Raw genomic sequence first — 68,668 nt, 5'->3', positions numbered from 1 at the left:
GCATATAAATCGCAATAATAAATAAATAAATAAATAAATAAATAAATAAATAAATAAATAAAATCCCCATTCCCACCCCACTCCAGGGAAAGGATACTGCAAAATCTCCATTCCCACCCCACTCCAGGACCATCCAGAGGTGGTATTTGCCAGTTGTCTGAACTACACCAAATTTCCACTACTGGTTCTCCGAACTACTCAAAATTTCCGCTACTGGTTCTCCAGAACCTGTCAGAACCTGCTGGATTTCACCCCTGGGTTAATCCTATTATGTCCAGAGGGGTCATGTCCTGTTCTTAATCCCGTCACCCTGGAGCTGAAAGTCTTTTGTTTTACAGATAGATTGGCCCAATCTTTCTTAATGGGCACAAAATATCTGCTGTGGGAGGGGGGGGGCTATTAATAAAGTCTGAATCTGTCTTTAAGAGCATGTTTCTCCATTTCTCCCTATGGGGAAATATAATCTGCCTTATTAATAGTCTTCAACATATTTCATTCTTCTAAAGGGGGGGGCGGGGGCTTCTCACAATGGGAAGGCCCTGTTACTGCTTGGACAGAAGTTGTGTCTTGCTGAATCCTATGAAATAGAACTGCAGAATATGAAAAAAAAACGGATCAGGCCAACCGACACAATAATGATCCTGTGTGACTTTTATATAAAAATGTTGAGACCCCCCCTCCCCCGAAAGATTGCAGAGAAGAGCAACAAAAATGATCAGGGGTCTGGAGGCTAAATCGTGATGAATGGTTGAGGGAACTCGGTATGTCTATTGATTCTAGTCAAAGGATGTCCCACGTAACATCCATTTTGCGCGAGCTGCACTGGCTCCCGGTGGTCTTCCGGGTGCGCTTCAAGGTGTTGGTTACCACCTTTAAAGCGCTCCATGGCTTAGGACCTGGTTATCTACAGGACCGCATTCTGCCACCGATTGCCTCCCACCGACCAATACGCTCCCACAGAGAGGGCCTCCTCAGGGTGCCCTCAGCCAAACAGTGTAGGCTGGCGACCCCCAGGGGGAGAACCTTCTCTGTGGTGGCCCCGGCCCTATGGAATTAACTGCCCCCGGACATACGAAGAATCCCCGACCTCCGTGCCTTCCGTCACGCTCTGAAGACCCTATTATTCCAGCAAGCTGGACTGATAGGATAAAGGTTTTTTAAATTGGGTTTTGATAGGGGTTTTGAAATGATCTTAGTTGGATGTTTTAAATTTGGCCGAATGATTGAATTATTTTAATAAGCTTCTAATTTTTGTTGTACATTGTTTTTACCATGGCTGTTCACCGCCCTGAGTCCCTCGGGAGAAGGGTGGTATACAAATATAATTAAACTAAACTAAACTAAACTAAACTAAACTAAACTAAACTAAACTAAACTAAACTAAACTAAACTAAACTAAACTAAACTAAACTAGGGGTGGCATAGAACATGATAGCAGTTGAAGGAAATGAATAATAAGTTACTCTTCTATAAAAGTGTTTAATGTATTGTTGGAAGAAATATCCTTCTGGATTCAGCTCCAAGTGGGGAAAAAGACACTGGAAATATGGAGACTGCTTGGAAAGATGGTTTAATGGTGGACAGGATCACATGATTTGAGTTCCTGAACAGAAAAGGGGCCGAGATGCTGCGAGTCCCTGGGTTTTATACCCTGAGCTTTGAACTTCCTGGGGCACAGGAAGAGTATCCTGATTGGTTGTCAGACTCCCAAGGGGTGGTGGGGGGATCTTAGCTAGCCTTGCTGGCTGATGTAATCTTCCCAGGTGCCATGTGGGGAGTTTCTGTCCTAGATGGGTCCTATTGGGTTGCAGATGATGGTCCATTGACAAAGGTGGAGGGAATGAGTGAGCTTGGCTGAGGCCTTAATAGCCCATTGACAAAGGTGGGAGGAGGTAGGAAGCTGCTTTGTCTTTAAAACATGTCTCTCCATTTCTCATCCAGGGAAATATATTCTGCCTTTTTTAATATTTCCTAAAATATTTCATTCTTCTAGGAGAGCGGTGGGCGCTAACTTCCTACAGTATTAAAAAGCTATGATGTTCTTGCAGTTGCAAACTGACCACAAATTGTAATTAGTAGAGACAACACTGTTATGACTTGCTAAAAGCTCCCTTGGAGACAAGGAACCTACGCCTTGGGCAAAACCACTATCAGTTAAGAAAGGAACATCCGCCCAAGGTGAAGTTAAAGGTAAACATGATAAGATAGTCCTTGTGAGACAGGAATTGTCAAGATGACCCTTTTGAAGGGTAAAACAACTTGGAGAATGACTTAGAAGAATAAAGGGGAGTTGGGAGGGCTTCTCAGGCGTGGCGTGCATTGTGGAGGAGTATAAAATGTGTAGCTTGAAAACTGCTTCATGCGCTCTTTGAAACGCAAGAAGGGTCTAAGAGGCTGCGCTTGCAACCGCTTTTTATTTTTCTTCACAATATCTCCAATAAACCTTTGATTTTGGGCACCGGGCTTGCTTTTGAATTGTGAGTATACAATTGGGGTTTTTATATCTCACACAGTCTTCCAGTACTTGAGGGGCTATCACAGAGGGATGGGGGGGATTTTATTTTATTTTATTTTATTTTATTTTATTTTATTTTATTTTATTTTTATTTTATTTTATTTATTTTATTTATTTTATTTATTTTATTTATTTTATTTTATTATTTTATTTTATTTATTTTATTTTATTTTATTTTATTTTATTTTATTTTATTTTATTTTATTTTATTTTATTTTATTATTTTATTTTATTTTATTTTATTTTATTATTTATTTGTATACCGCCCTTCTCCCAGAAGGGACTCAGGGCGGTAAACAGCCAAAATTAAAAATACAATACAAAAGTTAAGATAATTAAAAAGAATTAAATCATTGGCTTCCCAATTTAAAACCCCCAAGTCTATAAAATTTAAAATCCCAATTAAGAACCATTTAGGCTAGGCTGGGTTGGTGGAATAAATAAGTCTTCAGGGCCTTATGGAAGGTATGGAGGTCCGGGATCAGTCGTATTCCAGGAGGTAGCTCGTTCCACAGGGCGGGTGTCCCCACAGAGAAGGCTCTCCCCCTGGGGGCCGCCAGCCGATATTGCCTAACCGACGGCACCCTGTGGAGGCCCTCTCTGTGAGAGCGTATTGGCAGGTGGGAGGTTATCAGTAGCAGCAGGCGGTCTCGCAAATATCCTGGCCCTAAGCTATGGAGCGCTTTAAAGAACTAATACCTTAAAGCGCACCTGGAAGACCACCGGGAGCCAATGCAGCTCGCGCAGGTGTTACATGGGAGCGCCATGTTGCTCCCATACTAATGCGCGGCCGCATTCTGCACCAGCTGGAGCCTCCGGGTGCTCCTCAAGGGGAGCCCCATGTAGAGAGTATTGCAGTAGTCCAGGCGTGACGTGACGAGGGCATGAGTGACTGTGCACAAGGAGTCCCGATCCAGAAAGGGACGCAACTGGGATTGACCAAAACACTGGAGGGCAGGACAAGAAGATCATTAAAAGAGAGATCCAACTTGAGAACTGAGGAGAAATTTCCTGACAGAAGAATTAATCAGTGGAACGGGTTGCCTCCGGAAGTTAGAATAGAACAGAATAACAGAGTTGGAAGGGATCTTTGAGATCTTCTAGTCCGACCCCCTGCTTAGGCAGGAATCCTATTATACTGTTTCAGATAAATGGTTATCCAATCTCTTCTTAAAAAATTCCAGTGTTGGAGCATTTACAACTTCTGGAGGCCAGTTGTTCCACCGGTTAATTGTTCTCACTGTTAGGAAATTTCTCCTTAGTTCTAGGTTGCTTCTCTCCTTGATTAATCCCCACCCGTTGCTTCTTGTCCTGCCTTCTCGTGCTTTGGAGAATAGCTTGACCCCCTCCTCTTTGTGGTAACCCCTCAAATATTGGAAGACTGCTACCATGTTGCCCCTAGTCCTTTTTTGATTAAATCAAAAAAAGGGGCCTGGATAGCTCAACAGACTAAAAGCCTGTTATTAACATTCAGCTGTCTGCAATTATTGCATGTTTGAATCTCCCCAGGCTCAAGGTTGACTCAGCCTTCCATCCTTTCTAAGGTAGGTAAAATGAGGACCCAGATTGTGGGGGCAATAAGCTGACTTTGTATAAAATATACAAAAGGATGAAGGCTATTGCTTAACGCACTGTAAGCCGCCCTGAGTCTCCGGAGAAGGGCGGCATATAAATCTAATTAAAAAAAAAAAATCAGACAGACCCAATTCCAGCAACTGTTCTTCATATATTTTAGCCTCCAGTCCCCTAATCTTGTTGCTCTTCTCTGCACTCTTTCTAGAGTCTCAACATTTTATTTTATTTTTTTGATTTGATTTATATGCCGCCCTTCTCCAGAGACTCAGGGCGGCTTACAATGCGTTAAGCAATAGCCTTCATACTTTTGTATATTTTATACAAAGACAGCTTATTGCCCCCCACAATCTGGGTCCTCATTTTACCTACCTTAGAAAGGATGGAAGGCTGAGTCAACCTTGAGCCTGGTGAGATTTGAACTTGCAGTAATTGCATGCAGCTGATGTTAATAACAGTGCTTTAGTCTGCTGTGCTACCAGAGCTACATTGGTTTTACATTGTGATGATCAAAGCTGGATGCCGTATTCCAAGTGTGGCTTTACCAAGGCATTATAAAGTGGTATTAACACTTCACGTGATCTTGATTCCATCCCTCTGTTAACGCAGCCTAGGATTATATTGGCTTTTTTTGGTGGCTGCCGCACAGAGCTGGCTCATGTTTGAAGTGATTGTCCATTAGGACTCCCAAGATCCCTCTCACAATTACTGCTAATGGACCAGGTACCACCTACATCAGGGATCAGCAACCTGAGGCTCTGGAGCCACATGTGGCTCTTTCACCCCTCTGCTGTGGCTCCTTGTCACTCAAAATATGTTGTCACAACCGCCAATGTGCGACACCCGCCGGCACGCGATTTATTGAGCTTTTCAACCCCCGGTAGGCCAACCATGGATAAATCCAAGAAAAGTTTCAGAAGAAAACAGAACATTTAAATTCCACTACATGTGCTAGTTTTGTGGCCACTCAAGAAACAGGCAGGCACGGGAAGGGTTTTGTGGCTTCCGGCGTTTTCTTTTCTGTGGGAAACGGGTCCAAATTGCTCTTTGAGTGTTTAAGGTTTATTTATTATTTATTTATTAATCAAGTTTCTATACCGCCCTACTCCCGGAGGACTCAGGGCGGTGAAGAGCCAAGATAAAATACAGATAATACAAATATTAAAAGTCCCTTAAAATTATTAAATATTTTGGCCGAAACACAGATTAAAACACCCAATTTATAAAATCAAACGAATTAAAAATTTAAAAGAGGAGAGTTAGGCCAGGCCAGCCTGATGGAATAAAAAGGTCTTGAGAGCGCGGCGGAAGGTGCGTAGATCCGGGATCCTCTGTATCTCTGGGGGGAGCTCGTTCCAGATCGTAGGTGCCCCCACAGAGAAGGCTCTCCCCCTGGGGGCCGCCAGTCGACACTGTTTGGCCGACGGCACCCTGAGAAGCCCCTCTCTATGGGAGCGTACTGGTCGGTGAGAGGCTATTGGTAGCAGAAGGCGGTCTCGTAAATACCCCGGTCCGATGCCATGGAGCGCTCTAAAGGTGGTAACCAAAACCTTGAAGCGCACCCGGAAGACCACCGTGAGCCAGTGCAGCTCGCGCAGGAGGGGGGTTACATGAGAGCTCCACGCCGCTCCCATAACCACCCACGCGACCGCGTTCTGGACCAGCTGGAGCCTCCGGGTGCTCCTCAAGGGGAGCCCAATGTAGAGAGCATTGCAGTAGTCCAGGCGGGAAGTAACGAGAGCATGAGTGACCATATTTAACGAGTCCCGATCCAGAAAGGGATGCAACTGGCGAATCAGGCGAACCTGATAAAAAGTCCCCCTGGCCACAGCCGTCACGTGCTCTTCCAAAGACAGCCGTGAGTCCAGGAGGGCACCCAAGTTGCAGACCCCTGACCTATACTATACCTACATGCTGGGAAAGTAGATGTTGCTCTAAATGAAACTAGCAGAATTATTACTGGATGCCTTAAATCTACCCCTGTAGAGATAAAATCTACCATCTACCCAGCATCGACCCGTCAGTGAGAAGCACCAACATACAAGAGAGGCTTAAATTATTTTTATCTCAACCAGATGGCCCCAAACTTTGGGGTGCTGGATTTCAAATTTTTTTACTACCAGTTCTGTGGGCGTGGCTTGGTGGGTGTGGCATGGCTTAGTGGGCATGGTTTAGTGGGCGTGGCATGGGAGGGATACTGTAAAATCTCCATTCCCACCCCACTCCAGGGGAAGGATACTGTAAAATCCCCATTCCGTCCCCAATCCAGGGGAAGGTTACTGCAAAATCCCCTCCGGCCGGTACGCTCTCACAGAGAGGGGCTCCTCCGGGTGCCCTCAGCCAAGCAGTGTCGACTGGCGGCCCACAGGGGGAGGGCCTTCTCTGTGGGGGCACCCACTATCTGGAACGAGCTCCCCCCGGAGATACGGAGGATCCCGGATCTGCGCACTTTCCGCCGTGCTCTTAAGACCCTCCTATTCCAGCAAGCCGGCCTGGCCTAATTTTCTCCCCTTTCTTTAAAATTTTTAAACTGAAATTTTAATTTGTTTTAAATTATGGGGATTTTTAATTGTCTTGGGCTAAATTATTTAATTTGGTTTTAAATTGTTTCTAACTTTTGTATTTATGTATTTTATTTTGTGCCTGTTCACCGCCCTGAGTCCTTCGGGAGTAGGGCGGTGTACAAATTTAATCAATCAAACAAACAAACAAACAAACAAACAAACCATCTAGCCAGCATCGGCCCATCTGTGAGAAGCACCAACATACAGAGAGGCTTAAATCATTTTTATCTCAACCAGATGGCCCCAATCTTTGGGGGTGCCAGGCAGTGCTGGGTTTCAAAAATTTTTACTACCAGTTCTGTGGGTGTGGCTTGGTGGGCGTGGCATGGCTTAGTGGGCGTGGCATGGGAGGGATACTGTAAAAACTCCATTCCCACCCCACTCCAGGGGAAGGATACTGTAAAATCTCCATTCCGTCCCCAATCCAGGGGAAGGTTACTGCAAAATCCCCATTTCCTCCCGATCAGCTGGGACTCGGGAGGCAGAGAATAAGATGGGGGAGGGGCCACTCAGAATTTTTACTACGGGTTCTCCAGAACTGGTCAGAACCTGCTGAAACCCACCTCTGGTGCCAGGACTAGTTCTGAGAGTGGTTGGGCATGATTTCATGTGTTGCCTAGATCCCATGCATGCACGGATAGGCTTCCCTCGCTTGTCCCGGTGAACCACGGCCCGGTGCCAGTACACAGCCCAATGGTGCCAATATGTTGACCCCTAGGGTTGTGTACTGGCACTGGGCTGTGGCCCGCCAGGAACCGGGCCGTGCAAGAGCAGCTCCCTCTGTGCACACACGGGATTCAGGCAGCGCACAAAACACCCTATCCATGGCCTACAACCAGCTCGGCAGAGATTGAAATCCAGGAAAAGCTTCCTTAGGTCGACGGAAAACTTCGAAGGATTTGAAAGCAGAGTTTAAAAAAGGGGAAGATAAAGGAGTTCGTGCAGATTTTACTCTTCTCATCGTTCCTATCACCCATTTATTGCTTAACGCATTGTAAGCCGCCCTGAGTCTCCGGAAAAGGGCGGCATATAAATCGAACCAATAAATAAATAAATAAATAAATCTCCTCCCACTTATGACTAACCTTGTTGCTGGTATCCTTATGATTTATAATGACTGTTTCCTAATATGATTTGATGGCTTATTTGCTCCCTATGACTATCATTAAGTGTTGTACCTTATGACTCTTGACGAATGTATCTTTTCTTTTTATGTACACCGAGAGCGTATGCACCAAAGACAAATTCCTTGTGTGTCCAATCACCCTTGGCCAATAAAGAATTCAATTCGATGCGTCATCTCCGTTTGAAGGCCATTGAGCCAGCTCTGCCTGAAGACATTTCGGCAGCTGTGTGGCCAGCATGACGTCAAGGAGTGCCATTCCCTTCCCACCGAAGGGGTACCCATTTATCTACTCGCATTTGCAACTGCTTTCGAACTGCTAGGTTGGGAGGAACCGAGGCAAGGACGGGAGCTCACCCCATCGTGTGTTCAGGTCTCGAACCTCGGCTGCTGGGTTTCTAGCCGACAAGGCCAGCATCTTAACCCACTGTCCCATGAAAAAATGGGCCTATGGCAGGGATGTCAAGCTCGATTTCATTGAGGGCCGCATCAGGGTTGTTTTACCTCAGAGTTGTTTCAAACTCGGCGGGCTCCGAGCTCCAAAACATGCGCGGTCCTCCCAAGTTCCGTTTTCGCCGGCAGAAGCACCACTTTGCTGTTTCCAGGGCAGCCCCAGAGGCCAGATCTAAGCACCCCGCAATTGGTTAAGTGAATTACTGCAGTTGATAACTTGCTAACCCGGTTGTTAAGTGAATCTGGAAAGTTCAAAGGTCAGAATGGTGAAAAACAGTCATCAGTCACATTTTTCAGTGCCGTCGTAACTTTGAACGGTCCCTCAACAAACTGTTGTACATCGAGAACTACCTGTGTTTTAGTCTTGTATTTTATATTTTAAGCTTTATGTCCTATCGTATGCTTTATTTCAACTGTGATGTTTCTGACAGGAAAGAAAAAGCCAAGCACGGGTAGTCCTAGACTTACGACGGTCCATTTAGTGACCGTTCAAAGTTACGACAGCTCTGAAAGAAGTGATTTATGGCCGTTTTTCACACTTACGACCATTGCAACATGGTCACATGATTGAAATTCAGACACTTCAAAATTCAGGCCCTCGGCAACTGACTTGTATTTATGACGGTGTATCGCAGTGTCCTGGAGTCATGTGATCATTTGGGGGGACCCTCTGACAAGCAAAAGTCAATGTGGAAGCCAGATTCACTTAACAACTTTGTTACTAACTTATATAACGGCAGTGATTCACTTAATGACATAGGCAAAAAAAACCCTCATACAATGGGGCAAAGTTATACTTAACAAACGTCTCACTTAGCAACAGAAATTTCAGGCTCAATTGTGGTCGTAAGTTGAGGACTATCTATAGAATCTTCATTTTCCAAAGCAGTGTCTCCCCAAGTCGTACAATAAGGAGGGGTCCATCTCCAGACTCCCCTGGCTATCCCCTCCAGAAACCAGGACCCCCAATGATGCTCGAATCCGGCCAAACCCCAAACAGACCCTTGTGTTTGCACGTCAGGGAAAACGAGAAGCTAAATTGAAATATTTCCTTTTATTTATTTAACAAACACTATCTTGAGTTCTGAAGAATGTGTGCAGAAAGAAAGAAAGAAAGAAAGAAAGAAAGAAAGAAAGAAAGAAAGAAAGAAAGAAAGAACTTTTTTGCTTTACAAATGAAAAAAAAAACAGGAGGAAAGGAAGAACGAGAAGAAGCTAAAGGAAGGATTAAGTTTTTTAAAAAATTAAACAACCAACAACGTATGTACAGACTGAAAAATTTTTGCTGAGCTAAAGAGAGAGAGAAAGAGAGAGAGTGAAAAATAAAAACAGAAAAAGGAGGAGAAAAAGTCTCAGCAGTGACGGGCTCAGAAGGAGAAATCAAAGGGAAGAAGTTTTAATGCGCAATTAAATTAAAAATACAAACACCGAGAGAAGGAAAGTCCTATGTCCTACTTGGTGGCTGTAGAAGCAATCTATACAAGAAAAATTCTGTTCAGGCCCTTCTTTCCCCTGGGCCGGAACGACAGTGTTGTGATGCGTTTTTAAAACAGAGCAAACATATTGCTTAACTTTTGAGATGTTTTGACTGTAAAAATATTAGTTGGTGGGAGCCAGGGATGGGAGGACAATGGAGCAATGGAAAGGGACAGGAAAGTCCAAGGAAAGACCGGGTTTTTTTTTTCTTTCCTTCATCAGTCTTTCCTCATCTGGACTTTGGGAAGGAAGGAAGGAAGGAAGGAAGGAAGGAAGGAAGGAAGGAAGGAAGGAAAGGAGGGAGGGAGGGAGGGTCTTCAGGCTTGGTGCTGCATATCCCAGGGGCTCTTTAAAAGTTCGTCAGAGGGCTTAGCTCCTTTTTATTGGTGGGGGGGGGGAGTGAGAGATAGCCCAAGGCAAGGGGGTAAATTCGCCACAAATCAGCGGGCTTAGCAAGATGTCCCTTCTCCATCTCCTCCCCCCCCTCCAACCTTTAGAGCATGCTTTTAAAAAAATCCGATGCATTTCTCCTACCAAAATGCATCTCAAAGGCGGGTTAAAACCAAGTGAGACAATACACTTTTTCCCTGGGGGGGAGGAAGAGGAGACAGCCCCCCACCCCCAAACAAAGGAAACGGGGAGATGACTGAACACTGAATAAAAATGAAGACCTGGTCCAGAACCTATTGCAGCTGGACAGGAGGAGACACAAAGAGAGAGAGAGAGACAAGGTGTGGCATCCTTTAAAACCAGACCACCAAAAAATAAAAGAGAGAGAGAAATAAAAAAACTGCAGAAAAGAGGGGCCAGACTAAAATCATTTCCCGGTTCAGTTTTGCAGAGGGAGCAAGATCGGCCATCCTCTGCGTTCCTCTGTTTGGCCCCCTACCACCCTGGGGAAGGGGAAGGGGAGACCCACCCCCTTGCTAGAGGAGCAAATGGGGATACAATGTGTTGGAGGAGGAGGAGGGAGGGGTTCAACAGGGGAAGCTCTCCTCCCTCGCCACCAATACGATCCGAAGGAAGCTGGGTTGTTTCACCAGGCCAGGTGGAGAAGGGATGTCTCCAAAGGGGCGCAAACACATAAGAGGGAGACACACAAGCAGGATGAGACACACAAGTATCAAAACAGCTGGAAGTCCAGAGGCATTTTTTTAAAAAGAAAAAAAAAAGCAAAGACAGTCACTGGCATGCCGTGTCCCTCCCTCCCCCCGCAGCCACCCCCAGCTTGGCTCCGCACCGTGTGGTGTTGTTGTTTTTTTGTCCGTGACTGACCTACACCTGAATTTTTTTTATTTCTATTTTTCTTTTTTTTTTAAAACCGAGGTAGTTGGCTAGAAACCAAAAAAACAAAAACAAAAAGAGAGAGAGAGAGAGAGAGAGTGAGAGAGTTCCTCCATCTGGCATTTTTGTCCAGAAGGCCCACCTCGCTCGTCCATCCTCACCCAGAGAGGGCAACGAGACCCTCTCACCGTGCCCGGCCGACGGGAGGACAGGCCCGTCCTATTTTTTTCCGTCTTCCAAAACACACTGAGTTATTGCACTTTGAAAAAAAAAAAAGGAAAAAGGAAAAAAAAAATACCAAAGGGAAAAAACAACCCGACGATTCGTGGTTTGAGCCCTTCCCCTCGTTCAGCAACACCCGTGTTCCCTATCCCTCCCCGCAACCTGGTTTCCAACTCTCCTCTTCTGCATTTTCCACCCCACCCGCCCACCCACCCACCCAAATGGCTTCTGTTCAACTTAAAAAAAAAATAATAATAAACAGTTGCTCGTCGCTATGCTAGAATTCTACAATATTTTCATAAGAGGCTAAAAAAGAAAAGAAAAAAAAAAAAGTTCCGGTTGGTTTTTTTTTTTTTTTTCCCCTTTCTTTCTTTACATGAGGTTCTCTCCGGGAAAAAGGGAGACCCGCCGAGACGATTCGGTGCGGAAACGTCCATGGTGGGGTTTTCTCCCCTTCCCATCCTTCCGTCTCCTTTCAGTTCCCACCAGCCCCGTTACCTTCCATCCCGACGGGTATCAGAAAAACCTGGATCTCTCTCGCTGGGTTTTATAAACCTTTCCAGCTGACTTAAGGATGAGAAGAAGCAACACCCTTCCACCCAGTCCGGTGGGGTGGGGTTTTTTTTGAGGGTGGGGAGGGACAGGGGGGAGAGAGAAAGTGAGAGCAAAAAAAGAGAGAGAAAGAGAGTCAGGAATGGTTATCGAACAAGGCTGATGGAACATAAGAAGGAAAAAAAGAAGAAAAAGACATAAACGTGACTTTGGACACCCGTGAAAAGTCCTGGCAACTGACCGGTAGCGGAATCAGTTCTCACCGGCCAGGTTTAACCAGAAAGCAAGGGGCGTTGGGGAGAACGACAACGGACGCTCGGGAAGAAGAGAGAGAGAGTCGGTGGCCATTTCCAAAGGGTTGCGTGCAGGACAGGCGTGCCCCCCCCACCCCACTCCGCCACTCCCGGTCACGTCCAAAGGCGGTTCAAAAGCTGAGCCGAAGGTGGAGAGACGACGAGGCGTTAGGTTGCGAGGTGATGGTGGTCGGAGAGGGGGGGGGGTGTCTTTCAGCCATGCATCAGCGCTCATCCAGATGGGTCTGTTTCTTTCCGATAAAAACAAAGTCATGGTTTTTTTTTAAACTTGGAATAATCGGGAAGTCCAAGGATGCTTTGGAGGAGGAGAAGGTGAAAGATTGGGTGGGTGGGTGGGGGGATAAGATACCCCGCCCCGTCCCATTTAATCTGAGTAAGCACCGAGGATTTCAAGCTTTCCCACGTGGAAGTGACCCGGTGCCGCCGGCGGTCAGCAGGCGGAGGCGAGGCCGTTCTTATACAGGCGGGGGACTTTCCTCTTGGGCCCGCCACCGTTGTCGTCTTCCTCCTCCTCCTCTTCCTCGTCTTCCGAGGACGAGCTGTCCAGTGTCAAATCGACTACGTCGGCTGGGATCTTACCGTTCTCCATGCTGGGGGCGGGAGGGGGCACCCCGTTGACATCCGACGTGCCCCCTGGAAATGTACGAGGAGAAAGTAAACATTTAGTGGGTAGCCCTCGACCGAACGGCCGTTCGCTCGGTGACCATGCAAAGTTACAATGGCACTGACAAAAATGGGACCCAGGACTGGGGGGTTTTCCCCCCCGCTTACAACTGCTGAGAATGTCCATGGTCCCGTGATTGAAATTCAGACCTTTGACAACTGACTCTTATTTATGACGGTCCCAGTGTCATGGGATCCCCTTTTGCGACCTTCTGACAAGCAATGGAGGAGTCTGATTCGCTTAAGTTACTAAGTGGGTTACTAGCTTAATAGATGCAGTGACTCACTTAACAACTGGGGTAGGTAAGATGGGGCAAGATTCATTTAACGATGTCTCACTTAGTGAGACATTCTTAGTGAGACATGGCTTAGGACCTGGTTACTTACGGGACCGCCTGCTGCCACCAGTAGCCTCCCACCGGCCAGTACGCTCTCATAGAGAGGGGCTCCTCCGGGTGCCGTCGGCCAAACAATGTCGACTGGCAGCCCCCAGGGGGAGAGCCTTCTCTGTGGGGGCACCTACCCTCTGGAATGAGCTCCCCCCGGAGATACAGAGGATCCCGGATCTACGCACCTTCCGCCGCGCTCTCAAGACCTTTTTATTCCATCAGGCTGGCCTGGCCTGTTTCCCTTTTTAAAACGTAAATTTCAATTCGTTTTTAATTTATTGGGGTGTTTTAAATCTGTCTTTGGCCAAATTGTTTAATTCGATTTTATTCAGTTTTAAATTTTGTATTTATGTTTTTTATCCTGTGGCTGTTCACCGCCCTGAGTCCTTCAGGAGTAGGGCGGTATACAAATCAAATAAAACTAAACTAAAACTAAAACTAAAACTAAAACTAAAACTAAAACTAAAACTAAAACTAAAACTAAAACTAAAACTAAACTAAACTAGTGACAGAAATCTTGGGCTCGTAAATCAAGGACTACCTGTGCCCATGTTTCTCAACCTTGGTGTCAACTTGGTATCGGAACCCTGACATTTGGCTATTTTAAGACGGGGTGAACGTCTGAAGGCAATTAATTGTTCATTAATTGTTAAGATGGTAGGAGCCAATGTCAATGGTATTGTCAGCTTTGGAAGCCATATTAGGCCGGAAGCTTCAATGCTGCCATCTTCTCGTGTGTGGGAAAGTCGGAGGGGGGATTAAGGAGAGGGGCTGTTAGTAGACGTAATAGTATTCTTCCCGTCGGTCAAGGTCAGGGCGATCCAGCATCTGGAGAAGGAGTGGTCAGGGGGCCGGATCGAGATGGAACGGATGTTGATTGGAGCATGTGATCGATGGGGGAGAAAGGGGATGGTTTTGGGAGCTTTGACTTACTGAAGGAAAACTCGGGCTTTTCAGATTCGGGTTTTCCCAGATGTGCCAGTTTGCCTATTCTAGTAAAGAGAACTTTGGAAAAATGTTTGCTTCCGCGTCTTTACTTGGAGTTGGGGTTTTTCTGGAACGCTGACAGATATCAAGGAGGACATAGTTTTGGACAATACCACACAAGTTGGAATCAACTAGGGGAGATGACTCTGGTGGTCCTTTGGCCTCCCTGATTTGGGTAGAGTCCACGACCGCCGTGACTTTTTAGACCCACCTGTGGATCCGCCCACGACGAGTATCGGACACTGAGGGCTGTAGCTCCTTTCCTTCTCGGCTTTGATCGGGCGCCAGGAGCCATCCACCAAGTACTCTATCTCGTCGGCGTCTTCACATTCCTTTAAGATCTTCGATAGCAGCCTAAAGAGAGATGGGGAACCCAGCTGGTGATTTCAGACTCCAGAAGCTTCAGGGCTTCCCAGGAATGGCTTCCATCTCAGAGGGGTTTCAGGAAATGGTCAGGACTATACCTGAAGGCAGAGAGGTCACCAAGCCAAGGCTTACCAGATACCAAAGCATCCGACTGCCTGCTCCACCCAAAACCAGGAGCCAACTTGAAATTCTAATCAACGATTACAATTTTAAATTCCTGCAGAAGAATATTAAAGATCTTGGTAAACGTCAAGGACAGATCACCAAAGTTTTGTGAGATGTGGCGATTCTCTAGGGCAGGGGTCTCCAACCTAGGCAACTTTAAGACTTGTGGACTTCAACTCCCAGAATTCTGGGAGTTGAAGTCCACAAGTCTTAAAGTTGCCTAGGTTGGAGACCCCTGCTGTTGGGAAGCGGTTCCCAACCCAACTTTTCTGGATCCAGTGACCGATTTCGGAAGAAAAGTAGTCTTCCATGGACGGGAGGAAGGGGAATAGGTTTTTCACACCCAATGTCAACTCTGAAGCTGGCCTATCTGAGGCCATCTTGGAGGCTTCAGAGTTGCCACAACGGTGCTGAGGGATAAGGGAGGGGGGGGGAATAGAGATACCTGGGGTTTTGTAGCCAAAACAAAATAGTTTCCTCTGAGAACCAAGGACGTTCCCACAGGCTGAAGAGAGGAGGAGTGTCGTTACCAAGCAACAGGACAGCGCCTTGATTGGACCATGTGACTGTGTCAGACCTGGAAGCCAACTTTCTACCTTTGTGCCTTCAGGCTTCAGGCCTGCCACAAATCCTGTGGAAAATTGGGAGTGGGGGGGGGGGGGAATTGCATAGAGCCGTGATGGCGACCCTATGGCACTCGTGCCACAGATGGCACGCAAAGCCATATCTATGGGCACGCGAGCGTTGCCTTAGCTCAGCTGCAGCGCGCATGCGCACACCAGCCTGATTTTCGGGCCTTCTGGGCCCACTGGAAGTCGGAAAACGGGCCGTTTCCGGCCTCCAGAGGGCCTCTGGGAGGGGGGGAGGCCATTTCCGCCCTCCCCAGGCTCCAAGGAAGCCTCCCCAGGCTCCAAGGAAGGAGCTTGGGGAGGGCGAAAAACGGGCATAGAGGGAAGACGATACGTAGTCACAATAAAATTCCTTATAGAAAGTCAAGGCCATTGTGCCCTGCAGCTGTGCTGAGAGGAATGAGGAGGTATCTTCTGTTCTGGACGGTACCTGGTTGGCTTTGTGGTGGACATGTGGGAGAGGGGCAAGGTTCTTGAACTTTCTTTTGGGTGTGGAAAACCCGGAAGCTCTCAGATTCGGGTTTTCCCAGATGTGCCAATATGACATCTCCAATAAAAGTTAGCTTTGAGGAACTTCGAGCCTCGGAGTTTGATTTCGTTGGGGGTGTTACTTGGAACCCTGACATTCTAATTGTTTGGGACGGGGGTGAAATTAAAATTTGTTACTACCGTTCTGTGGGCGTTGCTTGGTGGGGGCGGGTAATGTGACTGGGTGGGCATGGCCAACTTTTTTTTTTTAACTTTTCAAAGTATTTTTTCTAATGCTTTGAAAAGCCTCTGCTGATCAGGCAACTCAGCTGGGATCGTCAGAGACTTTTCAAAGCATTTTTTTTATCACCTCTTCGGCCAAGAGGTTGCAGAAAAAAAATGCTTGGAAAAGCCTCTGAGGATCCCAGCTGAGCCGCGCGATCGTCAGAGCCTTTTTTTTTTTTACTTTTAAAAGCATTTTTTCGTCGGAAGAGGTTGTAGAAAAAATGCTTTTAAAAGTAAAAAAAAAAAAGCCTTTGATGATCGTGCGGCTCAGCTGGGCATGGGGGGGGGGGGTGGGAGCCGCAGGGATTTTTGCTACCGGTTCTCCGAACCACCTGCCACCATCGGTACCGGATCGGGCGATCCGGTATGAACCGGGAGCATTTCACTCCTGGTTTGGGAAAGGGGGAATAATTTTTACTTTTAATTAGGTGAAAACCGCGGGAACCTTTAAGAGTCGGTTTTCATCAGCCTGTGCCAATATGGTATGTCCAATAAACCTGTTCTCTGAAGAACCTGCTTGCCTCGGAGTTCTGCTTGCTATGGGCGTATTACTTGGAACCCTGACACACGGAACCTATCATGTTTCCCTGAAAATAAGACCCTGTCTTATATTTTTTTCCACCAAAAAAAAGGCACCAGGTCTTATTTTTTTTTGGGGGGGGGGCAGCCACTTGTATATAACAGAGAGCAAACCCCACTCCCTTCTTGCACTGATGATGTTACCTAGTTGGGTCATGAAACGTCTGCAAGAACACAACTAATGTTGTGGCCCCGACTCCCGAGCCTGTCCTAACAGAGGAGGAGGACTCAGAAGGTGATGGGGAGGAACTGACAAGGCCTCCCTCTCCTGGACCTTCCTTTCTGGCAATGCCTGAGGTTCCATCCGAAGGCCAGGAGGAACCGCCTGGGATGTGCCGGGAGGAAGGCATATCGGAGCACCAATTGATAGGGAGCGAGGAGGATGAATCCTGGATGGATCCCAGGCAGCGTCGGAGGGAGAAGCGTGCGCAGCAACGGGAGAGGCGTGGGAGGGCCAGAGATTGAGCTGAGTCACGGAGCCACGCCCCACCAGGAATAAAAGTGGGTGGGATGGCTCTTCAGGCTTCGTGACGGACAAAGTTAAACCCTGAAAGTCACATCCTGATCTCTGAAATTCGGCTTGGATATATTTTGGACTGAACATTGACTAAACTCTTATCTCGTGGATAATTTGTTGCTCCTGGAACGGACTGAAGAGAAGTCCTCTTCTGCTTTATGGGAGTGAAAACGGTCTTGGCAGGCATTCGGCAGTTTGCTGCCAAAACCTTGGTCTGCCAAGAATTCTAATCTGTTAACCTAATAAAATATTGGCAGGCATGCTTGGTATTATGTTTGCCTGTGTGAGGAAGGGGGACAGAACAACTAAGCTCAGAGAGCACTAAGGACCCCCCCCCAAAAAGTTTTTTGGCCCTCCTGCGATTCCTGTAACGAGGCGTCCTACTTTATGTTGGCAAGTAACTGACTCAACTAACCCATCGATCATCAGCTGATCATACGTGGCTGGTTTGTCACACACCGGACACATCCACGTGGGTTTCTTCTCGTTCATCTGCAGGTAGAAAACTGCATCGAAGCACTGCAAGTGGGCACACGTTTCCGCCCGACATGGTACCGACAGGCGCATCTTTACCAGCTTTGGAAGAGGAAAAAAAAACCGCATGAGAGCCGCAGGCAAAAAAACCGAATCTAGAATAGATACTGGTCAAATATAGAATAACAGAAAAGAGCCTTGGTAGTACAGGGGTTTAAGGCACCCTGTTATTAAGCTGGTTATTAAGACCAGCTGCCTGCAATTACTGCAGGGTTCGAATCTCGCCAAGGCTCAAGGTTGACTCAGCCTTCCAACCTTTCTAAGGCAGGTAAATTGAGGACCCAGTTTGTGGGGGCAATAAGCTGACTTTGTATAAATATACAAAAGGATGAAGGCTATTGCTGAGCACATTGTAAGCCGCCCTGAGTCTCCGGAGAAGGGCGGCATATAAATCAAATTAAAAACAAAACAAAACAAAACAAAAACACAGAGTTGGAAGGGATCTAGTCCAACCCCCTGCTCAGGCAGGAGATCCTATACCAGTTCAGACAAACGGTTGACCAGTCTCTTCTCAAAAGCCTCCAATGAGGGAGCACCCACAACTTCCGGAGGCAAGCTATTTGGTTGGTGGGTGGGTGAGTTGGAGGGAGGGAGAGAAGAATAATTGGTCAGTGAAAGGGAGGGAGGGATAGAGGGTTGGTTGGTTGGTTGTTCGGATGGATAGATTGATGGAGAGTTGGTGGGAGGGTGGGGGACAGAGAGAGGGATGGTGGGTGGGAGTGAGGAATCGGTGGTTGGTTGGTTGATTGGTTGGATGGAGAGTTGGTTTGTTTAGTGGGAGGGAGGGAGGGAGGGATAGGGTTGGTTGGATGAATGGAGGGTGGGAGTGAGGGATGGGCAGTTGGTTGGTTGGATGGAGAGTTGGTTGGTTAGTGGGAGGAAGTGTTGTGGTCCGCCAGCAGCCTGCGGAGCTGGCAGCGGAGTCGGACAGTGAGGAGGCTGGGGAGGACAATGGGCCAGTCCTGGAGTCTGGGGAAGGCCCGGATGAGGGCTCTGGGTCCGAGGCAGAGATGGGGCCAGGGCCATCTGGGAGCGATATGCAGACTCCGGAGCCTCCAGAGGCTGACAGCAAAGAGGCAGAGGAACAGGAGGAGCCTGTTCCTAGTGCATGCATGCACAGAGCTTCCAGAAGGCAAGACCCGCTAAAGCAAAAAGGACGACTCAGGAGTAAGGCCAGGAGATGATTGGCTCCTCCCAGAAGACTTAAAAGAGCAGCAAAGACTCTTGGGATCTTTGAAAGAAAGCAACTTTGCTACATTTCTTTCTTGTCTGTATAGTGGGGTTTTGCCAAGAGAAGCCTTTGGCAGGGTGCCAAAGGAGACAAAGGTTGGTGATAAGGCCGAAGGACTGTTTATGAAGGACTTGTTTTGGAATTAATTTGGACTAAGCTGAGAATGAAGTAATTCTCAGCTGTTCTAATAAAATATGTTTGTTTAGGACTGATTGTGTCTGATAATAACTACTTGGGCCTAGGTCACAACACGGAGGAAGGGAGGGAGGGAAGGATAGAGGGTGATTGGTTGGTCAGATGGATGGATGGAAAGTTGGTGGGAGGGAGGGAAGAAGGGATGGATAGGTGGTTGGTTGGTTGGTTGATTGGATAGATGGATGGATGGATGAATCTGCTTCCCCAAGGGGGCGAAAGGGGTACTTGGCCTTCCAACCAGTTAGGTGGAGCAGAAGTTTAAAAACTTCTGGTTAAGGAACTCAGGGACTGGATTCAAAGGCTCAAAATTTCACGGGTGCATTTCACACCCGCCAGAATAGGTTCTCAACGACTAGCCACTTAACAACTGTTGGCTAGCAGATGCGCCATTTTAGCTTCTCTGTCCAGAAGTACCTTTTGCTGAAGTTCTTGCCTTGCAGCACAATGCTTACCGGGCATATTAAAGATACTCGGACGCCAGTGGTGGCAATCTCACTCTCTGGATCCAGCCGCAACTTCTCTTTGACTGCAGGGTCGGGAGAAGAGGGTCAAAGGGTGGGGAAGAGAAGACCGAATGAGAACCAAGGAGCGATATGAGGGGTGAGGTTTGGTTGCCCCAACTCCCTTGAAGATCAGAGATGGGACGAGTCTCCTTCTTCAAGGTCACCTCTGGACTGTCCCAATTTTAGGCACTTGCAAAATTACCATATTTTTCGGAGTATAAGACGCACCTACCTTTTTTGGTGAGGAAAAGAAGAAAAAGAAATCTCCCTCTGCCACTGCGCAATTTTGCCTCCTTGCAGCAAACAGCCTGCTTTACTTTCATTTTCACTTTCAGCATAGCTTGATTAGCACAAGGAAAAACAAATCTGCTCCAGCAATTTACCTCTTTGCAGCAAGCAGCAGAGCCAGTGGTGAAATGTAAAATTTGTTACTACCGGTTCTGTGGACGTGGCTTGGTGGTGGTAGGGTTAATAGCCCTGGTAGCGCAGCAAACTAAAGCGCTGTTATTAACATCAGCTGCCTGCAATTACTGCAAGTTTGAATCTCACCAGGCTCAAGGTTGACTCAGCCTTCCATCCTTTCTAAGGTAGGTAAAATGAGGACCCAGATTGTAGGGGCAATAAGCTGACTTTTTATAAATATACAAAAGTATGAAGGCTATTGCTTAACGCACTGTAAGCCGCCCTGAGTCTCCAGAGAAGGGTGGCATATAAATCAAATTTAAAAAAAAAAAAAAAATGACTGAGTGGGCATGGTCAACTTTTTTTAAAAAAAAAACAAACCATTTTTTTCTACAACCTCTTCTGCTGAAGAGATTGTAGAAAAAATGCTTTTAAAAATAAAAAAAAAGCCTCTGATGATTGTGCGGCTCAACTGGGCATGGGGGGGGAGGGGAACGGCAGGGATTTTTGCTACCGGTTCTTCAAACCACCCACCTCCATCGCTACCGGATCGGGTGATCTGGTCCGAACCGGGAGCATTTCATCCCTGAGCAGAGCCCTGCGCAAAACAACTGAGAGCAAATCCGCTGAGAGTCATGGAATCAACTTGTGCTAATTAGGCTGTGCTGAAAGGAGCTGGTTTTTTTCTTGCTGTTTGCTTGCAAGGAGGTAACTGCTGGAAGGCAGAGGACAAAGGGTGGGGGCCAGTGGGTGGGCGGGGCTACATTCGGTGTATAAGACACACCTAAATTTTCAGGGGGGAAAGGTGCATCTTATACTCTGAAAAATACGGTAAGTGGCCTAAATAGGCCTTAGTTAACCCTCCATGTTAAGCTAAAGATTCAGTTACAGAGAAAAGGGGGCAGAAAGAGATACGGAATGAGAGTTGAACCAACTCACCGAGGGCTTTGCAAAGTTCTGGGTGTTTAATGCCGATGGTTTTTAATCGCTGCAACAATTCTGACGACGTTGTCTGTCGCACCAGGAAGAGGCCCACAGAGTAACTCTGTAAAGAAGAGGGAGAACCAATTCAACTTCAAATCTTTATTGCCAGTGCACAACATACGTACTATGAGATTGGTTGAGCTCCCTCAGTGCACCTCCACAACACAATACAACTCACAGCGAAGACAGAAAATCCCTAACCCAATAAATCATATTAACGAAACACCCAGTCCTACTGCACCGGTGTGAACATGTTACACACTGCGCCGGCCCTGCAGTCCATCATACTACGTAGTTATGATGTTATTTCGCATTCAGGAGTCCGACAGCCCACGGATGAAAACTGTTCTTCAGCCTGTTTGTGCGACTGACTATGCTTCTATATCTTCTTCCCGATGGTAGGAGGGTAAAGAAATGATGACCAGGGTGAGAGTCGTCCCTGAGGATTTTCCTCCCTCTTCTAAGGCAGTGAGTCCTAGCGATCTCGTCTAGTGGTATCAGGGAGCAGCCCACGATGTTTAGTGCTGTGCTCATCACCCTCTGTAGTGTTTTTTTCTATCCGCGTGTTCTGCCCCAGCTACGGACCCCAAAGAACGCAGCACACACAAAGTCTGTACAAACCTTAGTTTACTAAAATAAAATCAGTTTTTCAAAGGCTGTTAATTAACTTTCTGAACAGCCTGCAAGAATCCAAAGAATAAATAATCGTAATCTTACTAGGGTTGGCAGAAAGCCCAGAAGCAATTTGCAGAAAACTAAGATCAAGGCACGAAGGAGAGGGAACGAAGTTGTTCCCTGCAAATTGCTTCAGTCGGCATTCCTTCTTAAATAGGCTAAGGGAGTGGCCAATTAGCCCCAAGCCTTAGTCTCGAGGAGACCTCCTCCTGAGGAGCCACTCCTGCCTTTTGGCAGCTCTGCGCACCCGCGCATCGAGAAGAGATTCCTCCTCTTCGTCCTCTTCACTTAAGGAAGCTTCTGGAGGTTCTGAAGGCTCTGGTTGAATCCCCGCCTCTGGCACCACATCTTCTCCAATCTCATTGTCTGACTCGAGTGCCAGCTGCACAGGCTGCTAGCGCAGCACCACACCAGCCTCCTCGCTGTCCGAATCAGCCACCAGCCGCACAGGCCACGTACGGGCCACAACACCGCGACTGTCAAGCTGGCATGCCATACCATGATGCAATAAGTGAGGACGCTTTCTATTGTGGACCGGTAAAAGGAGGCCATCAGTTGTTGTTCCACATTGTTGTAATGTCCCAAGCACAATTTTCTAAAATGCAGCCACATTTAGCACCACAATTCAAGCCTAAAATATCTGCTGCTGAGCGAGGCATTTTAAATGAGTTTTCCTCCCATTAGATGACCCTTCCTGCCACATTGATTAAGTGCAGGGGTGAAATGCTCCCGGTTCGGACCAGATTGCCCGATCTGGTAGCGATGGAGGCAGGTGGTTCGGAGAACCGGTAGCAAAAATCCCTGCCCCCCCCCCACCCCCATGCCCAGCTGAACTGCGTAATCATCAGAGGCTTATTTTTTAGTTTTTAAAAGCATTTTTTCTACAATCTCTTCCGCTGAAAAAATGTTTTTAAAAGTAAAATAAAAAGACTCTGATGATCGCGCGGCTCAGCTGGGATTGTCAAAGGCTTTTAAAAGCATTTTTTTCTACAACCTCTTCAGAGGTTGTAGAAAAAATGCTTTCAAAAGGCTCAGACGATCCCAGCTGAGTTGCCTAATCGGCAGAGGCTTTTTTTCTTTTAAATGCCTCTGATGATCCAAGCTGAGTTGCCTGATCGGCAGAGGTTTTTAAAAGGAAAAAAAGCCTCTGCCGATCAGGCAACTCAGCTGGAATCGTCAGAGCCTTTTGAAAGCATTTTTTCACAACCTCTTCGCCGAAGAGGGTTGTAGAAAAAAATGGTTTTAGAAGTAAAAAAAAAAAAAAAAAAAAGGCTACGCCCACCCAGTCACATTACCCCTCCCCACTAAGCCACGCCCATAGAACCGTTAGTAAGAAATTTTAAATTTCACCACTGGTTAAGTGTATCACTGTGGTTGTTCAATTAGTAACCCCGGTGTGAAGCGAATCCAGCTTCCCCCATTGGCTTCGCTCGTCAGAAGGTTGCAAAATGGGATCACATGACCCCGGGACAGCGCAATTGTCGTAAATGTGAGTCAGTTGCCAAGCATACAAATGTAAATCGTGAGGAACCTGGGGATGCTGCAACGGTCATAAGTGTGAAAAATGTTTCCATTACATCACCTGTCGATTGGGCAATAAGCCCTTTGCTGGAACTGCTCATTTTTTTTTCTAAACTCAGAAGGGCTGCTCTGCTTTGTCCTTTCTTTGAGAAAAAACACAGACTTACAGCCCAGCGCGATCCTTCTATCATCTGGTTTGCAAAATGGCTCACTCATGTTTGTGGGGCATGATGAAAATCAATCGGGTGTTTTTACACCCGATTGATAATCGGGTAATTTTCATTAGAAAAATTTTCTCAATACCAATAGAAGAGAATATTTGTAGCTCAGGAATGAAGTGTGGAGACCTCGGTGCTCCCTGAGCTGGGTGATTTCCTTACAGGGTTACCCAACTATATAACTGTCAGCATCCCAGGACTGACATATAATAAAGGGAGGAGAAGCCTGAACTTTTGCCTACTAAATCCCTTTGAAGATTCTGTCTCCTCGGAGATGGGAGAGGGGGGGAGACATTCATGTGATCTGATGAAGATGATTTAAAAATTTTCTCAATACCAATAGAAGAGAATATTTGTAGCTCAGGAATGAAGTGTGGAGACCTCGGTGCTCCCTGAGCTGGGTGATTTCCTTACAGGGTTACCCAACTATATAACTGTCAGCATCCCAGGACTGACATATAATAAAGGGAGGAGAAGCCTGAACTTTTGCCTACTAAATCCCTTTGAAGATTCTGTCTCCTCGGAGATGGGAGAGGGGGGGAGACATTCATGTGATCTGATGAAGATGATTTAAAAATTTTCTCAATACCAATAGAAGAGAATATTTGTAGCTCAGGAATGAAGTGCGGAGACCTCGGTGCTCCCTGAGCTGGGTGATTTCCTTACAGGGTTACCCAACTATATAACTGTCAGCGTCCCAGCACTGACAAATAATAAAGGGAGGAGAAGCCTGAACTTTTGCCTACTAAATCCCTTTGAAGATTCTGTCTCCTCGGACATGGGAGAGGGGGGAGACATTCCTGTGATCTGATGAAGATGATTTAAAAATTTTCTTAATACCAATAGAAGAGAATATTTGTAGCTCAGGAATGAAGTGTGGAGACCTCGGTGCTCCCTGAGCTGGGTGATTTCCTTACAGGGTTACCCAACTATATAACTGTCAGCGTCCCAGCACTGACAAATAATAAAGGGAGGAGAAGCCTGAACTTTTGCCTACTAAATCCCTTTGAAGATTCTGTCTCCTCGGAGATGGGAGAGGGGGGAGACATTCATGTGATCTGATGAAGATGATTTAAAAATTTTCTTAATACCAATAGAAGAGAATATTTGTAGCTCAGGAATGAAGTGTGGAGACCTCGGTGCTCCCTGAGCTGGGTGATTTCCTTACAGGGTTACCCAACTATATAACTGTCAGCGTCCCAGCACTGACATATAATAAAGGGAGGAGAAGCCTGAACTTTTGCCTACTAAATCCCTTTGAAGATTCTGTCTCCTCGGAGATGGGAGAGGGGGGGAGACATTCATGTGATCTGATGAAGATGATTTAAAAATTTTCTTAATACCAATAGAAGAGAATATTTGTAGCTCAGGAATGAAGTGTGGAGACCTCGGTGCTCCCTGAGCTGGGTGATTTCCTTACAGGGTTACCCAACTATATAACTGTCAGCGTCCCAGCACTGACATATAATAAAGGGAGGAGAAGCCTGAACTTTTGCCTACTAAATCCCTTTGAAGATTCTGTCTCCTCGGAGATGGGAGAGGGGGGGAGACATTCATGTGATCTGATGAAGATGATTTAAAAATTTTCTTAATACCAATAGAAGAGAATATTTGTAGCTCAGGAATGAAGTGCGGAGACCTCGGTGCTCCCTGAGCTGGGTGATTTCCTTACAGGGTTACCCAACTATATAACTGTCAGCGTCCCAGGACTGACATATAATAAAGGGAGGAGAAGCCTGAACTTTTGCCTACTAAATCCCTTTGAAGATTCTGTCTCCTCGGAGATGGGAGAGGGGGGAGATATTCATGTGATCTGATGAAGATGATTTAAAAATTTTCTCAATACCAATAGAAGAGAATATTTGTAGCTCAGGAATGAAGTGCGGAGACCTCGGTGCTCCCTGAGCTGGGTGATTTCCTTACAGGGTTACCCAACTATATAACTGTCAGCGTCCCAGCACTGACATATAATAAAGGGAGGAGAAGCCTGAACTTTTGCCTACTAAATCCCTTTGAAGATTCTGTCTCCTCGGAGATGGGAGAGGGGGGAGACATTCATGTGATCTGATGAAGATGATTTAAAAATTTTCTCAATACCAATAGAAGAGAATATTTGTAGCTCAGGAATGAAGTGCGGAGACCTCGGTGCTCCCTGAGCTGGGTGATTTCCTTACAGGGTTACCCAACTATATAACTGTCAGCGTCCCAGCACTGACAAATAATAAAGGGAGGAGAAGCCTGAACTTTTGCCTACTAAATCCCTTTGAAGATTCTGTCTCCTCGGACATGGGAGAGGGGGGAGACATTCCTGTGATCTGATGAAGATGATTTAAAAATTTTCTTAATACCAATAGAAGAGAATATTTGTAGCTCAGGAATGAAGTGTGGAGACCTCGGTGCTCCCTGAGCTGGGTGATTTCCTTACAGGGTTACCCAACTATATAACTGTCAGCGTCCCAGCACTGACATATAATAAAGGGAGGAGAAGCCTGAACTTTTGCCTACTAAATCCCTTTGAAGATTCTGTCTCCTCGGAGATGGGAGAGGGGGGGAGACATTCATGTGATCTGATGAAGATGATTTAAAAATTTTCTTAATACCAATAGAAGAGAATATTTGTAGCTCAGGAATGAAGTGTGGAGACCTCGGTGCTCCCTGAGCTGGGTGATTTCCTTACAGGGTTACCCAACTATATAACTGTCAGCGTCCCAGCACTGACATATAATAAAGGGAGGAGAAGCCTGAACTTTTGCCTACTAAATCCCTTTGAAGATTCTGTCTCCTCGGAGATGGGAGAGGGGGGGAGACATTCATGTGATCTGATGAAGATGATTTAAAAATTTTCTTAATACCAATAGAAGAGAATATTTGTAGCTCAGGAATGAAGTGCGGAGACCTCGGTGCTCCCTGAGCTGGGTGATTTCCTTACAGAGTTACCCAACTATATAACTGTCAGCGTCCCAGGACTGACATATAATAAAGGGAGGAGAAGCCTGAACTTTTGCCTACTAAATCCCTTTGAAGATTCTGTCTCCTCGGAGATGGGAGAGGGGGGAGACATTCATGTGATCTGATGAAGATGATTTAAAAATTTTCTTAATACCAATAGAAGAGAATATTTGTAGCTCAGGAATGAAGTGTGGAGACCTCGGTGCTCCCTGAGCTGGGTGATTTCCTTACAGGGTTACCCAACTATATAACTGTCAGCATCCCAGCATTGACATATAATAAAGGGAGGAGAAGCCTGAACTTTTGCCTACTAAATCCCTTTGAAGATTCTGTCTCCTCGGAGATGGGAGAGGGGGGAGACATTCATGTGATCTGATGAAGATGATTTAAAAATTTTCTCAATACCAATAGAAGAGAATATTTGTAGCTCAGGAATGAAGTGTGGAGACCTCGGTGCTCCCTGAGCTGGGTGATTTCCTTACAGGGTTACCCAACTATATAACTGTCAGCGTCCCAGCACTGACATATAATAAAGGGAGGAGAAGCCTGAACTTTTGCCTACTAAATCCCTTTGAAGATTCTGTCTCCTCGGAGATGGGAGAGGGGGGAGACATTCATGTGATCTGATGAAGATGATTTAAAAATTTTCTTAATACCAATAGAAGAGAATATTTGTAGCTCAGGAATGAAGTGCGGAGACCTCGGTGCTCCCTGAGCTGGGTGATTTCCTTACAGGGTTACCCAACTATATAACTGTCAGCGTCCCAGCACTGACATATAATAAAGGGAGGAGAAGCCTGAACTTTTGCCTACTAAATCCCTTTGAAGATTCTGTCTCCTCGGAGATGGGAGAGGGGGGAGACATTCATGTGATCTGATGAAGATGATTTAAAAATTTTCTTAATACCAATAGAAGAGAATATTTGTAGCTCAGGAATGAAGTGCGGAGACCTCGGTGCTCCCTGAGCTGGGTGATTTCCTTACAGGGTTACCCAACTATATAACTGTCAGCGTCCCAGCACTGACATATAATAAAGGGAGGAGAAGCCTGAACTTTTGCCTACTAAATCCCTTTGAAGATTCTGTCTCCTCGGAGATGGGAGAGGGGGGAGACATTCCTGTGATCTGACGAAGAAGGGATCAGGAAAGTGACTTGGAAGATAGCCAATGAGAAGCAGAGAATTGGGGATCGGAAAGGGAGAGATTGGGGGGCAAAGGTCAGTACTGACCGCGAAAGAGCCAGGATCAGATTGCTGTGCTCGAATAAAGAGAAAATTTCCTTAAAGATCGGCAGTTTGGAAATTCATTTATTTTGAGATAGCATCGAAACCTGACAATAACATTATCACTGCTAGAAGGCGATGGGAGAGGAGGAGGAGGAGTGTGGGGTCCTTGGTGCTCCCTGAGCTTGGTGGTTTCCTTACAGGCGTTTCATTATTTTATTATTTATTTATTAGTCGTATTTCTATGCCGCCCAACTCTCTGAGGACTCTGGGCGGCTTACACCAAAGACAGTATGAACAATATACAATAACATATGTTAAAAACCCCATACACACCACTCATGGCCGGATCTCACAAGATTGCAGTGGTGAGATCAACGGCCCCAAGCCTGCCGGAAAAGCCAAGGTTTTCACCATTTTCCGGAAGGCCAGTAGGGTGGGAGCGGTCCTGGCCTCAGGAGGTAGCTGATTCCAGAGAGCTGGGGCAGCCACACAGAAGGCCCTCCCCCACGGACCCACCAGCCGACATTGTTTAGCTGACGGGACCCGGAGAAGACCAACTCTGTGGGATCTTACCGGTTGTTGGGAGCTATGCGGTAGAAGGCGGTCTCGAAGATAGCCTGGCCCTAAGCCATATAGGGCTTTAAAGGTAATAACCAACACCTTGAATTGTGACCGGAGACCAACAGGAAGCCAGTGAAGCTCACGGAGGATTGGTGTAATGTGGGAGAACCTAGGTGCACCCACGACCGCTCGAGCGGCTGCATTCTGGACCAACTGTAGTCTCCGAACATTTTTCAGGGGTAGCCCCATGTAGAGCACGTTGCAATAATCCAACCGTGAGGTTGGATTATTGGGGCTCCCCTTGAGGAACAGCCGGAGGCTCCAACTGGTCCAGAATGCGGCCCGCGCGGGTGATTATGGGAGCGACTTGGCGCTCCCATGTAACACCTCTCTTGCGCGAGCTGCACTGGCTCCCAGTGGTCTTCCGGGTGCGCTTCAAGGTGTCAGTTCTCACCTTTAAAGTGCTCCATGGCTTAGGGCCAGGGTATTTACGAGACCGCCTTCTGCAACCGATAACCTCCCACCGGCCAATACGCTCTCACAGGGAGGGCCTCAAGATGCCGTCGGTCAAGCAATGTCGGCTGGCGGCCCCCAGGGGGAGACCCTTCTCTGTGGGGGCACCCGCCCTCTGGAATGAGCTCCCTCCCGGAATACGACTGATCCCGGACCTCCGTACTTTCCGTAAGACCCTGAAGACTTTTTTATTCCACCAAGCCGGCCTAGCCTAAAAGGTCTTATGGGTTAGTTTTTTTAAATTGTATAGATGTGCAGTTTTAAATTGGGAGGCCGATCGATTTAATTTATTTTAGTGATTTTTAACTTTTATATTATATGTATCTTAATTCCGGCTGTCCACCGCCCTGAGTCCTTCGGGAGAAGGGCGGTATATAAATTTAATAAATAAATAAATAAATAAAATAAATGAGTGACTGTGAGAAGAGCCTCCCGATCCAGGTAGGGTCGCGATTGGTGTACAAGGCGAACTTGTACATTACCCAACTAGGTAACATTATCAATGCTAGAAGGGGATGGGAGAGGGGGAGGAGGAGGAGGAGGAGAACAACTGTGGGATCCTTGGAGCTCTCTGAACTTAGTGGTTTTCTTGCAGACATTTCATTACCCAACTAGGTAGCATTATTAGAGCTAGAAGGGGATGGGAGAGAGGGGGGAGGAGGAAGAGGAGGAGGAAGAGAAGAAGGACAACAACTGTGGGGTCCTTGGTGCTCTCTGAACCGAGTGGTTTTCTTGCAAACATCTCATGACCCAACTAGGTAGCATTATCAGTGCTCGAAGGAGAGGGGATTTGAGGAGGAGAGGGGGAAGGGGAAGGGAGGAGGACAACAACGACAGTGAGGTCCTTGGTGCTCTCTGAACTAGTGATTCTCTTGTAGACGTTTCAGGACCCAACTAGGTTACATCATCAGGGCTAGTGTTGTTTTTACGACTCTAAAAGCCACTTAGAAGTCCCTTGTCATGACTGGAACGCCCAGCGGATTATCACGGGTGACAGAAAACCCGAAAGGTTCGCCTCTCCCGGGACCGATTGCAGAGTCTGAAAAAGCGAATTCCCCCACCCCACCGTGTGCCAGCAGCTCCAACCCCTGAAATGCAGGCGAGAGGCCTGCCGGTGCAGGAAGCAGGGTAAAACCCCAGTTAGCGGACACGATACTCACCTTCCCGTAGTTTCCCCAGATGATGGTGATGCGGTTAGTGGCGGAAGACAGGTACATGAGATGAGTGAGGTTGATGGGACGACAAGGCCTCTTCGGCTCGACCCCGGGCTTGTTGGAAGGGTAGTAGCCCTGGAAAAAGAGAGAGAGAAAGAGAAAAGGGCTGTTGAGGGAAGGTGATCAGAAAGAGCCTTGAAGACTCTGCTCTTCTCTCGTGGGTAGGGAATGAGGAGGCCACATCTCGACGATGTGAAGACGGACATCAGACGCCATAAGGCAGGGGTGTCAAATTCAGGGCTTAGATCTGGCCTGTGTGGCCAGCTTGGAAACAGCAAAGGAGCAGCCTGCGGTGCCTCTGCTAGCAAAAATGGAGCTCAGGGGGGGCACGCACCGCCCACCCCCCACACTCCGTTTTCAGCCACAGCAGCCTCCTGCAGTCCTCTGCCAGCAAAAACGGAGCTCCGTTTTCATGGGCAGAGGGCTGCAGGAGGCCGTCCAGGCCGAAAACGAGGCACAGGCAGGCGCCGCACGCCTCCCTGAGCTCCATTTTTACTGGCAGAGGGCTGCAGGAGGTCATCCAGGCTGAAAATGGGGGGGGCGGGGAGGCAGCACAAAGGCCCCTGAGCTCTGTTTTTACTGGCAGAGGGTTGCAGGAGGCCGTCCAGGCCAAAAATGGAGCACGGGCAGGCCCCACATGCCTCCCTGAGCTCCGTTTTCACTGGCAAAGGGGTGCAGGAAGCCGTCCAGGGTGAAAACGGGGCATGGGCAGGCTCCACGCGCCCCCCCTGAACTCCATTTTCACTGGCAGAGGGGTGCAGGAGGCCGTCCAGGGCAAAAATGGGGCCCAGGCAGGCCCTGTGCGCAACCCTGAACTCCGTTTTTACTGGCAGAGGGCTATGAAAACAAACTAAAAACAAAACAAAAGGAGAAATATTTCCCCTTTTGCATTTGGGCATGCAAGAAGGGACAGGAAAGAAGAAAGGGAAAGACGAAAGACGAAGAAAAAGAAGGCAAGATGGGAAGAGAGCAAGAAAGGAGAGAGGGGAAGGAAGAAGAAAGGAGAAGGAAGAGGGAAGGGGAAGGAAGGAAGGAAGGAAGGAAGGAAGGAAGGAAGGAAGGAAGGAAGGAAGGAAAGAAAGAAAGAAAGAAAGAAAGAAAGAAAGAAAGAAAGAAAGAAAGAAAGAAAGAAAGAAAGAAAGAAAGAAAGAAAGAGAGAGAGAAAGAGATTATAATGAGAGTTAGGGAGGGTCTGAGGGAAGTCCTGCCTTAGCACCTGGCCACCACTGGTGCTCCCGACACGAGTCCCATGTCATGCCCACCATGGCCATGCCCCCCCAGCCACACCCACCATCACCACGCCCCCCCCTCCCCCAGCCCCACACCCCCCGGCCCTCCGAGGTCAAACTACAACCCTGATGAGGCCCTCAATGAAATCGTGTTTGACACCCCTGCCATAGGGGAAACCTCGGGATGCCTACTTCTGGAGGTAGCTTATAAAATATACGTGGCTCGACCCGAGACTGAGGTGAGAGGGGTCAAGAAAGAAGAAAAGTGCAGTGTTATCCTTCTTGCCCAACGTCTTCAGCAGGCACCCCTAATGGGGGGGGGGGGGGAGGCAGTGGTGTTCACAGCAGAGGAAGGCGAGGAGTACTGCCCAAACTGAATCGGCAGCTGCCACCTTCTGCTCTGAGACCCTTACAAGGAGCAGGTTGAGCAAGTGGAGATGGGTCTCTAGCTAACCTGGATGAAGGAGAAGCCCAGTTCAAACAGATGCGGCCCACCGATCCTTCCGGAGAACGTCCCAAAATGACTTACCGGAACCGAACAATAACTGTGGTTGACTTTGACGGCGATATTCGGGGGATATTGATCTTCCTGAGGGCAGCTGGTATCTGTGTAGCAGATTCTGAGAAAGGAAGCACAGGTTAAGAGAGCGAGATGGGAGAGAGAGCCATGATGTAGAGAGTGCAGAGAAGAGCAACCAAGACGATTAGGGGACTGGAGGCTAAAACATAGGAAGAACAATTGTAGGAACTGGGTATGTCTAGTTTAATGAAAAGAAGGACTAGGGGAGACATGATAGCAGTCTTCCAATATCTCAGGGGCTTCCACAAAGAAGAGGGAGTCAAGCTATTCTCCAAAGCACCTGAGGGTAGAACAAGAAGCAATGGGTAGAAACTAATTGAGGAGAGAAGCAACCTAGAATTAAGGAGGAATTTCCTGACAGTGAGAACAATTAACCAGTGGAACTGCTTGCCACCAGAAGTTGTGAATTCTCCAACACTGGAAGTTTTTAAGAAGAGATTGGACAACCATTTGTTTGAAATAGTCTAGGCCTTCCTCCCTGAGCAGGGAGTTGGACTAGAAGACCTCCAAGGTCCCTTCCAATTCTGTTATTCTATTCTATTCTAAAATATAATAATATGTGTTTATGTATGTATTTATGTATGTATGTGTGTTTATATATAGATGATGTAGATGTAGGTATGTATGCATGTATGTACTGCAGGCTAATTCTGCCGACTGCCAGCAGTTCGATCCTGACTGGCTCACAGTTGACTCAGCGTTTCATCCTTCCGAGGTTGATAAAATGAGGACCCAGATTGTTGGGGAGAAGGCTGTGAAGGATTAAAAATCTCCAGTGTTGGAGCATTCACAACTTCTGGAGGCAAGTCATTCCACTGATTAATTGTTCTCTCTCTCGGGAAATTTCTCTTCAGTGGTAGGTTGCTTCTCTCCTTCCTAAATTTCCATCCATTACTTCTTGTCCTGCGTTCAGGTGCTTTAGAGAATAGGCTGTCCCACTCTTCTTTTAGCAGCCCCTCATGTTGTTCTGCCCCAGCTCCGAATTCCCGAGGATATTGACACGCACCAACGGTCCTTATAAAATTTATTAAGTAGCAAGAATAAACCAGAATCCGGCAAAGGTTGGCAACCAGCCCAGAAAACAAGATACAATAAGACTTTTCCAAAAATGCTCTGATGATAATTACAAGTTGTTTCCAGCAAGAAACTTACTAACGGCTGTGACTTAAATAGGCTAAGGGAGTGGCCAATTATCCTCAAGCCTTACTCTCGAGGAGACCTCCTCCTCCTGAGTAGCCACTCCTGCCTTTTGGCAGCCCTGCGTGCTCGAGCATTGAGGAGAGGCTCCTCCACTTCGCTCTCTCCACTTGAAGGAGCCTCTGGAGGTTCTGAAGGCCCTGGCTGAGTCTCTGCCTCTGGCACTGTTAGGATATGGTTTGAGCCTAACAAGTTGTTCAGGCAATATATGTGTTCTGTGACTTTAATATGAGTATGTATTGTGTGACTTTAAGGTTTTACTGCTGATTCATTGTAATGCTGAGTCATGCTGTAATTGGTTATGAACGTATTTAAGAAAAGTACTGTAACGTATTCAGTTGATGATAAGCTACCATAGTGTGAGGAGTGCTATCCATTGTGCTATCATCGTTGGATACATTTGCTACCATCATGGTTTGTGAACCAGAGTGAACTTGTTATTCTAACCAACTACTGTTTGTGTGGTAAGAAGGTATTTGTATCACTGGACTGATTTAACTGGCAAAGGCTTGGATTGATTTAAAGACTATGAGATTGTTTTTTTTCATTATAAAGTAAACTTTTGATAAACCAGTTTGCACATCTCCTATTCATTGCTCTCAGTAACGTTTCTCTGTGCTCTACACTCTGCTGGTTGGTAACACAACAACAATATCCTTAACAGGCACCACATCCTCTTCAGCCTCCTCGCTGTCCGACACCACACCAGCCTCCTAGTCGTCGGGATCAGCCATGATCCACGCAGGCTGCTGGCGGGCCACAACACATGTATTGGAACACTGCTATCATGTCACCCTAAGTGACATGATAACAGTCTTAAGCCCAAGAAGACAAGACAAGAAACTAAACAAGGAGAGAAGCAACCTGGAATTCAGGAGAAAACTTCCTAACAGGGAGGACAATTAACTAGCGGAACAGCTTTGCCTTCAGAAGTTGTGGGTGCTTCATCGCTGGAAGTTTTTAAGAAAAGACTGGACAGCCACGTCTGAAATGGCAGATGGTAGATCATCCAAGGTCCCTTCCAGCTCTAATCTGATTGATTCATTCATTCATTGAAGTCCTTGTCTTCATTAGACTAGTTCAGTGATGGCTAACCTTTTAAGCAGAGTGCCCAAACTGGAAGATGCATGCGCGCGTATCCACATGCGCCCACGCACCAGATCTCCGGAAACCCGACAACCAGCTGGCTGAGCTGGGACAACGGCACACGTGCCCACAGAGAGGACTCTGCATGCCACCTCTGGCACGCGTGCCGTAGGTTCGCCATCACAGGACAACTCACATCCAGTTCCTGCATTCATTCATCCTATGTTTTAGCCTACAGGCCCTTTATCATCTTAGTTGCTCTTCTCTGCACACTTTCTAGAGTCTCTACATCTTTTTTATATCATGGTGACCAGGATTGGATGCAGTTTTCCAAATCTGCACTACTCGCCAGCTCGCACACCCATCCCAATCTAGTCTCCCTCTGCTGTCATCCCTGGCTTGACTTTACTGTTCTTCAAACTTGACTTACGGGAGAAAGCAAGGAGTGCCTCCTTCCTCCTCCTCCTCCTCCTCTCAGATAAGGAAGGATAAAGAAGATTTAATGAAAAACAGGACTTGCATTCCTTTTCTGGGAGTGTTGGTGAGCGACTAGAAGCAGGGTGCTCAAACCTGATTTTTATATCAAGAGTTCCTACAGAACAATCTGTAGAGATTCACAGTCATCCAAGGTCACTGTTGTCCCAGGGGTGAAATGTTCCCAATCCGGTAGCAATGGAGGCGGGTGGTTCGGAGAACCGGTAGCAAAAATCCCTGCGGCCACCCCCCCATGCCCAGCTGAGCCGCACAATCATCAGAGGCTTTTTTTTTTTTTACTTTTAAAAGCATTTTTTTCTACAACCTCTTCCGTGGAGAAAATGCTTTTAAAAGTAAAAAAAAAGCCTCTGATGATCGCGCGGCTCAGCTGGGATCGTCAAAGGCTTTTAAAAGAAAAAAAACCCTCTGCCGATCAGGCAACTCAGCTGGCATCCTCAGAGCCTTTTGAAAGCATTTTTTTACGACCTCTTCGCCGAAGAGGTTGGAGAAAAAATGGTTTTAAAAGTTAAAAAAAAAGAAATTGGCCACGCCCACTGTCACATTACCCCCACCCCCCCCACCCCCAAGCCATGCCCACAGAACCAGTAGTAACAAATTTTAGATTTCATCACTGGGTTGTCCCAAAGGTGCTTTTTTCAGGAGGCAACTGGACTTTCTGGTTTTTTTCCCTTTGAAGGCGTTTCGCTTCTCATCCAAGAATTCAAATTCAATTCAAACCTTTATTGTCAGAGTACAACATGGGTGCTATGAGACTGGCTGAGCCTCCCTTCTTCGTGAAGAAGAAAAAAAATCCCTATCCCACTGAATCCTGCTAACAAACACCCAATCCTATTGCACCATGTGAACGAGGGGCGAAATTCACTTATCTTCATTACCGGTTCACAAATGTGAGCTTGCGCACGCTCTCACTAGCGTTTCCTCCACACATGCGCAGAGGGTCAAAAATGGGACGTGATGACGTCTGGGTGGGTAGGCCGCCGCTACTGGTTCACCAGAGCCGGATAGAACCGGCTGAATTTCATCCCTGATGGGAACTTATTGCACGTCACGCGGGCCCCGCAATTCAACCGTACTATCTTGTTGTAGTTATTTTTCATTCAAGAGTCTTGACAGCCGACGGATAAAAACTGTTCCTCAGCCTGTTTGTGCGACTGGCTATGCTTCTAGATCTTCTTCCCGACGGCAGGAGAATAAAGAAGGGCTGACCAGGGTGTGAGTCGTCCCTGAGGATTTTCCTCACTCTTCTAAGGCAGCGAGCCCTAGCAATCTCGTCTTGTGGTTTCAGGGAGCAGCCCACGATATTTAGTGCTGCGCTCATCACCCCCCAAAGTGTTTTTGTATCCGCGGCTGTCAAGCCAACATACGACACCGTAATGCACTGAGTGAGGACGCTTTCTATGGTGGACTGGTAAAAGGTGGTCACCAGTTGTTGTTCCACTTTGTTTTTTTTTCACAAGACTCTGAGGAAGTGGAGTCTCTATTGAGTCTTCCTGGCCACCTGGATCGTGTTGATCTTCCAGGTGAGGTCTTTGCTGAGATGGACTCCCAGGAATTTAAAGGAGGAAACTCTCCAAAGTTTCCAAGAAAAGTTAAGAATCGAGGTGGCGCAGCGATTAGAGTGCAGTACTGCAGCTACTTCAGCTGACTGCTAGTTCGGCAGATCAGCGGATCAAATCTCACCGGCTCAAGGTTGACTCAGCCTTCCATCCTTCTGAGGCGAGTAAAATGAGGACCCAGATTGTTGGGGGCAATATGCTATTTAGTATACTGTCTTTGGTATAAGCCGCCCAGAGTCCTCGGAGAGTGGGTGGCATAGAAATATGCCCTTGGAGCAATACCCAAAGGGCTACCCCGCTATTTAGAAATTCTAAATTTACCGGACTTGAACATTTTGACACTACAAAAACCACCTTACTCGGAACAGCTTACATCCTCCGACGATACCATAACAGTTCCTAGGTCCTTGGTTAGGACTTGAGCTGCTGAGCTATTAACCAGGCTCAAAGGCTGTGAATCTCACTAAAGATTAAATAATAATAATAATAATAATAATAATAATAATAATAATAATAATATAAAAAAATAAGAAGCTTCTTCAGCTCTGACAGGATAGTGGGGAACGGAAGGATTTATATTCCTTGCAGGCAAGAGCACGACCCTCTAAAAGGATGCAAATGTCCAGCTGTCTGCAAGGAATATAAATCCTTCCATTCCCCACTATCCTGTCAGAGCTGAAGAAGCTTCTTGGATGAGAAGCGAAACAGAAAAACAAGAAAGTCCACTTGCCTCCTGAAAAAAAGCACCTTTGGGACGTAGAGAACGATTAAATCTAAACTCAATTCACCCCCTGTATTCTCTAAAAATTTAGAGTTTTGACTCCTGCCTGGAGAAGGGAGCTGGATTTGAAGACCTCCAAGGTCCCTTCCGGCCCCGGGATTCTATGATTCAATTTCAGGTCAAGGCTGCCTCCTGGGGACCGGAAAGGTATCAGGAATGCTTCCAAATCCATTTGTCTCTATGGCAGGGGTGGGCAAATGTGGCCCTTTTACAACCTGTGGACTTCAACTCCCAGAATTCCTGAGACAGCCAAGCTGGTTGTAAAAGGGCCACATTTGCCCACCCCTGCTCTATGGAGATTCTCAGTCATCCAGGTCATCCAAGAAGCTTCTGGATGAGAAGCGAAAGGTCTTCAAAAGAAAAACCAGAAAGTCCAGTTGCCTCTTGGGAAAAAAACACCTTTGGGATAACCGTGACCTGGATGGCTGAGAATCTCCAAAGTATTTGACTGGCAAACACACCTTTTGCAACGCTTTGGCTCCTGCTTGCACCCCTGCCTTGTTTAAATCCCCTTCCCTTCCCTTCCCTCCACCCCCATCCCTGGTTTCTAAGGAAAGAGGGTTAATTAGCACCTTTAGCTTACCTGAGGACAACCTGGACTGATCTCACGCCCGGCTGCAACTCCCTGTCGAATGACAAGAGCACACGCAGATCAAAACCAGAAAAACCACAAGCAATTTAGGCAGATGGGGGGGGGGGGGAAAGGGGGAAAAAAACAACAACCAAGTAACTGAAGGAGTAGATCTGACTTGGGTTTTCCCGAGCTGACAATTCTTCAGTCATGCCCTAAAACCCTTCCAAGACTGAGTGGCTGTGGCTCCCGGCATCCCGATATAGTCAGTTGACTCCATCACTGACTATTGGGGGTGAGTCTTTGGCCCCCACAGAGAGGGCTCGCAATCTGGGAGTCCTCCTGGATATGCAGCTGTCCTTGGAGGAACATCTGACAGCTGTAACCAGGGGGACCTTTTGTCAGGTTCGCCTGATTCGCCAGTTGAGGCCCTTTCTTGATCGGGATTCCCTGTGCACAGTCACTCATGCCCTCGTCACCTCTCGCCTTGACTACTGCAACACTCTCTACATGGGGCTCCCCTTGAGGAGCACCCGGAGGCTCCAACTGGTCCAGAATGCAGCAGCGCGGGTAGTGATGGGAGCAGCATGGCGTTCCCATGTAACACCGCTCCTGCGCGAGCTGCACTGGCTCCCAGTGGTCTTCCGGGTGCGCTTCAAGGTGTTGGTTATCACCTTTAAAGCGCTCCATGGCATAGGGCCTAGCTATCTTCGAGACCGCCTGCTGCCACCGACGACCTCCCATCGACCCGTGCGCTCCCACAGAGAGGGCCTCCTCAGGGTGCCATCAGCCAATCAATGCAGGCTGGTGACCCCCAGGGGGAGGGCCTTCTCTGTGGGGGCACCTACCCTCTGGAATCAGTTGCCCCCCGAGATAAGGAGAATCCAAGACCTCGGTGCCTTCCACCGTGCCCTTAAAACCCACTTTTTCCAGCAAGCCAGGCTGGCTTAAGAAGAAATTTTAAATGTTTTAATTGGTTTGTATTTTTAATTTTGGGCCAAATTTATATATATTTTAATTGTTTTTAATATTTGTATTTCATGTTTTTTAATTCTGGCTGTACACTGCCCTGAGTCCTCAGGGAGAAGGGCGGTATATAAATTTAAAAATAAAAATAAATAAAAAAATAATAAAAAATAAATAAAATGCACCCTTTCCTAGACAGGGATGCCCTCCGTACATGCTCTCGTCATCTCTCGTTTGGATTACTGCAATGCCCTCTACATGGGGCTGCCCTTGTGGTGCACCCGGAGGCTCCAACTGGTCCAGAATGTGGCCGCGCGGGTTGTTACGGGGGCTTCCCGTTACTCCCGTGTTACACCTCTCCTGCGCGAGTTGCACTGGTTACCGGTGGTCCTTCGGATCCGCTTCAAGGTGCTGGTTCTTACCTATAAAGCCCTTCATGGCATGGGCCCGGGGTACTTACAGGATCACCTTCTGCCTTCTGCCTGCCTCCAACCGCCCAGTGCGCTCACATAGGACTGCCCTCCTCCGGGTGCCGTCGGCCAGACAATGTCGGCTGATGGCGCCCAGGATGAGGGCGTTCTCTGTGAGCGCACCGACCCTCTGGAATGGTTTACCCACTGGGCTCCGGATGGCCCCCGACTGTCAAGTTTCGATGTCATCTCAAATAAATTGCACTCCCAAACAATTAATCTTTGCTGAAATATTCCATTTATTGAGTACGACAGATCTGGCCCCGACTTCATCGTAGCCGATACTAACCCTCTGACCCCCAAACCCTTCCCTTTCCGTTCCCCAATTCTCATCTCCTCATTGGCCATCTTCCAAGTCAGTCTCCCCAGCTTCTGACCTCAACCCACAGGAATGTCCCTCCCCCCCATCCCATCTCCCAGGGGATATTATCTACAGAGAAAATAAGTAGGTGAAAAGTCAAGCCTCGTCTCCTCCTTTTTATGGCAGCATCAGAATGCTGACACCAACCTCCGCTCTTTCCGCGGTGACCTGAAGACACGGCTTTTCCAACAAGTTTGCTGATCTGATGGGAGCTTTTAACTTTAATCCTTTGGGGATTTTAATTGAGTATTTTCGTCGTAATTTTACTGTTTTATTGTTTTATCTTTGTGAGCTGACCCGAGTCCTTCGGGAGAAGGGCAGCATATAAGTATAAATAAACTAAACTATACTAAAATCCCAGATTAGAGCCCCCCACCCCCACCCCACACACACACATACACACAACACACAAGGAGAGATGACCCATCTGCCACAAAGCCTGTGATTTGGAGGGCATGCAATTAACTTCCAACAGGTTTGGACAAAGAATCGAGCCCGGCTCCAGAGGGATTCCCAAGACAAACGGTGGTGGAAAGCCCCAAAAGGAGACCGCTAAACCCCTCGATCAGGAGGGATGGCAGATGTGCTAAACTGCTTCCCGCTGCGGTGACTAGGACTCCAAGGCCCATCAGCCACAGCCACAGCCCAACAGCGTGAGGATGAGAGAGAAGGGAGTTTCCCGCCACTGACAAAGCCATACGTTCAGTGGAGAGAAATATATTTCACGGATGGGTTAGTCCTCGACTTACGGCCATCATTGAGCCGGTAAAAATCGTGGCGGTTGTTAAGCAAGCCATCATCACATGATCGCGTCTGATTTTAGGCCCCCTCTTCTGTGGCAGTTGTTAAGTGAACATGGCTGGAAACCATCTTGAATCGTGGTCATGTGACCATGGGGGGCCCCACAAAGATCATATGACCTATCTTCCTTCCCTTTCTTTCTTCCTTCTTCTTTCTTTCTCTCTCTCTCACACACTTTTTCTTTCCTTTCTCACACTTTCTCACTTTTTTCTTTCTTTCCTTTCTCCCTTTTCTTTTTTCTTCCTTTTCTCTTTCTCTCTTACACACTTTCTTTCTCTTTCTTTCCTTTCTCACACTTTTTCTCACTTTTTTCTTTCCCCCTTTTTTCTTCCTTTTTCTTTTGTTCTCTTTCTTCCTATCTCTTTCTTTTCTTCCTTTCTTCTTTCTTTCTTTTCTTTCTCCCTCCCTCCCTCCCTCCCTCCATCTCTCTCTCTCTCTCTCCCTTTTAAAACTTCAAAATCCTGGTCGTTTGGGAGTGTCCATTGTGACTTCGAATGGTCGCTAAGCAACTAGTTGTAAGTCGAGGACTACCTGTATGATTGCTGAGGGATACCGACGTAACCATTCGGAATTGGTCTCTTAGGAACAAACGCCAATTAGAGAGAAATCATTCATGCTCCCATTTTCCTGGAGCAACACTGAGGTTGAGAGATTCATCTACGGCAAAGACGATATTTTTAAAACGAGATGGACTTTGCGCTGCTGGATTGGCTAGTCTGCCACAAGGCACTCAAAGACCTCGCTCAGATTTTTTTTTAAAAAAAAGAAAATTATTTTATTTTACCGTTCATCACTCCGAGAAGCCTTCGATTTTGCACGGCACTTCGCAAAGAACTTACCTGGAATTCCTGATCAGTTCAACCTGTCGTGGCGTCAGGGCAAACACGCAGGGGCTCTCTTGAAGTTTCTCGTTGTTCTGCGGGACTGGACAGGGAAGGCAAAAAGACGAAGGTCAAGGGGAGGCAATCGGAAGGAGATTGAGAAACCTCACCAATTAGAACCTGAGATTTTTCTATTAGGCATGATTAAAAAGAACATCCGAAATGACATAAAATACCTAATGCTTCATATAATCATGGCGGCTAGATTAGCGCTAGCACAATTTTGGAAAAGCGACCGACTGCCAACTGACCAGGAATTAATACGAAAAATATATACACGTGCAGAAATGGACAAACTAACTTTAGAATTACAGGATAAGGAGGACTCCAAATATTACGCGATATGGAATAGATGGTACCAATGGATAAACCAGGGGAAAGGAAATAGATAAGAGATGAAATTTAGAAGAAATTAATATAACTAAAAACAGCACTGTCAGAGGGATAGAATATGAAATATGTTACTGTTTGTATATATGTACATATAATATACTTAATATATGTATATAGAATAACGGAAATTAGTCAATAGGTGAAGTTTATGTACTGTATATGTAAATTTGTTTCTTGATTGAGAGAAACTTGTATGTTGTAAATGTTTTTTTTAACAATCAATAAAGTTTTGTTTAAAAAAAAAAAAAGAGAGAGAGAAACCTCACCAAAAAGTCACCTCCGTGGATGACCCGAGACCAAGGAGATCTGGCTGAAAGCCCGACTGGTATTTGAGGAAAGAGAACCCATTATGGGTTCCTGCGTAGGATCCTATAGAAACAGCTGCCCTTCAGAGGGACTTCCCAAACCAAGAAAATTATCATCCTCAATCGAAGAGAGTATTTGTACTTCATGGTTGATCCTCAGGGCTTTCTGATCTTGGTGGTTTTTCTTGCGGACGTTTCATGACCAAATTGGGTAACACCTTCAGTGCTAGAGGGAGGAGGGGGTTTGTGGAGAGGAGGAGGACTGTGAGGGCTTTGGCACTCTCTGAGCTTGCTTGTTTTCTTGCAGACATTTTATGACCCAACTAAGTAACTTAGTCACTGCTAGAAAGGGATGGAATTTGTGGAGAGGAAGAGGAGGAGGAGGAGGAGGGAGAGGAGAACGACGACTGTGGGGTCCTTGGCACTCTCTGAGCTTGGTTGTTTTCTTGCAGACGTTTTATGACCCAACTAAGTAACTTAATCACTGCTAGAAAGGGATGGAATTTGTGGAGAGGAAGAGGAGGAGGAGGAGGAGGGAGAGAACGATGACTGTGGGGTCCTTGGCGCTCTCTGAGCTTGGTTGTTTTCTTGCAGACATTTTATGACCCAACTAAGTAACTTAGTCAGTGCTAGAAAGGGATGGAATTTGTGGAGAGGAAGAGGAGGAGGAGGAGGAGGAGGGAGAGGAGAACGACGACTGTGGGGTCCTTGGCGCTCTCTGAGCTGGGTTGTTTTCTTGCAGACGTTTTATGACCCAACTAAGTAACTTAATCACTGCTAGAAAGGGATGGAATTTGTGGAGAGGAAGAGGAGGAGGAGGAGGAGGAGGAGGGAGAGGAGAACGACGACTGTGGGGTCCTTGGCGCTCTCTGAGCTGGGTTGTTTTCTTGCAGAAGTTTTATGACCCAACTAAGTAATTTAGTCAGTGCTAGAAAGGGATGGAATTTGTGGAGAGGAAGAGGAGGAGGAGGGAGAGGAGAACAACGACTGTGGGGTCCTTGGCACTCTCTGAGCTTGGTTGTTTTCTTGCAGACGTTTTATGACCCAACTAAGTAACTTAGTCAGTGCTAGAAAGGGATGGAATTTGTGGAGAGGAAGAGGAGGAGGAGGAGGAGGGAGAGGAGAACAACGACTGTGGGGTCCTTGGCGCTCTCTGAGCTTGGTTGTTTTCTTGCAGACGTTTTATGACCCAACTAGGTAATTTAGTCAGTGCTAGAAAGGGATGGAATTTGTGGAGAGGAAGAGGAGGAGGAGGAGGAGGGAGAGGAGAACGACGACTGTGGGGTCCTTGGCGCTCTCTGAGCTTGGTTGTTTTCTTGCAGACATTTTATGACCCAACTAAGTAACTTAGTCAGTGCTAGAAAGGGATGGAATTTGTGGAGAGGAAGAGGAGGAGGAGGGAGAGGAGAACAGCGACTGTGGGGTCCTTGGCACTCTCTGAGCTTGCTTGTTTTCTTGCAGACATTTTATGACCCAACTAAGTAACGTAACCAGTGCTCACTTTTGCTATTGATGATGATGTTGGGTCATGAAACATCTGCAAGAAAACAGCCAAGCATCAGAGAGCATCAAGGGCGCCTCAAAATTATCATCAAACTGCAACTGAGGCCGTTCAAACCGGTGATAAGGAAAACATTGACCTTATCTAACTTACTTGCTAGATGAGTCTGATGACCTTGAGAGGAGACAAGGTTTGATAGTACAGTGGTTTAGTGCACCCTGTTATTAACACAGCTGCCTGCAATTTCTGCTGGTTCGAATCTCTCCAAGGCTCAAGGTTGACTCAGCCTTCCATCCTTTCTAAGGTAGGTGAAATGAGGACCCAGTTTGTGGGGGCAATAAGCTGACTTTGTATAAAATATACAAAAGAATGAAGGCTATTGCTTAACGCACTGTAAGCCGCCCTGAGTCTCCGGAGAAGGGCGGCATATAAATCAAAATTAAAAAAAAAAAAAAAAAGGTTTAACACAACTGCCAAACTACCCTCTCAAGGCTTAAAAAAAAAAAAAAGATTGTAAATCCAGGGGATTTTTTGATGGCAAGGAAAAAAAATCCACAACTTTTTTTTTTTTTTTGCCAGGGACGATGACAAGAACACGAGCATCCTGCCTGCTTTCTCCACTTATAGCTTGTAAGCTCTCCTGCCATTTGCTAAATTTAATTATGTTAATTATGAGGTGTTAATTCACAGCAGGGGCTTCTTACCAAGGCTTCTGCAGCTGGGCTGGAGAGGTTCATTTTAGCAGTTCTAGGAGGAGGAAAGGTTATGTCCGAGCTCGCTAAGAGTGCCTGGGAGAATGGGAATATTGGCCCAGGTTTTTTTTCCGGAGCAGGATTCGATTTATTTGTTTTAAATACGGGTAGGCCTCGAGGTAGGAACACGCCCGAAATTTATGTCACGGAGGGAGATGTTTGCTAAGTGAATGCTTTGCCCCATTTTGCGACCTTTCTTGCCGCCATTGTTAAGTGAATCATTGCAATCATTAATTGTGGATGCTCCAACACTGGAAGTTTCTAAAAGAAGAGATTGGACAATAATTTGTGTGAAATGATGTAGGTTTTCCTGCCCGAGCAGGGGGTTGGACTAGAAGACCTCCAAGGTCTCTTCCAACTGTTCTCTTCTGTGTTTTGTTGTTTTGTTTTGTTTTGTTTTGTTTTGTTGTTTTGTTGTGTTGTTTTGCTCCGCTCCGCTCTATTCCTATTCTGCTCTGCTCCTGCTCCTATCCTATCCTACTTATCCTGCTCTGCTCCTATTCTGATTCTGCGTCTTTCTATTCTATTCTATTTCTATTCTATTCCTATTTCTATTCTATTCTATTCTATTCTATTCCTATTTCTATTTCTATTCGATTCCGATTCTATTCCTATTCCGCTCCTATTCTGATTCTGATCCTATCCTATCCTTATTCCATATTTTCTATTCTATTCTATTCTATTCTATTCTATTCTATTCTATTCTATTCTATTCTATTCTATTCTATTCTATTTCTATTCTATTCCTATTTCTACTCGATTCCAATTCTATTCCTATTCCGCTCCTATTCTGATTCTGATCCTATCCTATCCTTATTCCATATTTTCTATTCTATTCTATTCTATTCTATTCTATTCTATTCTATTCTATTTCTATTCTATTCCTATTCTATTCCTATTCTATTCTATTCCTATTCCTATTTCTATTCGATTCCGATTCTATTCCTATTCCGCTCCTATTGATTCTGATCCTATCCTATCCTTATTCCATATTTTCTATTCTATTCTATTCTCATGGTTGTTAAGTGAATCTGGCTTCCCCCCCCCTTGACTTTGCTTGTCAGAAGGTCGCAAAAGGGGATCACACTGCAACCGTCATAAATATGAGTCAGTTGCCAAACATCTGAATTTTGATCACGTGACCACGGGGGAATGCTGCAAAGGCCCTAAGTGTGAAAAACTTAATCCCAAATCACTTTTTTCAGTGCCGTCGTAACTTTGAACGGTCACTAAACAGACCATTATAAGTCGAGGACTAATTGGAAGGATCGACATATTTATTTAAGAAGTTTCGACGAGGTTGCTACCCACAGATTGGGACTCTGAGCAACATACATCGACTTTGGTACAATTCTGGGATCTTGCTGCCGAGTTGGCAGACGTCTCATTACCAGTCCAGGGAACACCACCAGTGCATAGGGGAGTTCACTGAAAAATATCCTTTCACCTGGCATGAATTATCCGGGATGGTATAAGGACTCCTGCCTTGGGCAGGGGGTTGGGCTAGATACAGGGGTGAGCAAATGTGACCCTTTTACAACCTGTGGACTTCAACTCCCAGAATTCCTGAGACAGCCAAGCTGTCTCAGGAATTCTGGGAGTTGAAGTCTACAGGTTGTAAAAGGGACACATTTGCCCACCCCTGAACTAGAAGACCTCCACAGTCCCTTCCAGCCCTAGGATTCTATGATTCTATGACAGGAAGAATTCCTTAAGAATCACTATGGAGCAAGCCATGTGCTATCCAAAGATCGGCACTGCAGGGAATGCAATGATGGGTGTCAAACTAACAAGGATTTGCCTGGCCTGGGGGGATGCAGTGAAGACCACCTGGTTTCACGAACAAGATGAAATTTAACATGGAGAAAAGCAAAGGTTTTATACCTTGGCAGGAAACAGGGTGGATTTGATTTAAATCGAGTTGATTTAAATCACAATTTAAATCATGATTTAAACCACAATTTAAATCATGATTTAAATCACAATTTAAATCATGATTTAAATCACTAGTAAAAAGGCTTGATTTAAATCAACTCGATTTAAATCCTAATTTTTAAAGAGCAACTGCCATCTCTGCTACTCCTTTGACCCGCTGTTGACTCACCGATAGTCCCAGGGTTGCAGAATATACAGCCCCGTGCTACATAATTAAGCTCAATTTCATGCTGAATAAACTAAATTATTTATGTATCTTAAATAGAAAACTATCTTACGATAGATTTTTACCCCAAAAGTTTTTTATTAAAATAAATTTGATAAAAATCAAAAAAATCTGATTTAAATCAAAAAATTCTGATTTTTTTGATTTTTTTTTAAAAAATCATTTGTTTTTATCTACCCTGCCAGGAAAAAATCAAAGGTACAAGGACAGATTAGGCGAAACCTGGCTCCGAAACAGTCCCAGTGGACGATCGCTTAAATATGAGCCAGCAGCCAAAAAAGCCAATACAATCCTTGACTGTTATAAACAGAGGCACAGAATCAAAAATCACGTGAAGTTATTAGTACCGCGTTATAAAGCCTTAGTAAGGCCACACCTGGAATGCCGCATCCAGTTTTGGTCCCTGCGTTACAAAAGAAGATGTTGAGACTTTGGAAAAAGTGCAAAGAAGAGCAACTAAGACGACTGAAGGCCTGGAGACTAAAACATACGAAGAACGGTTTGCAGGATTTGGGTTTGGCTAGTCTAGAGAAAAGAAGGACTAGGGCAGTGATGGTGAACCTTCTTGGCACTCATGCGCGCGCTCATCAGGACCACACTTCGGAAAAGCCAAACTTCCAGGTTCTACCCCGTATGTGCGCCTGACAATCAGCTGGCTGGCGTACATGCGCAGGCCGGTTTTTGGCACATGCGTAGGCCGGTTTTCAGCACTGCCATGCATGCAAAGGGATCGTGTTCCAGAAAAGCCAAACTTCCGGGTTCTGGCAAGCATGCACACCCAACAATCAGCTGGCTGGCACGCATGTGTACGCCGTTTTTCTGAACTGCCATGCACACGAAGAACAGCTGAACATCGTGCCAGAAACCCACAAGACAAACAGGCAAGGCTGCACATGCCAGGCGACTTCGCTTCGCGTGCCACTTTGGGCACGCATGCCATAAATTTGCCATCATGGGACTAGGGGGGACATGAAAGCAGTATTCCAGTATTCCAGACCGCCTTCTGCCACCAATAGCCTCCCACCGGCCAGTACGCTTGCACAGAGTGGGCCTCCTCAGGGTGCCGTCCGCCAGACAATGTCGGCTGGTGACCCCCAGGGGGAGAGCCTTCTCTGTGGCCGCACCCGCCCTGTGGAACAACCTCCCCCCAGAGATACGTACAATAACAGACCTCCGGATTTTTCGTCGGGCCCTGAAAACCTATTTATTTCAACTAGCTGGGCTGGCCTGAGTTAAATTTTAAATTGATTTTAAATTGGGTTGTTTTAATTTACGGCCAAAATATTTAATTATTTTAAACTGTTTTTAAATTTTGTATGTTCTGTTTTTTACTTTGGCTGTTCACCGCCCTGAGTCCTATTTGGAGAAGGGCGGTATAGAAATGGAAACAAACAAACAAACAAATAAATAAATAAATAAATAAATTTGAGGGGCTGCCATAAAGAAGAGGGGCTCAACCTATTCTCCAAAGCACCTGAAGGCAGGACAAGAAGTAATAGATGATAGGGTGGGCCAAAAATATTGAACATAATATAAATTTGGACGAACGGGAGATGATTTGGAATAGTAACTATAAATTAACAAAAGCGGCAACATACAAAGAAAACCAATATAAAATGCTATACAGATGGCAACTAGCGCCCGCGAGATTAGCAAAAATCTATCCAAATATCCAAGCCCCAAATATTGGAAGTGTGGATGTCACCAAGGTACCTTCTTTCACATGTGGTGCTCCTGTCCCGAAGCGATGAGTTATTGGAGAAAAATTCAAAATTGGCTACAAAAATCAACCAATGAAAAAATCGAATTGATACCTGAAACATTCCTCCTGGGAATACTAAAAATGAAATATGGGAAAAAAAGAAGATATCTAATCATACATATACTCACTGCAGCAAGAATAGCTTACGCCCAATATTGGAAAGGAAAGGACACACCACCAGAGGAACATATTATTCAGAAGGTTCTAGAATGTGCCGAAATGAACAAATTAACATTAGAATTAAATGAGAAAGAAGATTCAGAATATTATACGGTGTGGGATGATTGGTACAGGTGGATTGATAATAGAATAAAGAATAGATAAAAGTTAATATAAATCTTTAGATGTGTATGTAAATTATGTTATATTACGATGAAAAGTAAAAGAAGAATCAATCTAACCTGTGTAGAAAAATAACACTGTCTGACTGATTGTACTGTATTGTATGATAATAAATTTCAATAAAAATTTAAAAAAAGAAGAAGCAATAGATGGAAACTAACCAAGGAGAGAAGCAACCTGGAATTCAGGAGAAACTTCCTAACACTTTCCCTGTCCAAACCTTACTTTCATTTCCTAACACTGAGAACAATTAACCAGTGGAACTACTTGCCTCCAGATGTTGTGGGTGCTTCATCACTGGAGGATTTTAAGAAGAGGACTGGACAGCCATTTATCTGGAATGGCAGAGGACAGTGATGGCTAACCTTTTTGCCGTCGTGTGCCAAAAGCGGGGGGGAGCGCGGGGGGGTGTCACCCAGGTGTGCGCCCACACCCATAATTCAATGCGCCCCCCCATGCATGCATGCGCGAACCCCCCCCTGAACTCACTCCTGCTTTTGGCACATGATGGCACAGTGGGCCCAGTAGGCCCGTTTTTCACTCTCCAGAGGCTCCAGAGGCTTTTTTGGAGTCTGGGGAGGATGAAAACAGCCTCCCCCCCCCCGAGACCCCCTGGAGGCCAGAAACAGCCTGTTTCCTGACTTCTGGTGGACCCGGAAGGCCCGAAAATCAGCTGGCCGGCATGCACATGTGCGCTGGAGCTAAGCTAGGGCAATAGCCTCCCACCAGCCGGTACGCTCTCATAGAGAGGGGCTCCTCCGGGTGCCGTCGGCCAAACAATGTCGACTGGCGGCCCCCAGGGGCAGAGCCTTCTCTGTGGGGGCACCTACTATCTGGAATGAGCTCCTCCCGGAGATACGGAGGATCCCAGCTCTGCGCACCTTCCATCACGCTCTCAAGACTTTTTTATTCCATCAAGCCAGTCTGGCCTAAATCTTTCCCCTTTAAAATGTAAATTTTAATTTGTTTTTTTAAATTATTGGGTGTTTTAAATTTGTCTCGGTCAAATTGTTTAATTCGGTTTTATTCTGTTTTTAAATTTTGTATTTATGTGTTTTATTCTGTGGCTGTTCATCGCCCTGAGTCCTTCGGGAGTAGGGCGGTATACAAATCCAAGAAATGAATGAAATGAATGAATGAATGCTCACGTGCCCACAGATATGGCTCCACGTGCCACCTGTGGCAGGCGTGCCATAGGTTCGCCATCATTAGCGGACACAGGCCGAGTTAAAACGTTATTTTCATTTCCTGAACAAGCCACAACTGAAGGACAACTCTTCGCAGAGATGGCCAAATTTACTGCTTTGATCCAAGAAAGAAAGAAAAAAGACAATTACTTCTGTTTCTACTTGGAAACCATTTCTGGACTTTGTGCTCGAGGTGGAGGGGGGGAAATGAAACTTTGATTTTGGGGTTTACCAATGAGATAGGTTTGTTGTTATAGAAATGGCTGGTTTATATTACTATGTAAAAATAAAAAGTTGAGATTTGATGCTATTATCTTATTCTACGGCACCAAAGGGAGTCAGAAGTCAGTCAATGCCTTTTCTTTTCTTTTTCCCTTATTTTCTACACTTTTCCCTTCCCTCTGCAGTCCCTTTATTTTCCTACTGCAGGTAGCCTTCAACGTATGACTACAATTTAGCCCAAAACTGATGTTCTTTAAATGAGAAATTTGTTAAGTCAGTATTTTCCCCGTTTTATGACGTTTCTTAAGCAAATCGTACTAATTGTTAAATTAGTAGAACGGGTCGTTAAGTGAAGCTGGCTTCCCCCATTGGCTCCGCTTCTCAGAAGGGGATCATGTGACTCTGGGACACGACGATGGTCATAAATGTGACTCCGTTGACAATCTGAATGTCAATCACGGGACCGTGGTGCAACGGTCGCAAGTATGAAAATTGGTCATAAGTCATGGGTTTTTTCAGCGCCGTTCTGAACTTCGAACGGTCACTAAACGAAGCAATGTAAATCAAAGACTACCTGTATTGTGTATTTTTGTATTTTATATTATAAACTAACAAATAAACAACCGGAGCTCAACTCTCAGCTGCTGCCCAACGACAAAGCTGTCAAACCACGGCTCGGAAACCGTCACGGCTGAGTCTGCACAGGGCAGGAAGCCAAAACAAACCACAGATTGGCTAAACGTGACGTGCAAACCAAGCCAGAGGATCTTAGGAGCTGCAAGACGGGTTTTGAGGCCAGCTTGGGCCTGGATGCTAAAAAAAAAAAACCCAAGAGCTTATAGGGCCGTGATGGCGAACCTATGGCACGCGTGCCACAGATGGCATGCGGAGCCATATTAGTGGGCACGCCAGCTCAGCTCTGGGGCGCATGCGCGCGCCAGCCAGCTGATTTTCGGGCCTTCTGGGCCCACCAGAAGTAGGGAAACAGGCTGTTTCCTGCCTCTGGAGGGCCTGGGGGCGGGGAAGGCCCGTTTTTCTTTCTTACCTGGCTCCAGATCCCCTCTGTGTATCTGGGAAGGACGAAAACAGCCTTTCCCACTCCCTTGGAGGCCCTACGGAGGCTGAAAGGGCCCATTTCCCCACTCCCGGTGGGACAGAAAGTGACGTTTTTTTCCTGTCCCCCAGCCTCCAGAGACTCCTAGAGAGGCTCCTAGAGACTCCTAGAGAGGCTCCTAGAGACTCCTAGAGAGGTTCTGGAGGCTGGGGACAGCAAAAAATATCACTTCCTGTCCCACCGAGAGTTGGGAAATGGGCCCTTTCAGCCTTCGTAGGGCCTCCAAGGGAGTGGGAAAGGCTGTTTTCACCCTTCCCAGATACACAGAGAGGATCTGGAACCAGGTAAGAAAGAAAAACGGGCCTACCAGGCCATCATGTGCCAGGAGCGGGGGGGGAGGGGGGTTGCGCACGCATGCGCGTGGGCATGTGCGTGCGCGACCCTCCCCCGCCCCCCCTCCCCTGGCACGTGATGGCAAAAAGGTTAGCCATCACTGTTATAGGGGATCCCTTTACAAGGGAGAAAGAGGAAGTTAAAAAATAGAATAAATGAATAAAATTCAAGTAAAGGTAGCCCTCGACTTACAACAGTTCGTTCAGGGATGGTTCAAAGTTATGACAGCACTGAAAAAAGACCGTTTTTCCACACTTATAACCGTCGCAGTCTCCCTCACGGTCACGTGATCAAAATTCAGACCTTTGACTCATATTTACGACAGTCGCAGCATCCCGGGGTCAGGCGATCTCCTTTTGCGACTGTCTTGACAAGCAAGGTCAACGGGGAAGCCGGATTCACTTAAGAACCGTGTGAGTAACAACTGCAGGGAGTCACTTAACCAGGGTAGCAAGGAAGGCCGTTAAAACGGGGCAGAACTCACTGAACAAATGTCTCGCTTAGCAACGGAAGGTTTGGGCTCCACTGGGGCCGTAAGTCGAGGACGTCCTGTGGAACGTCCCGACTGTGCATTTCAAGCTAGGCGAAGTCCTTCCCCTCTCATAAGTTTTTTAAAAGTTTCTGTAACTGAGGGGGCAGAGACGAGAGGTTTCCTCCAGTTCTGGTTAACACAAGGATACAATGGAAAATTGTGGGTTGTACACAATTTTTGTACAACCCAGAAGTAAGCTGTGCATTCAATGCCACCCTTGAGGATGGCGGTGTGTGTGCTGTGAAAGTGACTGGGCAGATTCACAGAGGGTATCTGGAGGGTACCCACCCTTGGAGACTTCATCCCTACAGAAGACCTTAGATTGGTTGGTCTTTGAGAAAGGCCTGAAAAAATGGCCGACTCACTATGGTTTTTAATCAGAATAGAGCTGGAAGAGACCTTGGAGCAGGGGTGAAATCTAAAATTTGTTACTACCGGTTCAGTGGGCGTGGCTTGGTGGAAGTGGGGGGTAATGTGACTGGGTGGGCGTCAGGGTGGATTTGATTTAAATCGAGTTGATTTAAATCACAATTTAAATCATTATTTAAATCACTAGTAAAAAGGCTTGATTTAAGTCAACTCGATTTAAATCATAATTTTTAAAGAGCAACTGTCATCTCTGCTACTCCTTTGACCCACTGTTGACTCACCGATAGTCCCAGGGTTGCAGAATATACAGCCTCATGCTACCTAACTAAGCTCCATTTCATGCTGAATAAACTCAATTATTTATGTATCTTAAATAGAAAACTATCTTACGATAGATTTTTACCCCAAAAGTTTATTAAAATAAATTTGATAAAAATCAAAAAAATCCGATTTAAATTAAAAAAAAATCCGATTTAAATAAAAAAAATCTGATTTTTTTTATTTTTTTAAAAAAATCATTGATTTTTATCCACCCTGGTGGGCGTGGCCATTTTTTTTTTACTTTTAAAAGCATTTTTTCTACAACCTCTTCGGCGAAGAGGTTGTAAAAAAAATGCTTTCAAAAGGCTCTGACGATCCCAGTTGAGTTGCCTGATCGGCAGAGGCTTTTTTTTCTTTTAAATGCCTCTGATGATCCAAGCTGAGTTGCCTGATCGTCAGAGGCATTTAAAAGAAAAAAAGGGCTTTTTTCTTTTCTTTTTTTTTCTTTTTTTTTTTTTAATTTGATTTATATGCTGCCCTTCTCCGAAGACTCAGGGCAGCTTACAATGTGCTCAGCAGATTGTGCTCAGCACATTTAAAAGCCTTTGATGATCCCAGCTGAGCCGCGCGATCATCAGAGGCTTTTTTTTTTACTTTTAAAAGCATTTTTTTCCGCCGAAGAGGTTGTAGAAAAAATGCTTTCAAAAGGCTCTGACAATCCCAGCTGAGTTGCCTGATCGGCAGAGGCATTTAAAAGAAAAAAAAGGGTTTTTTTCTTTTAAAAGCCTTTCATGATCCCAGCTGAGCTGCATGATCTTCAGAGGCTTTTTTTTTTTACTTTTAAAAGCATTTTTTTCAGCTGAAGAGGTTGTAGAAAAAATGCTTTCAAAAGGCTCTGACGATCCCAGCTGAGTTGCCTGATCGGCAGAGGCTTTTTTTCTTTTAAATGCCTCTGACGATCAGGCAACTCAGCTTGGATCGTCAGAGGTGTTTAAAAGAAAAAAAGGGTTTCTTTCTTTTAAAAGCCTTTGATGATCCCAGCTGAGCCACGCGATCATCAGAGGCTTTTCTTTTTTTTTTAACTTTTAAAAGCATTTTTTCGGCTGAAGAGGTTGTAGAAAAAATGCTTTAAAAAGTAAAAAAAAAAGCCTCTGATGATTGTGCGGCTCAGCTGGGCAAGGGGGGGGGGCAGGGATTTTTGTTACCAGTTCTCCGAACCACCCGCTTCCATCGCTACCGGATCGCATGATCCGGTCCAAACCGGGAGCATTTCACCCCTGCCTTGGAGGTCTTCTAGTCCAGCCCCCTGCTCAAGCAGGAGACCTGCCTATACAATTTGGGACAAGAGTAGTTGTATGGTTGTGTCAGCACTTCAAACTGCATTTACTCTAGTGCTGACATAAGAAGGAAAAGGGAGCCGTCTGGAAAGGGACGGTTGACTTTTCACCTATTTATTTTCCCTGGAGATAATATCCCCTAGGAAATGAGATGGGAGGGGGAAATTCCTTTGAGCTGGAACAGTAGATTAGGGGTAGAATGACTTGGAAGATGGCCAATGAGTGCAGGGGAGTGGGGAACGGAAAGGGAGGGTTTTGGGTCTGGAAGTCAGTGTTGGCTTCGTTTGGAGTCGGATTTTAGAATGTCGTGCTTAATAAATAGGACTTTTCCTTCAAAGACTTTGTTTGAAATGCAATTTATTTGAGACGACCTCGAAACCTGACAGGTTGTTTTATCCCCTTTGATTGAAGCAGTCAACTTGGGCCATCTCTGCTAAGAGTTGGGGGATTAGTCGTGACTTGTTCAGGAAATGAAAGTAAGCACGGTCGTGGTTTCACTTAGCGACCGCTTCGCTTAATGATCCGAACTATGGTCACTAAATGAGGACCGCCTGTACATCCTAGCCATCCTAGGAGCTGGAATATCAGTTGCCAGGCCAAAATTATTGGTTGAAAAATGTTAATCTATGCCAGGGGTCAGCAACCCGTGGCTCTGGAGCCGCATGTGGCTCTTTCATCCCTCTGCTGTGGCTCCCTTTCTCCGGCCGGCTCCACAATTGATAGGACTTTCGGTTAGGGCAGGTAGAGGAAAAAGGATACCACTCTAGGAAGAGACTCTATAGTGGGGGAATCGGACTGCTGGTCGGCAGAGGAAAAAGGACACCACGCTAGGAGGAAACTCTATGGTGGGGAAACTGAACTTCTGGTCGGCTCCAGAATTGAATGGGGGACGTCCGGTTAGGACCTTTGTGGCTCTTTGTGTGTTTAAGGTTGCCGACCCCTGATCTATGCAGAAATGGGAAGCTATAGCAGATGGGATCTTGATTTTGGTCTGAGTGAGGGAGACCCTTAGCTACACGGCATTGGGAGCCCCTTCACTTTTGTCCATTTTTGTCATGCCGCAGCCTCATTCTACAATTGTTGACCTTCATTTTTTTTTCTCATTAATCTATGTTCAGTACTCCATAAGTGGAAACAGAGTTTTAGAAATGGAATTAAGGAGAAACTTCCTAACGGTGAGAACAATTAACCGGTGGAACAGCTTGCCACCAGAAGTTGTGGGCGGTCCATCACTGGAGGTTTTTAAGAAAAGGCTGGACAAGCCACTTGTCTGAAAAATGGAATAGGGCAGTGATGGCTAACCTTTTTGCCATCGCGTGCCACAAACGGGGGGAGCGCGGTGGAGTCACACGCATGCGTGCCCACATCCATAATTCTATGCACCCTGCCCTCCCGGGTTTCCCCCGCTTTTGGCACGCGATGGCACAGTGGGCCCGGTAGGCCTGTTTTTTGCTCTCCCCAGGCTCCAGAGCCTTTCTAGGAGCCTGGGGAGGGCAAAAATGCCCTCCCCCCCCCAGAGGCCCTCTGGAGGCCGGAAACAGTGTGTTTCCTGACTTCTGGTGGGCCCAGAAAGCCCGAAAAATCAGCTGGCTGGCGCATGCATGCGTGCCGGAGCTGAGCTCGTGTGCCCACCGATATGGCTTCGCGTGCCACCTGTGGCACCCGTGCCATTGGTTCGCCATCACGGGAATAGGGTCTCCTGCTTGAGCAGGGAGCTGGACTAGAAGACCTCGCAGGTCCCTTCCAGCTCTATTCTGATTCTGAAATTCTGGTCCTTCCAGTTTCGAGCAGGCCATCCTCTCCTGTCCCACCTAGGTTTATCTCGTGTTCCTTCCCACCTCATTCTGAAGCTTTGGTCCCGAGAAGTGGATCTGGCACCATAGGTGAGATTTGACTAACATACAATAAAAATGCCTCTTAATTGTTAATTCTCACAACTCGAAAAACAACCCACAGTTCTATTAATACCACTGTAAAGAAGAGAGGACATTTTATCCGTAGCAGCAACCTGTGAAAATGCACACCCAAACGAGACACGCTCTCGTTCGGGCTCGCTTGTACATAACGCCACAGCATCAGATGATGATCATAAAAAGCCTCCATCTCTACCCCGGTGTAAGAACAACCCGCAGCAGCGTAGAATCAAGAGCAATGAGGAATTTCTCAAAGGACACCGAGGCCTCTTAAAGCGTATCTTGCAATCAAAACACAGAGATTGCCTCAGCCGATTTTGCTGAAGAAGGTTCCACCGCGCTGTGCGCAAAACAACAGATTGCCTTCCGGATACCCCTTGGGACGGAAGGAGAAGCCAAGACAAATTCAAGAGTCACCAAGACAAATTCACCGGTCACTTCGTCCAGGGTGGATTTGATTTAAATCGAGTTGATTTAAATCACAATTGAAATCATGATTTAAATCCCTAGTAAAAAGGCTTGATTTAAATCAACTCGATTTAAATCATAATTTTTAAAGAGCAACTGTCATCTCTGCTACTCCTTTGACCCACTGTTGACTCACCGATAGTCCCAGGGCTGCAGAATATACAGCCTCCTGCTACCTAACTAAGCTCCATTTCATGCTGAATAAACTCAATTATTTATGTATCTTAAATAGAAAACTATCTTACGATGGATTTTTACCCCAAAAGTTTTTTATTAAAATAAATCCGATTTAAATCAAATAAATCCAATTTAAATCAAAAAAATCTGATTTTTTTGATTTTTTTTAAAAAAAATCATTGATTTTTATCCACTCTGACTTCGTTCCAATCTTGTTTATTCAAAGGATCCCGGAAGGCCAGCGACACATTTATCGGAATGGGGCAATTTGTCACGGCCAACTCGTCATGGGACAACTTGCTTGCCACCGGACAACTCACCGCGGGGGCAATTCAAAAATTCGATTTAATTACCGTATTTTTCGGCGTATAAGACAGAGTTTCCCCCCCCCCCAAAAGAGGCTGAAAATTTGGGTGCGTCTTATACTCCAAATGTAGCCCCGCCCACCCGTTGGCCCCTACCCTTTGGCCTTCGCGCATTGTCTTCCTGGCTGCAGAGATTCGCGCATTGTCTTCCTGGCTGCAGAGATTGCCACAGATAATGGCTTGCATTTTCGGGCTTCGCGCCTCACGTTATCAGCCTCCAAACGCTCCGTTTGAGAGGCGTTCAAGGCTGCAGGAATCGTCAAAGCACATCGCTGCCGATCGCCGCCTCTGTGCATCACGTTTTCGGCCTCTGCGCATCGCGTTTTAGGCCTCCGTATGCCCCGTTTTTGGCCTTTGTGTGTCGCATTTTTGGGCGGCGATCGGTGGCCATGTGCTTTGACGATCCTCGCAGCCCTGAACGCCTCTCAAACGGAGCATTTGGAGGCTGAAAACCCGAGGCGCGGAGCCCGAAATGGCAACCCGGAACAGCTGCTGCCTTGTTTTATCGCTTCCGCACTTCGCCTGCTTTAGTCACTGGAGCTCCGTCCGATGATCAGCTGTGCTTTTGAAGCTGCTTATCAGCTCCAACGAGGCACTCCCTCACAACCAGCGAATTAATGTGCTGAAGCTGACCAGGCTAAGGACGCTAGTGAGATGAATACGTGGTAGGCAGAGACAGAATACCTCCCCCCATTTTCTTCCCCCAAAACTAAGATGCGTCTTATATGCCGAAAAAATACGGTATTTAAAATCATTTTTAAAATTGCTTTAATTTTTCTCATTGCACGTTTTATTCGGTCCCTCCTTTGGCTTCCTTTCATTAACAATTCGACAATTTCTCCAATATTGGTCACAGTTGTCCCAAAATGTGCTTTTTTTCCCAAGAGGCAACTAGACTTTTTGGTTTTTCTTTGAAGACGTTTCGGTTTCAGCCAACACAACATACGTGCACACTTCAAACCCAAGTATACACTAAGGCAGAAGCTTGTCCACCCCAAGGACAAAACACCCAGACGCATACTGAGCAACGTGGTATATGCAGTACAATGCAGTGAGCCATGTGCAGATCTGTACGTCGGGGAAACAAAACAGCCACTTCACAAACGCATGGTATAACAGAGAAGAACCCATCAGGACAAGGTTCAGAGGTCCATTTACATTTGAAAGACAAAGGCCACTCTTTTGAAGAAAGCAGAGTCCACATTTTGGACAAAGAGGACCACTAGTTTGAAAGAGGGGTCAAAGAGACCATGTCAAAATTGAGTAACCCTCTCTCAACAGAGGGGGAGGGATACAACATTACCTATCTCCAGTCTACAACCCACTCCTTTCAATTCCAAGAAGGCTCCACGGCCATTTGCACTACTCAGGTGATCCTGAGGACACAGATAAACCTCCAAGTGACCTCAACGACTCTCTAAAAGTATGCAAATGACCAGCTGTCTGAAAGGAGTATAAATCCTTCCATTCAGTCAGAGCTGAGGAAGCTTTTTGGATGAGAAGTGAAACATCTTCAAAGAAAAACCAGAAAGCCCAATTGCCTCTTGAAAAAGTACCTTTGGGGACATATTAATATAATTCTTGTCCTGTGGCGAATTTGTCCCATGGCGAATTAGGCATGGTGTGTTGTCTTGTGGCGAGTTGGTTGTGCCAAGTTGTCACAGACCTGCACAAGTATAGATAGCACTTGAGATACAGAACTACAAGGGCCCCCAGGATCCCAAGTTAGGAAAAAGATAATGGTAGCTTTCTTTGACCTCTCCCAAAATGGACTGCATCTGCTAAAGGTAAAGGTTTCCCTCGCACATATGTACTAGTTGTTCCTGACTCTAGGGCAGTGATGGCTAACCTTTTTGCCATCACGTGCCAGGAAGGGGATGTGTGGGGCAGGTTCCCGCATGAGCATGCCCACACCCATAATTCTATGCGCCCTGCCCCATACATGCACATGCGACACCCCCTCCCACCCGCTCCTGGCACGCGACGTCCCAGTAGGCCCATTTTTCTGTCTCACCTGGCTCCAGATCCTCTCTATGCATCTGGGGAGGGTGAAAACAGCCTTCCCCACCCCACCCCCAGGCCCTCCGGACGCAGGAAACAGACTGTTTCCCTACTTCTGGTGGGCCCAGAAGGCCCAAAAATTAGCTGGCCGACGCGTGCATGTGCGCCATAGCTGAGCTGGCGTGCCAGGCAACATGGCTCCGCGTGCCACCTGTGCCATAGGTTCGCCATCACAGCTCTAGGGGGCGGTACTCATCTCCGTTTCAAAGCCAAAGAGCCAGCACTGTCCGAAGACGTCTCTGTGGTCCTGTGGCCGGCATGACTCAACGCCAAAGGCGCATGGAACGCTGTTACCTTCCCACCAAAGGTGGTCCCTATTTTTCTGCTTGCCTTTTTTACCTGCTTTCGAACTGCTAGGTTGGCAGAAGCTGGGACAAGTCACGGGAGCTTACCCCGTTACGTGGCACTAGGGATTCGAACCCCTGAACTGCTGACCTTTCGATCAACAAGCTCAGCGTCTTAGCCACTGAACCACCACATACCTTGCATACCACATACCTTGCAAAGAATTGGCCAATTTTAAGCAGCACCCCAAAGCTTTGAGTCCTCTCTGCCCATAACTCTATTTCCTGGCCTACCATTGTTCTAAGCCACCCTCGGAACCAGCCACACCCACCCATCTGTCCATCCCATAAGAGACCGCCCACAGCTTCGAAGAGAAGAAAGGGAAAGAGCAAAGGAGGCCTGATTGATGGGTCTTCTCCTCCAGGCCCCATCAATGGTCTGTTCCCACCTCTGTCCGCGAAACCTGGAAGGCCAGGCCTCCAGGGTCACCAGCGATCGTCCGGGCCCAACTCACCGAGTTCCGTGGGCTTCAACAGTTCATCCAGGATAGTGTAGAAGGGAAGCTTCACCAACCGGACTTCGGGCTTCACCGGTTTGACCGGCAACCTTCCAAGTCCGTTTAAATACTTTCCGTAGAGCGAGGGATAGTCTATGTTGGGGGTAGTAGAAAGACCAGTCCTGGTTACTGCACTGTTGCGGTCGTAAGACGAGTGGATGGAAAGGGTTTCGGAAGGAGGTCGGTGCTGTGGGGGTGGGGGGAGCGGTTGCTGCTGGGGGGTTTGTCCCGGTTCGGAAATCTTGGCGTATCGAGTCTCATAGATCTCTTTTATCTTCTTGAAGAGTTCCGGGCTACAGTCAAACTGGACCAGTTGCAAAGCCCGTGTTACCAGTTCGTGTTTGAGTCCGCTTTTGCTCCGGCCCACAAATCCAAGCAACATCTGCAAGTCGGAGACCCGGAAGCTCATCACCATGTTCTGCGAACGAGATGGGAGGAGACAGACAGACAGACAAGCCTTGATATCAAAAAAAAGCATCCATCGGAAAAGGTTCGATCTAGCCCAAGTCTCTACCACCATCTACAAATTCCTCACCCCCAGCTGCAAAATTTTAGATGATAGATAGATAGATAGATAGATAGATAGATAGATAGGGGGGTGAAATGCTCCTGGTTCGGACCAGATCGCCCGATCCGGTAGCGATGGAGGCGGGTAGTTCGGAGAACCGGTAGCAAAAATCCCTGCTCCCCCCCATTGCCCAGCTGAGCCGCGCAATCATCAGAGGCTTTTTTTTTAATTTTTAAAAGCATTTTTTCTACAATCTCTTTGGCCGAAAAAATGCTTTTAAAAGAAAAAAAAAAGCCTCTGATGATCGCGCGGCTCAGCTAGGATCATCAGAGGCTTTTAAAAGTATTTTTTCTATAACCTCTTCAGCCGAAGGGGTTGTAGAAAAAATGGTTTTAAAAGTAAAAAAAAAAAAGGTTGGCCACGCCCACTCAGTCATATTACCCCCACCTACCCACTCAGCCACGCCAACAGAACTGGGATAGATAGATAGATAGATAGATAGATAGATAGATAGATAGATAGATAGATAGATAGATAGATGATAGATGACAGATAGATCAATAAATAGATGATAGATGATAGATGATAGATGATATAGATGATAGATAGATAGATAGATAGATAGATAGATAGATAGATAGATAGATGATAGATGACAGATAGATCAATAAATAGATGATAGATGATAGATGATAGATGATATAGATGATAGATAGATAGGTAGATGATAGATGATAGATAGATAGATGATAGATAGATGATAGATAGATGATAGGTATAGAGATGATAGATCGATAGTAGATAGATAGAAAGAATCCCCATGAATACGTGATCCTAATTGAGACATTTGACAAATGACTCATATTTATGACCTCTGAAGGGTCCCGGGATCAGGTGACAGCCTTTTGTGATCTTCTGACGCACGAAGTCAATGGGGAAGCTGGATTCATTTAATAACCATGTTACTAACTTAACTGCAATGATTCACTTAATAAACTGTGGCAAGCAAGGCCGTAAAATGGGGACAAGACTCACTGAACGACTGTCTCGCTTAGCCACAGAAATGTTGGGCTCCGTTGCAGTGGTACGTCGAGGGCTACCTGCGTTTATGACGGTCGCAGTCTCCCGTTCTGCGACCTTCTGACAAGCAAAGTCAATAGAGGAAGCCGAATTGACTTAACAACCGTGGTACTAAGTGAAGAACTGTAGCGATTCACTTAACAACAGTGGCAAGAGAAGTCGTAAAATGAGGGAATACTCACTTAATGAATGTTTCACTTAGCAACATAAATTTTAGGCTCAACTGTCTTTGTAAGTCGAGGACTATCTTTGTTCTGGATAGACCCCAGGAAAATGTCCTAACTGGAAGAGCCCTTCACCCAAGGAAGAGACAACCTCTAGAGATATTTAAGTAGAGCAGAGGTTCTCAAACCTGGCAGCTTTAAGACTTGTGGACTTCAACTCCCAGAATTCTACAGGCAAGAGCCTGTAGTACAGTGGACTAAAGCACTGTTATTAACAACTGCTGCTTGCAATTACTGCAAGTTCGAATCTCACCAGGCTCAAGGTTGACTCAGCCTTCCATCCTTTCAAAGGTAGGTGAAATGAGGACCCAGTTTGTGAGGGCAATAAGCTGATTTTGTATAAATATACAAAAGTATGAAGGCTATTGCTTAACGCATTGTAAGCCGCCCTGAGTCTCCGGAGAAGGGTGGCATATTTATTCATTTATTTATTTTTATTTATTTTATATCCAATTTATATACCGCTCTTCTCCCTGAGGACTCAGGGCGGTGTACAGCCGAATAAAAACATAAATTACAAACATTAAAATAGTATTAAAATAATATATATAAATTTGGTCCCGTAATTTAAGAACAATAACAAACCCATTTAAAACATTTAAAAAATTAAGAAAAAAAAAAAGTTAAGCCAGCCCGGCTTGCTGAAAAAAGAAGGTTTTAAGGGCACGGCGGAAGGCACTGAGGACTTGGATTCTCCTAATCTCTGGGGGCAGTTGGTTCCAGAGGGTAGGTGCCCCCACAGAGAAGGCCCTCCCCCTGGGGGTCACCAGCCTACATTGTTTGGCTGATGGCACCCCGAGGAGGCCCTCTCTGCGGGAGCGCACGGGTCGATGGGTAGCAGTAGGCGGTCTCGAAGATATCTAGGTCCTATGCCATGGAGTGCTTTAAAGGTGATAACCAACACCTTGAAGCGCACCCGGAAGACCACTGGAAGCCAGTGCAGCTCACGCAGGAGAGGTGTTGTATGGGAGCGCCATTAATTTAAAAAAAATTAAAGCAAAAAAATAAAATAAAATAAAATATCATAGCGGGCTAGAGAATTCTGGGAGTTGAAGTCCACAAGTCTTAAAGCTGCCAAGTTTGAAGACCTCTGCTCTAGAGATATTTAAGTAGAGACTGAAGATACTCTGTAAGTGGATTTTATTTTTTCCTGGGATGACACACCTGCCTTCCACCTACCACAGGTGCACAGGTAGTCCACAATCACAACTGAACCCAAAATTAAGAAATTTGTTAAGTGAGTTTTTGTCCCATTCTACTTTTCTTAATGGGGACGCGGTGGCTCAGCGGCTAAGACGCTGAGCTTGTCGATCGAAAGGTCGGCAGTTCGGTGGTTCGAATCCCTAGTGCTACGGCGTAATGGGGTGAGCTCCCGTGACTTGTCCCAGCTTCTGCCAACCTAGCAATTCGAAAGCGCATTAAAAATGCAAGTAGAAAAATAGGGACCACCTTTGGTGGGAAGGTAACAGCGTTCCGTGCGCCTTTGGCGTCGAGTCATGCCGGCCACAGGACCACGGAGACATCTTCGGGCAGCGCTGGCTCTTCAGCTTTGAAACAGAGATGAGCACCGCCCCCTAGAGTCAGGAACGACTAGCACTTATGTGCGAGGGGAACCTTTTCCCTTTACGACTTTCCTTGCCACATTCGTTAAGCGAATCAGCGCAGTTGTTAAACGATAACCCCGTTGCTAAGTGAATCTGGCTTCCCCACTGACCCTGCTTGTCGGAAGGTCGCAAAAGGGGATCTCGTGACACAACCACCACCACCACCCCGGGACACTGGCCACCGTCATAAACGTGAGTCACTTGTCAAGCATCCCAAATGCAAACCACGTGGCCGTGGGGACGCTACCACGGTCAGAAGTAGTGTTGAGAAACGGTCGTGACTCATTCTTTTCAGGGCCGTTAACTTTGAATGGTCACTAAATGAGCTGTTGTTATGTAAGGGACTTCCTGGGTTCGGTTTAAGAAGTGGCAGCCAAGGGCCGGGTTTACGTCCTTCAACGCACTCAAACATCTTTCCGGCATTGAATCCAAACTGCTGCACAGCAATAATATATAATTCATGAGCAAGGCAGCCGCCATTTCTTTCATCCGGAAACATTTTCTGATTCATAGGGAATGTTCTCGTGGCTTCCTCTAGATCTTCACATGACTTTAGAAATGGGAAAAGAGATTCCCGATCCCGATAAGCTGGAAATCTTGATTCCAGCATTGCTATTCTTAGTGAAAAGGACTGGAGAGGACATGATAGCAGTGTTCCAGTATATATATATTTAAATTATTTTAAAATTTTAAGTTCTGGAGCTCGCAGGATGTCTGCTTCTTTACTAATATACCTGGAACTTGTATTTTTAGAATAGTTTGTAATATATATATATATATATATATATATATATATATGTGTGTGTGTGTGTGTGTGTGTGTGTGTGTGTGTGTGTGTCTTTGGTTATTCGGGTTTTCTCCCGCGTAAAATTGGAAGTGTCTTGGCGATGTTTCGACGAAGTCTCATTCGTCATCTTCAGGCTGGTGTTTTTGGCTTCGTGCTTCTAGGAGCAATTCCTTTTTTGGCTTTTTTGGCTGCTGGCTCATATTTAAGCGATCGTCCACTGGGACTGTTTCGGAGCCAGGTTTCGCCTAATCTGTCCTTGTACCTTTGATTTTTTCCTGGCAGGGTGGATAAAAATCAATGATTTTTTTAAAAAAATCAAAAAAATGGACGTTGTCTTACCTGAACGTCCCTTTTCTGGGCGCTGCGTACACTATCCATGCATGGGTTAATCCTTCAGTGCTTGGCAAACAACTGAGTGAAAACAAAAGACTTTTCCTCCCCTTTCCGGCTCCCAAGCCACGCCTCTGGTCCCATGATCCCCCAGTCTGAACGAAGGCGCAGCAGACAAGAATCCACACTATGAGTAACTTATAAACTCAACTTTATTAACTCAAATTAACGTAATGGAAAAAGAAACTAGTCTCAGTCATAAACAGGGGGCAGGCAGCCCTGACGGGCGGGATATGGATAGTGTACGCAGCGCCCAGAAAAGGGACGTTCAGGTAAGACAACGTCCATTTTCCTGTGCGCTGCTCCCACTATCCATGCATGGGATATACCCAAGCTTAAACTCCCTGGGTGGGAAGCTGACTGCCTCCAGAGTCCTCCTCCATCAACACTTTCTGCAGTACTCTGCGGCCAAACGATGCCTCAGCCGAGTTGAACGCATCGATCTTGTAGTGGCGGATGAACGGTGTGAGGGACGACCACGTCGCAGCTCTGCAGATGTCCACGACCGAGGCTTGGGTGGCCCAGGCCGCCGTGGTGGCCGCGCTGCGAGTCGAGTGCGGTAGAATTCTGCCGGGGCCCGGTTTGGAGTTCAGGTCATATGCCAGGGCGATGCAGGCCTTGATCCATCTGCTGACCGTAGCTGCTGATATCTTCTGACCCCTGGACTTCGGGTTGAAGGAGACCAGGAGACCCTCAGTACGGCGGAAGGGAGCGGTCCGTCGGATGTAAGTGCGAATGGCGCGTCAAACGTCTAGAGTGTGCCACCTCTTTTCTCTGGGGTCATGAGGTGAGGGGCAGAAATCTGGCAGAATGAGCTCCTGGGCTCGGTGGAACCACGAGTTGACCTTCGGGATAAAGGCAGGATCCAGGCGTAGTGTCACGGTGGAGTCGTGGAAAATACACAAATCTTTGCGGACTGAAAGGGCCGCTAGCTCTGAGACTCTCCTCGCCGAGGTGATCGCCAGCAGGAAGGTCACCTTAAATGATAGGTACTTAAGAGAGCTCGAGTTTGGGGGCTCGAATGGGGGCCTGGTCAGCGCCCGTAAATCAAGAGGTAGATCCCATGAAGGGTAACGGTGTACTGTGGGGGGTCGCAGGTTGGTGGCCCCATGCAGAAACTCCTTGATGCGCGGGTGGTGCGCGAGGGATTGGTACAGAGCGCATGCGATGACTGTTGACAACGCCGCTGTCTGTCTTTGTAGGGTTGCCGGGGCCAGGCCTTTGTCTAGGCCAGCTTGTAGGAACCGCAGAATGTCCCGAATAGTAGCTGATGTGGGGTCGATATGCTGGTGGGCGCTCCAGCGACAGAACCCCTGCCATGATGACTCGTAGATGCGGGTCGTAGACGGACGCCTAGCCGCCTGGATAGTGGCAACTACCTCGTCTGGCAGGTTATCCTTCTTCAGGATGACCCGTTCAAATGCCAAACGGCTAATTGCAGCCACTGGGGCTCTGGATGCGTGACTGCTCCTTGGCACAGAACGAGCTGCTGTGGTGGGATCACCCATGGCTGTTCCACGGACAGTGCCACCAGGTCGGCGAACCATGGTCTCCGGGGCCTGTTCGGGGCTACCAGGAGTAGGTCTGCTTTTTCTGCCAGTAGCTTTCGGATGAGACGCGGGAGCTGCGGGACTGCGTACAGGAGACCCTCAGGCCACCTGCAGCGCAGCGCATCATGGTCCTCCGCTTGCGGTGTCGGGTAGCGAGATATGAAGCGGGGGAGTTGAGCGTTGGCCGGGGTTGCGAAGAGGTCTACCACCGGGTTTCCGAAGCGCGAAGCGAGTTCTCGAAACAGCTGAGGGTGGAGCTGCCATTCCGCTTGATCTATTGTTTCGCGGCTGAGCCAGTCCGCCCTCACATTGGTTGCCCCCGAAATGTGGTCTGCTCTGATAGAGAGAAGGTGTCTCTCTGCCCAGCTGAACAACTCCGCGGCCTCCCGCATCAGGGCACGGGACCTTGTGCCCCCCTCCCTGTTGACGTGCGCCTTGGCCGAGATGTTGTCGGTCAGGATTAAGATGTGATGCCCCTGCACTGTCGGCTGGAAGTTGCGCAGTGCCAGTCTGATCGCCCGAAGCTCTACGAGATTGATGCTGCATTGCCGTTCTTGAAGCGACCACTGTCCTTGCGTGACTAGGTTGTGGAGATGGGCTCCCCACCCCCGAAGGCTGGCGTCGGTGGTGAGTATCAAACGGTCCGGCTCTAGGAAGCTGGACCCCTTGAGGAGCGCTGGCGATGTCCACCACCTGAGGGACCGGTGGACCTGGAGAGTGAGGCGAACTTTCTTTTGGGAGTTGGCCCTTCCCGTTCGCTGGAAGGGAAGGAGGAACCACTGCAGGGGTCTCGAATGTCTGCGTGCCCACGGTACGATGCCAAAGCAGGATACCATCTTCCCGAGGAGGCTTGAGAGGTGGATCAGGGCAACTCTCCTCCTCGTCAGGATCTGCAGGATCAGAGTTCGGATGCTCTGGACTCTGTCCGGTGATAAGAATACTTGGCCGCTGGACGAATCTATCACCGCCCCTAGGTGAAGAAGCCTGGTGGTGGGCTGAAGTTGACTCTTTGCAAGGTTTATGGTGAAACCGTGATCCTGGAAGATCTTCATCACCATCTTCATGTCTCTGGAGGCCTGGTCGAGTGTGGACGACAGGACCAGAATGTCGTCCAGGTAACAGAGCACCCGGATCAGGACGGCTCAGAGCCTGGCCGCCACCACCGCTACCAGTTTGGTAAAGGTGCAGGGGGCCGACGAGAGTCCAAATGGCATCGCACGGTATTGGTAATGCCGGCCCGCATACTCGAACCTCAGGTACCGACGGTGATGCGGGTGAATGGGCACGTGCAGATAAGCCTCCCGGAGGTTGACCAACTGAAGGAAGTCGCCCTGTCTCACCCCCGCTATGATGGACTTGAGGGAGTGCATTTTGAACCTGCGGTATTGAACGGACAGGTTCAGACGCTTTAGATTGAGTATAGCCCTCCAGCCCCCGGAGTTCTTGGGTACCAAGAAGAGGGTTGAGTAGAAACCTGAGCCCCACTGGCTGTGCAGGACCGGCTCTATGGCTTCGACCTCCAGGAGGTGGGCAATCTCCTGTGACATTAGGTCCTGAAGCTCCGAGGATCGAGGGGTTGGGCAACGGACGAACCGGTGGGGCGGCTGACCGGAAAATTCGATGGATAATCCTGAAGAGATCGTACGCCTTACCCAAGAGTCCGAAGTCGAGCTGGCCCATTGTAGATGGAAGAGGGTGAGCCTTCCCCCTATGGGTCCCGTGGGCCTGGAGTCATTTTCCCCTTCTGGCGGGCTTAGGGCCGGCTCCACGGAAGTTGCGCTTAGGCTGCTGTTGTCGTCCTCGGTCTCGGAACTGCTGCCTGTCGTGAAATCTGTCTCCCCCCTGGTATTGGGAGCGATGAGAGGAGGACCCCCTGGGTCTGGCACCGGCACGAAAGGGCTACTGGAGCGGGTAAGGTGTGTATCTGCGTTCCTGGCGCCGATATGTTGAGGGGAGGATCTTCCTCTTGTCCTTCCCCTCAATCAGCATGGACTCCAGCGCGGCTCCGAACAGCTCTGGTGCCTTGTATGGCGCGGCTGCCAACTTCCACTTGGCTTTGAAGTCGGCCTTCCAGGGCCGGAGCCAGAAGAGCCTCCTAGCTGTCAGGGTTGAAGCCAGAGCTCTTGAGGCAAATTTGGCTGCGTTCAAAGAACCGTCGGCTGTGTATTCTGTAGCAGCTATTATCTTATTTAGATCTTGATGCAGTCTGGTGTCCTCAGGGGGAAGCCTGTCCTGTAGATGCCGGAGCCAAATGAGTGACGCTCTGTTGAAGAAGGAAGTTGCCGTTGCCGATCTGATCGCCCAGCCTGCAGCCTGATGTGCTTTGCGGAAGGCCCACTCCATTCTCTTCTCCTCCGCCTTAAGCGTGTCCAGAGGGTCAGTGGAGATCAGCGAGCTGGAGGCTAACGCTGCCACGGGCTGGTCTACTGAAGGGAGCGCCAGAAGGTCCTCTAACTCTGGGGCTGAGCAGTAGAGTTTTTTATCTAGGTTGCTAGGTGTTGCCAGCGAAGCCGGCTGGCCCCAGGGATTCTGGATCACATCCGCAAACAGCTGAGGGCAAGGAATGTAGTCCTTTTGCGGTTTTGAGGATTTGAAGAGCGCGTCGTGAGGGCCCACCGTTGAGGGGGTAGCGGCTGTGACGTCCCCTGGCACTCCCAGGTTCGTTGTAAGTCTAGCCTTGTGGAGTAGGGACTTGAATAGGGCCGGGCGAAAGAGGCCTGTGAATGCCGGTGTGTCCGGTGCTAGGCCCTCATCCTCTGATAACTCCATCTCCTCAGGGGCCTCCTCCGCTTGGTCTGATTCCTCAGACGAGGATTCTTGGCCCTGTACTGGGAGAGGATGGGACTGGAGCTGGTGTTGCCGTGCCTGGGCAGGTGCGGCCTGTCCAGGTGTCTGAGTTGCCTGCTGCAGGGTTGCAGAGAAGAATGACGACAGTGCAGCCGAGAACATGGCCTGAAAGTCCATTGGGGCTGCTATTCCTGGCCCCCCCTGAAGCCGAGGGTCTGCCCTTGATGGCGTTGAACTTGCTTCAATGGCCCGATATATGATGAGCTGGTGAGGGGCCCCTTGGAGTCTCTGGTCCGGCCCCTGAGCCTGCCTCGAAGCGGGGTGTGATGAGGCCCGCCCTGGGGAAATCAGGAGTTCTTGGGGTCACTGCAATGTCTGACACACTTGCAACTCCTGGCTCTGCCTCTCTCGGAGGGGCGTGAGTGGCCTCCAAAGGCGCAGGCTCTCTGGATGAGGACTCTGAGGCTGCCTTGTGCGCCTTCTCCCACTGTCATTCCAGAGCATTGTATCTCCTTAGGG

The 68,668-nt window shown here is 47.1% G+C and overlaps 1 protein-coding gene across 2 annotated transcripts; it reads right to left on the bottom strand.

The window, feature by feature from the left end:
• Positions 1-11,445: 11,445 nt before the first annotated feature.
• PIAS4 (protein inhibitor of activated STAT 4) lies at positions 11,446-59,637 on the bottom strand. 2 transcript variants are annotated; one of them, XM_070944700.1, is made up of 10 exons: positions 59,178-59,637; positions 40,782-40,866; positions 37,357-37,398; positions 31,608-31,698; positions 29,796-29,924; positions 20,928-21,033; positions 19,536-19,609; positions 17,539-17,699; positions 14,326-14,468; positions 11,446-12,708 (listed from the first exon to the last, which is right to left on the bottom strand). In XM_070944700.1, the coding sequence occupies exons 1-10, from the start codon at positions 59,632-59,634 to the stop codon at positions 12,506-12,508; spliced, it is 1,491 nt and encodes a 496-aa protein (XP_070800801.1). In that variant the 5' UTR covers positions 59,635-59,637; the 3' UTR covers positions 11,446-12,505. The 2 variants fall into 2 exon arrangements, with proteins under 2 accessions (XP_070800801.1, XP_070800794.1); XM_070944693.1 differs by having other exon boundaries at positions 17,539-17,615; positions 59,178-59,636.
• Positions 59,638-68,668: the final 9,031 nt, after the last annotated feature.

Source organism: Pituophis catenifer, unplaced genomic scaffold (genome assembly GCF_029215685.1).
Source record: "Pituophis catenifer annectens isolate HBS135680 unplaced genomic scaffold, rPitCat1.0.hap2 SCAF_1, whole genome shotgun sequence".
Lineage (NCBI taxonomy): Eukaryota > Metazoa > Chordata > Lepidosauria > Squamata > Colubridae > Pituophis > Pituophis catenifer.
Note: the sequence above shows the minus strand (reverse complement) of the source record. Positions and strands in the feature narration are given on the sequence as shown.

Excerpts from the sequence above, each read along its gene's own strand:
- PIAS4 (XM_070944700.1), bottom strand. The coding sequence starts at position 59,634 with ATGGTGATGAGCTTCCGGGTCTCCGACTTGCAGATGTTGCTTGGATTT. Across the intron at positions 21,034-29,795 it reads TCTGGGGAAACTACGGGAAG|AGTTACTCTGTGGGCCTCTT; the intron begins GTGAGTATCGTG and ends TCTTCTTTACAG. Across the intron at positions 19,610-20,927 it reads AGAACTTTGCAAAGCCCTCG|TCAAAGAGAAGTTGCGGCTG; the intron begins GTGAGTTGGTTC and ends CCGACCCTGCAG.